The 72,089-nt window shown below is 35.7% G+C and overlaps 1 protein-coding gene across 4 annotated transcripts; it reads right to left on the bottom strand.

Moving 5' to 3' along the window:
- Nucleotides 1–16,258: 16,258 nt before the first annotated feature.
- Nucleotides 16,259–65,412, bottom strand: LOC149560776 (uncharacterized). 4 transcript variants are annotated; one of them, XM_089824802.1, is made up of 8 exons: nucleotides 65,051–65,412; nucleotides 64,882–64,921; nucleotides 19,188–19,331; nucleotides 18,728–18,940; nucleotides 18,518–18,640; nucleotides 17,946–18,400; nucleotides 17,680–17,770; nucleotides 16,259–17,557 (listed from the first exon to the last, which is right to left on the bottom strand). In XM_089824802.1, the coding sequence occupies exons 2-8, from the start codon at nucleotides 64,895–64,897 to the stop codon at nucleotides 16,542–16,544; spliced, it is 2,058 nt and encodes a 685-aa protein (XP_089680928.1). In that variant the 5' UTR covers nucleotides 64,898–64,921; nucleotides 65,051–65,412; the 3' UTR covers nucleotides 16,259–16,541. The 4 variants fall into 4 exon arrangements, with proteins under 4 accessions (XP_089680928.1, XP_089680929.1, XP_089680927.1 ...); XM_089824803.1 differs by having other exon boundaries at nucleotides 17,722–17,770; nucleotides 65,051–65,228; XM_089824801.1 differs by having other exon boundaries at nucleotides 17,722–17,770; nucleotides 17,946–18,640; nucleotides 65,051–65,354.
- Between the last annotated feature and the right edge of the window lie 6,677 nt (nucleotides 65,413–72,089).

Genomic DNA, 72,089 nt, shown 5'->3' with positions numbered 1-72,089 from the left:
GAGTTCATTTGTTCAATAGCTATAGTATATTTTAGATCTAAATACATGTATATGTGACTTAGTTATAGGTATGGTTTTAATTAAAGAGATCAAATTTCCACAATCTGTAGCAAAAATAAACTGATATATTTTTGGATTCGATTGTGTAAAGATTTTTTACCATCAACGTTTTGAATCACACCAAGTGATCCATCATCGGGATGAAGAGAGCAAGAGATGTCAAACAAAATGGTTTTAGTCAATTCATCTCAACTTATTGAGGTTTGCATGATGATTTGAGTGAGTTATGGGCTTCTATATTGAGATGGGTATTCTCAATTGTTCAATGATGATAATATCATAATTAGTAGTGATCCACATTGTAATATTTTTGTCAGTAGATTAGTATCATGTGTTTGGGATATTGATGTGTGTCCTCATCTCAAGTGGTTCATGATTCGGAGATTTACAAGATTTTTTTTTTATTGACACTAGTCATTGATGGTGTTATTGAGGTTTTATTGATGATGCTAATGATTTTAAAGATTTGAGTTGATGTGGACGTACTTGTGGTATTTCATGATGCTAGTGGATGTTTCTAGACTATGCTCCTATTATGTTGCTAGTTCTCATTAATTATGATGTTTGTATTTGTTTATTTCCATTTTTTGGTTTTGTGCTCTTCATGTTTCTGGCTAACTTGGTCATGGGATAATTAAGGCAAGGTGTTTCATGTTCAAGGTGTGTGATTTGGGACCATGTTTGGCCTAACCAACATTCATTAGTTTGTATTGAATATTGTACCATGCATGGTTGTATTTTTTTAATTAGTTTTTGAGGGTATAGTCAAACTTATGTATTTATTCAAGGTTGATGATTTACATAAATGTAATGATCATGTAATTGTGTGAATGAGGGAATGTATGGATGAGATGTTTAACAATGCATAAATATGATGTGCCAAAGAACGTTATATTATGTACTTCAATGGAGCTAGTCCAGGAATGTTGAAGATTATAATGTACATTTCATGACTTGTGGATTGCAATCTATAATCATGGTAGGTAGTGATCCCTCCCAAGGAAATAATCTTGTTTGTATTTGAATAGTGAGCTCTAGTTAGTGTGTTAGAATTCATGTGCATTCTCATTGTAATACTTCTAACATGATATAGTGCACTTAATAAATTACATCATCTTGTGGGTTCATCTCCAATGTGGTTTTCCCCCTAATAGGGTTTTCCATGCAAAAAATATTGATTTTATGTGCATTCTTAATGTGTTGTGGATTTATGCTTCATTACTTGATTATTAGATCAAAAGTTGAGGTTAGAAAAAAAATTTAGTTATTTTGGGACAAAAGTGATTCACCACCCTCTCCCTCCCCACCCACCCCACCCCCCCCCCCCCCCCCCCCACACCCCCCACCATCTCAATGGTGTGCTACCATATTTCCATAAATATATTGTACAGTATTCATTCTTGGTTTACTCAACAAGAAGAGTTGTGATATTTTGTTTCTGGTAGTGTGATTTGTGTTGGTCTCTAGCTGACTCGCTTGGTTTTCTTGTTTGGATCATACTATTTTGGTCTGTATTTGTGTCATAAATTGAGTTCAAATAATTTTTTGGGTCTTATCATGGCATGTGACGATCGATGCTGAATTATGTTTTTTAGGTTGACTACTTTTGCATTATATTGTTTATCGCAACATTATGATTGATGTCAACTTTGGAGACTGTATTAGTGCATGCAAAAAATTTGAATCTACTTAGAAATATGTATTACAATAGTTTGAGGTCCCCTTTATCTCTTGAAGTGAATTGCATTCACTACAATCGAGTTTCGTGCCTGACTTTTTTGGAATCATGTTTTTTTATGTTTTGATTGTCCTAATTAATGTTTTTGATGATGAAGTTGATATATATATATATATATATATATATATATATACACATATATATACACATATATATACACATATATATACATATACATAGATATATATACATGTATATGTATATACATATATGTATCTATATACATGTATATGTATATATATGTATATATATACATGTATATACATATATATGTATATACATATACATGTATATACATGTATGTATATACATATATGTATATACATATATATGTATGTATATACATATATATGTATATACATCTATATGTATATACATATATGTATATACATATATGTATATATATATAGATGTATATACATATATATGTATATATATACATGTATATACATATATATGTATATATATACATGTATATACATGTATATATACATATATATATGTATATATATATATATACACGTTCATAGATCTTGGAGTTTTACATTCAGTTTCTTGGTTTACTAGTTGTTTAATCTTTAAAAGGGATTTCATTTTATTCAACAAAAGTGCAACTTTTTTTATTTCATATATTTGACATTCTTGATTGAAATTGCACCCCCAACCCACTCTAATTAGGTTTTATAATGTCTTCCATTTGCTTCAATGCTACAACTAATGTCATATTTGTAAAAGAAATTTGTTAGTTTTGTGTAGCTGGCCCTTTTTAATCTTATTTATCTTGTGATTCTCTTGTTTCCATCAAGATCCATGTGAGACTCATTAGAAGGCTTCCAAAAATATTTTGAGACATATTCATGGCACCTTACAATTTAGTTATTTTATACAAGAAACTCTTAGTTTGTTATCTTTGTTGATTTTAATTAGGTTGATGATATTGACAAATAGGAAGTTTAGTTCCAGTTTTGCACTTTGCCCTCATTTAGCCCCATTCAACGCTCTTGTGAGAATAGCCTACTATTACATTATCATCTATAGAGTAAAAGAATTAAGGCGTATTTTTGAGTAGTCAAAAGATTATTTGGATTTGCCAATCAATGATGAGTTTAGATTTTGTTTTTATCATCCAACTACTATTTTGTGTAACATTCATTTTTCTTGCGAAAACATTGATTGACCTAGTATATTGAGATCCATGTGGATTTCATTATTGAGATCCATGTGCATTTCATTAGGTAACCTATCTAGGATGGTTTTCTTGGCTTGGAGTATTTTCTTATCAAGGAGAAAGTTGTGGATGTCTTCATTAAACCTTTACCATTTCCCCTTAGATTCAACTATGCTTGATGTCTAGAGTGAAAAAAAATTCCCTTGGGAATCCTTCTTGAGTATTCCTTCCATCACTTGCATATGTTCTTGTTTGTTTCATATTTAGATAGGACCTTTTCCATATAATTCTCTTTTTCCCTATTTGTGAAATATATTTTGTAAATGGGTACCTAAATAGCCCTTTTGTCAAACCCTGCATTTACTTGTTTATCTATATTTTTGTACCTCCAAGTTGCACTTATGATGGGTGTTGATGTAAATAAGGTGCATTAATTGTCTAGATTTAATTAAGGACCTACTCCCCCCTTGTTACTTAATAATATTTAGGTCATTTACCTGTTATGTTACGTAGCATAAGATTAAGACACTTGTGATTATCGTAGTTTGTCTTAGGATTTCATCTAGAATTTTATCCCTAATTATGGAGAAAAGATGTGTTTTTGAATCATGTCATGGGTATCATACTACATTTATTGTCATGTAACAATATGTTATTTTTAAATTATCTCTCATTCAAGCTTTTTTGTCTTGTTAATTAGATTATTATACTCATGAGCTCTTCCATTAATCCAAATTTAGTTAAGTCGGGAAACTAATACCCACAACCATTTTTTGCATACTTATCACAATAAATTAGGCAACACCTAATAATATTTAAAAATTACTCAAGCTTTGAATAATTTGTCCTTTCAAAAAAAATTATGAAACTTAAAGGTTGTTAAGATATTTTTATTTTTTCTTTAAACTTTGACCTTGAGGATTGTTGCAATTCAAAAACTAGATACGTGATACCCTTTTGCTCGACCCCATGGTTAAATCACTTATCAAATTTTCAATTGAATGTTGAATTCTCACAATTTGATCACCATGAATTATTTAAAGCTTCTAATTTGCAACCCTCTATACTTCACCTACATATCTTCAAATTAATCTAATTGAATTGCAACTCTTGGTATTTTGTCAATGCTCTGATGAAATATTTTGAAAGCTTGAAATTACACCACTTCTAAATAGTTGAGATAAAGTTACCTTTTTATGTGCAAGGATATATTTTCTTTTCTTTTTCATATATTTATTTGACTAATATATATTTATAATAGGAAGAAGATGATACTTAAAAAACAATTCTTCATGAGTGTAATCAAATATACTACTTCATGAATAAATTCATCTTTGAGAATAGCTATGTTGTCCTTATTAGAAACCAAAGGTAAATACATACAATAGACCAACATTTACAACATGTATTTTTTTTAGTACTCCTTTGCTAGGGAAATGTGGCACTTTCAGTGGTGTTGCCCAAGTTTCAGTCTATCTTTTTGCTTTAGGGTTTGAGTCTAGTCAAAAGTCAATGTCTTGAGTCTGAATCTAGATTGCCTTAGGGTGACCTTTCTTCTCATTCCTTTGAGCTAACCTAATGCAAGAAATCATGTGAGAAATGCATCAGTCCAAAGCTAGGTGATTAGGGTTTTGGGAGGGTTTGTTATGTGTTTCCCTAATGAGAAGAAAGTTTGGATGTTTCTAATGATTCATATTTCTTGTTCCTAAACATGTTGAAGACAAAGACTCATGTTGAGAAACAATTCTTCATGAAAGTATTTCTAAATCTCTAAGAGTTTCTAACTTCATGGTCAAAGGTTTATATCCAAAAGAAGGATAAATTCAAAGAAATCACAGACATATACAGGACAAGTGCAGCAAAGAACATTGAAGATTGTGGTTAAAGGTTGATATGAGAATCACGAGCACAACATAGATGCAAGATCAATTGTTTTGAATACAGAATGGAAGTTCAAAATGTAGAAATAGCGAAGAACACGGTCAAAGGTGGCGAAGACCAAAGTTGGAATCAATTCGTCGAATCAAACACATAATTGTCCACATCACCAAGTTGAAAAGTCAATTGAACAAAAGAACGAATGCTATTGGTTAGTCAAAAAGTCCAAATGCTTACCTATTAGATCGGGTCACTTTCAAATATTAAACAAAAGTTGGATGCCTTCGACCATCAGATCATAGAAGATTGACGTCCATCGCTTTGTCACATTTTGAAGTTGCACAAAATTTACATAATACAATAAAGTGACAATGTGGCACATGTACACGAAGGGACCCATTCTATTCCACAAAGTATAGTTCAGTCATGAAGTTCCACGGGGTACAAACAAGTCAACGTCAAATTCTTCGGTCAATAAGGCACTGCCACCTGTTTGCCACATGCTTTTTTGGAAAGTGGACCCGTGTCATAAAAGAAGAGATGTAACATCATTTTATTACCACTGTTAGATCACAATGGATCCACCATCGTTAGTATCTCGCTATAAAAAGTTTCTTGATCATTATTCTATGTGACAAAGCAACAGTTCAACACGTGTACAAGGAGGGACCTACGATGAAAATTATAAAGGAAAGTCTCAATGTTTAAAATCATGATCGTTGATTTAACATCAATGGTCAAAATTTGAAAATGCATTGACCGTTGGAATACGAAATAAGCAGTTTGGTGCAAAATAGTAGAAAATAAAAGAAACAATGATTTTCCATAGGGTTTTCTGAGAGTGCAAGAAGCTAAAAGTTCATGGAGTGTTTTCAAAAATATCTCTGATCCATAATCATCAATGGAAAAGATGCCACTTGGTCATATTATTGGATAACATCATATTTTATCCTTGGATAACGTCATATTTTATCCTCATTTTATTTTCTATTTGTGACTACTGATCTGCCAGAATTAAGAAATGATAGAGAACTATAAATGTAATCTCATTGGACATAACAAAGGGTCGAAAACTTGAGAGTGAATGGTTCTGTAATTCCATTTACAGTATTTTTTTTCATGTTTTGTGGTCCATGCTTTAGATAGTTTTGCACTTAGAGCTGAAAGATAATTATGTATGATCATGTAAATAATCAGATAGATTCCACTTCATTTTGATATTTGCAATACAGTAATTCTACTTGTTGTTTCATATATAATTCTATTTATTCTCTTGATACTTTCATACATGTTAGATAATCCATTGGAAAGTGAAGGATAATGTATGTGAATCTATAAGATACTTGTTGAATTCCATTTCATTCAAGACTAATAGATAAAGCAATTCCACTTGCCATCATATGTATAATTCTTTCTTTCCAACTTCTGCATATAGATGGGTAAATGCATTTAGAATAAAAGTACAAGTTAGAGAATATCAAGATAATCTATTGCAATCATTCCATTGAGTGTGATAGGTTATTCATATATATCTTGCATGAATTTTTTGTGCCTACAAACAATTTTGTTATCCTTTATTGATCTCATGTTAAGAGCTTATAATATCAAGAATTTTTTATCACATAAAGACATATTCATCACATATTATTGCAAGAATCATAAGAAGTTGTACCTAATCAATTCATAGGACAGTGGAAGAATACATACACTGACCCATTTGTTGGTAAACATCCTTTTGTCTTTCCAAGCATTGGGTATCAAAGAGTCAAGATTATAAAATGTAATAGGAGGAAAAACTATTAACCAACAGTTTTTGGAGACTCTACTAAGGAGAATTCAAAAGAAAATTCTGAAAAATCCCTCTTCAGAATCAATTTTCACTCTTAACATATATTTGTGTTGCAAGAAAGGACTTGTGGTATTTAGGTGTTTCCATAAGAACTTGATGCCAGTTTACAACCTCAACCTGCTGAAGAGAAGAAGCAAATTCAAAGTTGAAGATTGGTAAGATAATTTCAAACACCATTTTTCTTAAAATTTGATACACTCTGGATTCCAAACATACTAGGAGTGCCAAGGATAAAGGAAATATTGACCCAATATACAAAGAGCTCAAGAAGGCTAACTTTCTTATTCTAGAAGATCTTTGTAGAAGAGGGAGAAAATGTGCAAGAGAATCTATAACCAAACAACTTCAAGATACCCTATTGTTTGTAATTGTTCCTCCTAATCAAACATAGAGAAGTCAATCTTTTGCTCCCCCTATTGCTAGGGCTTCCATCCCTTCTACTTTTGATGCTTTATTGCTAATCGGTGCAACACTTCCACTCTGTGTTACTTTTCAAACAAATCAAATCACTGTACCAACAATTATGGCACAACCATGGGGTAATGCTATTGATCCTCTTTCCTTTACAACTAATAATGATTTTCCAAGAGCATCAAGAAAGAACTTCCCAAGATTTAATGGTGATGGTACCACCTCTACAGAGCAACACTTAAGTGATTTCCATAAGGTTTGTGATGTAGTAAACCCTCAACATGAGGATGTGGAAGTCAAGATGTTTGTGGATACATTGGTGGACAATGCAACTAATTGGTTCCAAGATCTTCCTATAGGATGCCTCACAACTTGGGACACTATGAAAGAAAGGTTTGAAGAATGTTATAAATGTACAAAGGATGCACAAGTATTGTTGTTGCAGTTAGCACAGATTAAGAAAGAATCATCAGTTTCCATGAGAGATTTTAATGCAAGATTCAATAAACAAATCAAAAGAATATATGTTGCAAGTGCACCTACAAATGATAATAAGAAGACTTTCTACATTAGTTCTATGCCTCCTGATTTGGGATATCAAATTAGAAGAGCCAATGTAGCAAACTTGCAAGCTACTCAAACACTAGCTGCGGAGATGGAAGATGATATGATTGCTTCTGGTAAATGGAAGAGAGAATTTCAATCTAGAATTGTCAGCAATATAGCTAGTACTTCTAATAATTCAGAAGTTGTGCTTCAAAAATTGTCCAATGAGCTCATTTCATTGAAGAAACAAATTAATAGGCTTGCTAGTTCTTTTCATCAACCTCATCAAGAAGGTTATAGAAATCCAAATGGAAGTAAAGTATTGCAAATACTACCTATTCAAAAGAGATTAGCAATTGATGGGCTCCCAAAAGAAAAAATATGTGTGATTTTCACTCAAGGATAGATCATGATGGAGATATATGTGTTGATATGATCAGATATAGGAAGATGGTGGATAATAAAGAACAAACAATTGAATATCCTAAAAGTGAGGATGATCATGCTCCTTGTGGCGAATCTGAAAAATAATTCTTGGACTCTGAAAAATAATTCTTAGAGTATGAATCAGATTCAAAGACAGTAGGTGACTACTTTGCAACTTTAGAAGGACCTCAATTGACAGTAATGACTAGAGGTTAGAAGAATAAAAATCAAATCAACAATTCAATCCCTGTCAAAAATAATGCACCATCAAACAAAAGTGATAAAGATAAAGGCATGGTAACTTCAGCTTCACAGAAGGAACACAAAGGTAAATCATCTAAATCTTTTGACATAATACAATACTGTGAAGAGACAAGAATTCAGATTTCTCCACTAGATTACTTGAAAGCTAATCCTGATAAATTGAAAAGGTTAGTTGAGCATTGCAATAAAGATAAACAACATATTAATGCTAATATTCATTATCTCAGTAAAGCTAGTACTAGTGAATTTTCTTTAACTGGTGAAGATCACGCACTCCCTAAGTTGTTTCAAGAAGAAGAATCCATTGTTTTTACTACATGCCCAAATCAAAAACTAGATCCTTTCTATATTTCTTTGTTCATCAATGGGAATAGGCTGAGTAATTGCATCATAGATTCAAGAGCTTCAGATAATGTAATGTCTACCTCTATAGCAAAATATTTAGGACTTCCACTGACTAAAACCTTTGGAAGATGTTATTCAATGGATGCAAAACAAGTGCCTTTGCTAGGACAGATTAAAGATGCTCAAGTTGTCATTGCTACTCACCCTCTAAGAGACTGAAACTTACTATTCTAGCAGCAGAAATCCATGCAAGCTATGGAATGTTGTTGAGTAGAATGTTTTGCAAAGACATGTGGGGAGAAAAAAAATTAGATTGGTCTAGTGTCACTATACAAGTTGGAGACAAAAAGGTGAAGCTAGAACCATAAGAGAAAGTGAAATTCATTGTTTTAAAATCAGATGATCCTAGATCCCAATTCTTGTATCATGAAATGCAGTTTGGAAATTATATGTTGTTCTATGATACCCTTAAGATCTTAGAAGAACTAGAACAAGATAAAGGTGATCAATTGTGGACCCTAGAATTTGATGGTAGTTGTGCAAATGTTGGATCAAGTGTAGGTGTGGTGTTGATATCACCTGATGAAGAAATGACTTGTTTTGCTTGTAAGTTGGATTTCAAAAAATACTAATAATACTATAGAATATGAAGCTCTCCTTCTTGGTATAATGGAAGGAAAAAAAAAGGGAGTCAAGATGATTAAAGCACAAGGAGATGCAGAGTTGGTAGTAAGACAAGTCAGAGATTAGTATGCAATTAAGACTTCAAGATTGAAGAACTATTGTAATAAAGTGTGAGATGAAATTGAGGGTTTGGATGCCTTCTCAATTACATTAGTACTCAGAGAGTTCAATTCAAGAGTTGATTCTTTGGCAATGTCTGCATCATTGCTCTTACCACACCTTGATTTCAAAGATCAAAAGTATAGGGTAAAAGTTTTATTCAAGCCTAATGTCCCTGATAATGAAGATTCGTGGTAGGTGTTTGAAGATGATAAACACATATTAAAATTCATTGAAGGGGAAGATCATTTTGAATGCTTGTACTTTGAAGGAAGCACTAATACAAATGGTGATGATTCAGTGACAGGTGATGGAAAGAAGGCAAAACTTGATATGGTTCAATTGAAAGGTAATAAGATTCCACCCCACCTAATCTCTTTAGAAAAACTTTTTGATAGGCATGATGCATACATAAAGAGGGAAAGAGATAAGAAAGAAAAAACATGTGGTGAATATGATGGAATCAAGATAGGGACAGAAGTCAGTCCAAAGATGATAAACATAGGCAAGTGTTGCACACCAGAGGAGAGGGTAGAAATCAAGAAATTACTTATTGAATTTCAAGATGTATATGCTTGGAGTTATGAAGACCTAAAGAATTTCATGGGTGGGAATTTTAAACATGAGATCCCTGTCAAACCAGATTCAACACCATTCAGGCAGAAGCAGAGAAATTATAACCCTATAGTTGAAGGGGCAATCTTCAAGGAGATTGACAAAATGTTGCAGGCCAGGATTATATACCCTATTCATCATTCCACTTGGGTTGCCAATATTTTTCCACTGAGGAAGAAGAATGGAGAGATAAGGATTTGTGTAGATTTCATAAATCTAAATCAAGCCTCACTCAAAGATAATTTTGTCGTCCTTAATATGGATCATCTTTTACAAACTGTTGTAGGATCAATTTTGATGTCCATGTTAGATGGTTTTTTAGGATATAATCAAATTTGGGTAAATGAAGAAAATCAGTTCAAGACACCATTTACCACACCATGGGATACTTTTGCCTACAATAGAATGCCTTTTGGCTAAATCAATGCAGGAGCAAATTTTCAGTGTGGAATGAATTTGGATTTTGAAGGTTTAAAAGATAGAATTATTGTCATATATCTTCATGATTTGACAGTCTTTTCCAAAAAGAGAAAAGATCATATCAGAGATCTAGAAAAGGTGTTGCAAAGATGCAAAGAGTATGGTATCTCTCTGAACCCAAAGAAATTAGTATCTTGTGTTACAGAAGGCAAGTTGCTTGATCATATTGTATCCTAAGAAGGAGTGAAGATTGATACAGACAGAGTTGGAGCTATTCAGCAACTGAGTTTGCCAATTAGCAAAACAGGAGTAAAATCTTTCTTTGGCCAGGTAGACTTCTTATGAAAATTTGTTCCTGATTTCTCTAAAATAGTTAAATGTATAGTTGATATGATGAAAGGCAATACAAATTTCAAATAGAGTGATGTTGGAAAAAGGGCTTTTGAAGATATCAAGGATGCTATTGCAAAAGCCCCTGTACTTGTCCATCCTAATTATGCTAAGGAATTCATCATTTACTATTATGCCTTAGAACATACCATGTCAGCTATATTGATGCAAGAGAACAGAGAGAAAATACAAGCCCCAATGGCTTTCATGAGTATACCATTGAAAAATCAAGAATTGGGATACTCACATATTGAAAAACATGCATATGCAATGGTGAGAGCCTTAAAATTTTCAAGTTTTATGTGTTGCATTCTCATTCAGTAATATATGTGCTAGATCTTGCAGTGAAAAGTATTTTGACATAGCAAGATTTTGGTTGGAATAATAAAGGAGTGTGGATAGCCAAAGTTCAAGAATATGATATAGATATTAAGCCAACTAGACTTGTAAGAGGGAATGCACTCTATAAAGCCTTAGCAAAGGATCAACAATTCAAAAAAGAAGATACTCCAAAAGTTCTTATGGTAAGTCTTCAAGATCCCTAGTTCTCAAACATTGCTTATTTTTTGACATATGGTGAATGCCCTGATGGATTAACTACTAAGAAAAGGAGAGATCTAAAAACTAAAGCCTTGAAATATGTAATTCATGATGATGTCTTGTATAAGAGAGCTATTGATGGAACATTTCTGAGATGTGTGGATAAGGAATAGTAGGTGAAGTTGTTAAGATCTTTTGATGATAAAGCACGTGGAGGACATTTTTCTAGCACTGTTACTGCATTCAAAATACTGAGACAATGTTATTATTGTCCTGGTATGTTTAAAAATGCATATAAGTGGGTGGCTAATTGTGAGAAATGCAAGATGTTTACTGGTAAGCCTCAACTTGTTGCCTTACCTCTTAGGCCAGTAATAATTGAAGTTCCATTCCATCAATGAGGTTTAGATTTTATAGGTCCAATTAATCCCCCTTCTAGTCAAGGACATTCATATATACTGACTGCCATGGATTATTTCAATAAATGGGTTGAAGCTAAGCCAATGAAGAAGACTTCCTTAGAAGTGGTATGTGAGTTTCTCAAAGAATATATTCTAGTGAGGTTTGGAGTTCCTATTAAATTAGTAATGGATAATGCATCTTACTTTTCTTCCTCGGAGTTAATTGAATTTTGTTATGATAATGGTATTCAAGTTGGACATTCCTCTGATTATTTCCCTCAAGGAAATGGGCAAGCTGAGTGTAGTAATAAGAACCTGATTAATATTTTGAAGAAATTGCTCTCAGATAATCAAAAAAGTTGGCATGAGAAGATCCATGATGCTCTATGGGCTAATAGAATCACACCTAAAAGGGGTATTGGTATCTCACCTTTTGAATTAGTCTATGGAGTAGAAGCTAATTTGCCATTGCCTTTAGAGCTTGTTGCATATAAATCAAAGGTTGTCATTGAAGAAGATGTTTCAAAGATGGATTAGAGAAGAGAATCATGTATCTCACCAAACTACAAGAAGAAAGGGAAGAAATGGTTGACAAAATTACTGAACATCAAAGAAAGGTAAAGGAATTGTTTGATAAAAGGGCATGACCTAGAAAGTTTCAATCTTTGTGGAAGGACCTTTTTAGATCATTCAAGTGAATCAAAATAATTCCTTCAAGTTGGCATATCCTACAGGAGAAACCCTGCCATGTTCCTATAATGGGCAAGATTTGAAGTTGTATCAAATGCAAACTTGAAAGCAAGCAACCCCTGCATAGTAGCTAGATAGGTAGGTTTTCCTTTCATGTTGTTTGTTTTAAGTTTAGTTGTTGTTTTCTAGGTAGTTTGTTGTTATTTTCATAGTGTAGCCCATTCTTTTGTTTCTAAGTTGTCACCTTTTTGTGTGGAACCAGAGATTGCTAGAGTTCTTTTAAGCATTGTCATGCTTAAATCCCCAGACAGAGCCAGTTGTTGTCCAAGTTTCAATCTATCTTTTTGCTTTAGGGTTTGAGTCAAGTCAAAAGTCAATGTCTTGAGTCTGAGTCTCTATTGCCTTAGGGTGACCTTTCTTCTCATTCCTTTGAGCTAACCTAATGCGGGAAATCATGTGAGCAATGCATCAGTCCAAAGCTAGGTGATTAGGGTTTTGGGAGGGTTTGTTATGTGTTTCTTTAATGAAAAGAAGGTATGGATGTTTCTAATGATTCATATTTCTTGTTCCTAAACATGTTGAAGACAAAGACTCATGTCGAGAAATGGTTCTTCATGAAAGCATTTCTAAATCTCTAAGAGTTTCTAACTTCATGGTCAAAGGTTTATATCCAAAAGAAGGATACATTTAAAGAAATCACAGACATATACAAGGCAAATGCAGTAGAGAACATTGAAGATTGTGGCTAAAGGTTGATATGTGGATCACGAGCACAAGATAGATGCAAGATCGATTGTTTTAAATACAGAGTGGAAGTTCAAAATGCAGAAACAGCAAAGAACACGGTCAAAGGTGGTGAAGACCAAAGTTGGAATCAATTCGTCAAATCAAACACATCTAATTTTCCACATCACCAAGTCGAAAAGTCAATTGAACGAAAAAACACATGCTATTGGCTAGTCAAAAAGTCCAAATGCTTACCTATTAGATCGGGTCCCTTTCAAATATTAAATGAAAGTTGGATGCCTTCAACCGTCAAATCAAAGAAGATCGACGTCCATCACTTTGTGGCATTTTGAAGTTGCACGAAGTTGACATAATACGAGAAAGTGACAAAATGAAACATGTATATGGAGGGACCCATTCTATTCCACACGGTATAGTTCAGTCATGAAGTTCCATGGGGTACAGACAAGTCAACGTCAGATTCTCCGGTCAATAAGGTACTGCCACCTGTTTACCACGACATGCTTTGCTAGAAAGTGGATCCACGCCATAAAACAAGAGATGCAACATCATTTTATGACCACCGCCAAATCAAGATGGATCCACCGTCGTCGCTATCTCGCTATAAAAAGTTGCTCGGTCGTTATTCTATGTGACAAAGCGACAATTCAACACGTGTACAAGGAGGGATCTGTAGTGGAAATTATAAAGGAAAGTCTCAACGTTTAAAATCATGATTGTTGATTTAACATCGACAGTCAGAATTTGAAAATGCAGTGACCATTGGAATACGAAATAAGCAGTTTTGCGAGAAACAATAGAAAATAAAAGAAACAGTGATTTTCCACAGGGTTTTCTAAGATCGCAAGAAGCTAAAAGGTCATGGAGTGTTTTCAAGAATATCTCTGATCCAAAATCATTGATGGAGAAGATGCCATTTGGTCATATTATTGGATAACGTCATATTTTATCCTCATTTTATTTTCTATTTGTGACTGTTGCTCTACCAGAGTTTCAAAATGATAGAGAGCTATAAATGTAATCTCATTGGACATAACAAAGGGTCGAAAAACTTGAGAGTGAATGGTTTTGTAATTCCATTTACAGTATTTGCTTTTCATGTTTTGTGGTCCAGGCATTAGATAGTTTTGCACTTAGAGCTGAAAGAAAATTATGTATGATCCTATAAATAATCAGATGGATTCCACTTTGTTTTGATATTTGCAGTACAATAATTCCACTTGTTGTTTCATATATAATTTTGTTTCTTCTCTTGATAGTTTCGTACATATTAGATAATCCATTGAAAATTGAAGGATAATGTATGTGAATCTATTAGATACTTTTTGAATTCCATTTCATTCAAGGCTAATAGATAATGCAATTCCACTTGCCTTCATATGTATAATTCTTTCTTTCCAACTTCTACATATAGATGGGTAAATGCATTTAGAATAAAACTAGAAGTTAGAGAATATCAAGAGAATCTATTGCAATCATTCCATTGAGTGTGATAGGTTATTCATATATATCTTGCCTGAATTGTTTGTGCCTACAAACAATTTGCTTATCCTTTACTGATCTCAGGTTAAGAGCTTATAATATCAAGAATTTTTTATCACATAAAGACATTCATTACATATTATTGCAAGAATCATAGGGAGTTGTACCTAATCAATTTAGAGGGCAGTGATAGAACACATACACTGACCCATTTGTTGGTAAACATCCTTTTGTCTTTCCAAGCATTGGGTATCAAATAGTCAAGATTATAAAATCTAATAGGAGGACAAATTGTTAACCAACTGGTGGGATGTGCGGGGTTAGATATGCTTCCATGTCTCCTCTCTGTCTAAGCTCTAGGCTCGTTGGGCAAGCCTCATGCTAAAACTTCTTTTATTTGAGTTGCTTTGGATCTTAGTCCTTTTACCATTTGGCATGTTTGGATGGAATAGAATAGAAGGATTTTTCACGATGTTAGGATGGATGTTATACACCTGTGATGTGGTGCAAAATTATGCATTCTCTTTGTGAGACGATTGTAGCTAAGTGTGATTTGATTGAGGTAAAGACCCTGGTGATGTAGCCATCTTTACATGTCTTAATTTTCCTCCTTAAAGGGATGCTCTGATGTTTGGGGAACAAGTTAGAAATGGTAGATGAAGACACCTGGTACTACAAGTCAATGAGTGTTATTGCTCACCCCATCCTATAAACATTTTTAAAACTAATATTGATGGTTCATGTCGGAAGATCCTAGGCATGTTGGCAATAGTGATACTGGGTGGGACAGTTTTAGTGAGGTCCAATTTATTCATGTTTACAAGGGCCTTCAACCTAATAGTTCAATGGAGGCTCTTGACATTTTGTATGTTGTTCATCTTTGTCTTGCTCTTGGTTGGTGCAAGACTATTTGTGACTCTGATTCTTAGATGATGGTGAACTTGTTAACTACGAAAGAACCATGGAGATATTAGTTGGCACTTATATTTAGTTATCAAACATTCTTCAGTTGTGTAACCCGTTTGATTCAAATACTTTTAGGCATATACCCAATTGCAAATTGTTAGGCCAAAATAAGCTCAAATACATGATTGGAATATCATGAATAAGGAGCAATTGCCTCTTGATTTGGTTCTTACATTTGATCAGCTATTGGATAGTGATGGGGTTCTCTTGTGCTCTATTTTCTAGATACTTTGTTGTCTCTTTTGTAATTAAATAAATTTTTAGCCCTCTTTTTAGTGGATTACCTACAACTTGTTCAAATTTTTCTTTAGGGAATAGAATGTCTAAACTAATGTGAAAATGGAAAAAAAAAATGCATAAAAGAATGAGCACAAATCAAATTACATATACAAAGAGTTTAATTTAACTAGCATAAGAAACTATATCTAGCAGATTTATATAATAAAAGATTTGAAAATGAACTCCACACGAACGTAAGGAGAGAAAAAACGAGGTACAAAATTATTTCCACCACAAAGTTCAGATCTCATTTTCACTCATTCAAATGAGAACCCGGAAGTCTTCAATCTATATAATTTTGGTGAAAATCAACTCAAAAAAAGGTACATTGCTCGTAGACAAAACAACCTTTCAGCTTCCGTAATAACCATTTATCTTACTGTTTAAGACTTCACAAATATTTGACGAACAAGATGCATTATTTATCAAGGATAGGATTTTTGGTAGTTAATATATTGCATTCCAAACTATATAGAATGAAACATTATAATTTCACAAATTAAATCATTACAATTGAGCAGAACTTTGATGATCTTTTGAAAGTCATCTGCCCTCACTGAGAGCCTTCCCCTTATCTCCACTATTGATGGTTCCTTTTTCATTATTGCAAACTCGTTTCTGATATTGGTTAAATTTATCAATTGCTTCCTTTACTGCTTCTTGATTTGGGCCTTTGGAATATCTGAAACGCATATCTTGGGATATGTGGATATTCGACACTTTACAGGGCACTTCCCGGCATTTGATCAATTTCTTCTCAAATTTCCTGCTTAAAGTCTTCATCTTCATGAGCCTATCAATAGCTGCAATATCAAGTATTGACGACAACTCCTTTATAAACTTTGCTAATTGATCTTTTATGACACCTGCTGAGTTGATAGATCTCTGATCATCATAAAAATCACATGGTATTTTTACTATGAAATCTTGGATATCAGCTAAGGCATCATGAGCTATGCCCTCAACCTCCTTGAATACAGTTATTCCTTCCTGTAAGATCTTAATTCTCCATTCAGTAGCTTTGAGCCATTCAATAGGTAAGCTAGAACCTGATCTGCCAAAAATTTCCTCTGCTACAAGGATATCAAAGTCGATCTTCATCATCTCCTTAATTTGAGGTAGACTCCATTCTAACCTTTGTAACTCTTCATCAAACTTCTTGTTCATATCTGCCAAAATGTTCAACTCATCCTGGATTTTATGATATAAAATGACAGCTTCATCAACGAGTTTTGACCCCAATGCAACTAGCTCTTCCATCCAAGACATGGTTGCCTTCACAATGCAACCAATCTCTCCAGCTGGTTGCATATCTTTATCAGCAACATTAACAAGTGGAAGTGTAGACATCAGCGCAGAAGACTGAATAGCACCAACAAAGTTTTCTACATATGATGTGAGTTGTTCCACTTTTTCTTTGAGCTGCTCCATATTCTCCTTATCTTTATCCATTCTCTGTAAAATCAATGGTATAGAAGACTCAGAATTTTCTTTCTCCACCTCCCCTGTATGTTTCCCAAGTGCCGCCTTGGAGGTCTGAATTTTTGAGGCTTCCATTTCTACTTACATAAAAAAGAATGTGTCAAATCTCATGATTCAATAAAAAATGAATGAATGAACCATGAATCCAACAACACACTCAAAATATCTCAGTGCTTATTAATATTGAAAATTTGCATGCCTGTTGGCTGTGGCTGGCCAAAATCAAAGGAAAATGAAGCACCTTGTGTCTGGGTGGGAGCATGATTTTGGAATCCACCAAACGCAGAAGGCTGTAATTTATATAAAACCAATCATTACAACAAACTCAACTCGACCCATACCACAGTCAATGCACAATATTGGCCAATCAAGCTGCAGTTCAAAGCATAAAGAACGTAACAAAAAGACAATACATGAAGGGAAAAAAAAGGATGCTGGTTGAACAGAAAAATCCAATAAATGTACCTGTGACTGTGTATGCCCTGCCAGTTTGCTCTGAAACATCATTGATGCTGTACTGTTAGAAAACAAGTTGCTTCCAAAAGCAGGTGTAACCTGGCCAAAAACATTTGTCGTTTGTCCAAAGGCAGGGGTGGTCTGACCAAAGACTGTTGCAGTCTGGCCAAAAGCATGTGTAGGAAATTTGAATGATCCTGACTGACTGTTTCCAAAAGAGGTATTACAACCAAAAGCAGGACTTGATCCTAGTGATGGAGTCAAACCAAAGCATGATCCAGGCTGAGAAGCTTGGCCAAAGGGGGTTGAACCAAATGCTGAAGAACTCGATGTGCCAAAAGGAGAGGCTGAAGATACCCATCCGAAGTCCAGTTTAGGTGATCCAAAAAGAGATGGGGATGAAGAAACTGTACCAAAAGAGCTAGATAAGGAGGTGGCCCCAAAAGGTGAGTTAAAGGCAGCACCTGATAAAGACCCAAATGGTGTGTTACCAAATCCTTTTGATCTACTTCCAAAAAAGCCAGAAGATATATCAGAAAATAAATTTGCAGGGGACGCTTGCCCAAAAGCAGAAGTCTGACCAAAAGAAGATGTTCCTGTATGCCCAAAGGCAGAAGTTGTCTGACCAAAGGCAGAAGTTGTCTGACCAAAGGCAGATGTCTGGCCAAAGGGGCTGGATTGTGTTGGCCGAGGAAAAAGACCACCTGCGATATACAGCTGATTAGTTTAAGAGTGGCTTTTGCATAGCCAATACCAAATATAAAAACAAAAACACAATTCTTGCTAAATACCTTTGTCACCTAATTGATAGTCCTCCCATCTTATCTCCTCGTGATTCTTGTCCTTGTATTCTGGTATAGCTGATATAGAAAGGAGCTTTACACTGCCAACACCATCTGTCTCATCTGTGGTAGTGTATGGCGCTACCCTGCTACCTCCATGATATCTACCAATTGGTGTTTGCTGAAAACCAGGGCCGACAAATGTAGGAGTAGATTGAAATCCTGAGCAATAGATAATGAGAGGAAACGATGAGAATCTGTATAAATGAGTAATAATAATACCCAAAAGCCCTGAATTAGAAATGTACATGGGCTCACATTTGTTATTGCAATGATAGAGAATATACAAGTTGTAGATAAATCCAATTAATTAGATCAAAAGCAAAAAGACATTACACAAATGGATCATTCAATGATCAACACATATATTGAAATACAATATAGAAAGGCACACAAAAGTCATGTTTACCAAATGTTGAATTCTGAACACCAAAAGGAGATTGACTACTTCCATAGGATGGGCTGCTAAAAAATGGTGGAATCGAGGTTGTGCCAAAAGCGGGAGCAATCAAAGGCTTTGATTTACCAGCTTTTCGTGCCAATATGGAGTTGGCTGCGTAACACAGAGAGAATACAATCACAATTATCAGTTAATAATTTCATGAATTGACAATACAACAGTCTAAATTCTGGCTAATAATCTTCAATCTTGCTCGAAGAATGATTATTCAATAAGCTTTGAACACAGACCTTTTGTGCTAAGAAAACCAGATTGAAGAGATTATTTCTTCATCTTTAATAAGCTCAATGCAACCGTTAAATTTAACTATTTGAGAAATTATAATTTGTTGGAGATTTACACAGCATTTAAAATCCACTTTATATGACCCTTGATTATGGCATCTAAACATGAGCAGTACGTAAAATAATACATTAGTTCAAACATTAATGAGACACACCTTTGTCATCTATCCAAGGTAGGCAAACAAATATTTACAAATCAGAGTTTCCTGAATCTAACAAGGTTGCCATCCTAAAAGTTTTCTTCATTCTATACTCAGCATGTGTAAAAAGCATTCAAACCATAAAGAAGGTGAGACAGTTTTCATCAACAACTTCCAAATAAGCATTTACCAGTGTTACTGCTTTTTTTGGTTTTCCACTTATATGTTACAAAACAAATGAAAGGAAATGAATTCAGTATTCATATGGCTTAATGGATTTTGTTGGGAGAGAAGAAATATTAACAATTGGAGACAACATTTGAAGGTTATTTCACTTGCTCTCTTTTATTAGTAGGGTGTGAGACTTGTGAGGCGTTCAATTTTTATATGGCGAGATCAAAACGCAAATGCCAACTCATCATGCTTAATAGGATGATAAAAGTCCAATTCAAGGCTATTGAAGATAGTAGCTGCGAGAGAGATCTTTATACCTGTGTTTGACTTGCTGAAAAACTATTTTTTCATGATGGCTGATGATATTTCTTCTAGCTTCTGTTTATTATCTCTATTTTTTCTCTGCTCGTGTTGTGCATCAGGCTTGTTAAATGGAAGAGCCTCACATACTACCAAAGATTTGTGTTTCTTTCCCTTTTCTCTGTTGTGTATCGTATATACAGCATCGTATGTTAGAGGCCTCATGTCTACATGGCACCGTGACTGGTTGGCTTTATGTCTACATGGCACCATGACCGCTTGGAATCATGCTTACTTGACATTATGATTACTTGGCACCATTGCTGATGTCTATCATCTTCGATGCTTACCAGTTTGGCCTTACTGCTGGCAACACTACACTGTCTACCATTTTGATATCGCAGCAAGTTGATTTATGAATGCTCTAATGTTATCGTTAGTTTTCTTATCTTTAACATTTCATATCCTTATTGCCATCTTCATATGTGTCGGCTCATTGATGAGGCGACTGTTCGCATTCTGTTACTTATTTTTATATAGTCTGTTGTCACCATTTTGGGAATGAATGATAATTGTAACAGAGTGTTTTTTTCTGCCTTTTGGTGTATTTCGGAGATGACTATGAAGTTATGGCAATTTTGAAGTGAGAAAAATTCATTGTATCATTGGTGCAAGAGCACTTAGGATCGTGAATAAAACCCTATCTAAGGGGTGGTCTAAATTTAGGCCAAAAAGCTCTATAAGACCCCAAGGGTATATTTTGTAATCATGTAATAAGGAAAATAGAAAGAGTCAAATTTTGGACCTAAATGGCCATTAGGGACATTTAGGGCCATATTGGCCAAAATGGCTTAAATGTTGCTCCAAGGGTGAATTTGCAATATAATGGTTTTAGGGGCTTAAACTGATGTATTGTGGCCTAATGATGCCATTTGATAGGTTTTGAATAGGTTTGATAAGTGTCAAAACTCGATATGCAAAAAGTTGCATTTTTGTCCTTGCAACTTTTCACAAATTATGTTCCCAACGGCTAACCAATTAAAATATTGGTTGAGACCAGATGGGGTAGTTGTATAAAGTTATAAACAACATAAATGTCCCTTGGATGCATCAGAAGGATTTAAAGTAAAGACAGCAATAAAAAAATTGATTTCTCTTTCATTCTGACTGTGTACGGATATAGGATTGGCATGGTACTGTAAGTGGCATGGTTAGAAAGTAGATTGAATTAGCCTTCTATTGAATTTCATTTGAATCCATTTTGAGTCATTTGAAGAAAGCTACAAATTATACTCACTCACTGGTCTGATCAGACAGAACATCCTAGGGTTTCAACTTAAAATGTCTCTAGTTTGAATTCTCACCCTTGTAAACTTGTGGCCCAGGGTGGAATTCAAAGTTCAAACTATGAGAGTGTACTTTAAGATGCATTTGGTTCCAGATAGAGAAGTCAACGCAAATGCAAGAAAAGTGATGCCCTATCCCTGCATCTCTATGTGCACAGGTTACAGCAGTATACATATTTGATTGCAGATGAAAGGGTGGAATGGTAGTGTTGAATCTAATGGTGGATTTGGAGGTTGTAGAAGGTGTTTGAAGTGTTGACCAAGTTCTGGAGTCAAAAACCCTAGTACTTGCTTTGCAAATTTGACCTAATTACGCCTAATCACCTAACTAGCCCTATGAGCATTTGGCAGGTTGTTGAGAGAGTTAGAAATAAATCTCTTGGGATCTGAAATAACCCTTGGCAGGTTGTTGAGAGAGTTAGAAATAAATCTCTTGGGATCTGAAATAACTCCTAAAAGGGTCTTGGATGATTCAGATGGTTGGTTAGAAGGATTTGGAATAAAGACAGCAATAAAAAAAAATTGTGTCTCTGTCATTCTGACTGTGTACAGATATAGGATTGGCATGGTACTGTAAGTGGGCATGGTTAGAAAGTAGATTGAATTAGCCTTCTATTGCATTTCATTTGAATCCATTTTGAGTCATTTGAAGAAGGCTACAAATTATACTTACTCACTGGTCTGATCAGACAGACATCCTAGGGTTTCAACTTAAAATGTCTCTAGTTTGAATTATCACCCTTGTAAACTTGTGGCCCAGGGTAGAATTCAAAGTTCAAACTATGAGAGGGTACTGTAAGATGCATTTGGTTCCAGATAGAGAAGTCAAGGCAAATGCAAGAAAAGTGATGCCCTATCCCTGCATCTCTATGTGCATAGGTTACAGCAGTATGCATATTTGATTGTAGATGAAAGGGTGGAATAGTAGTGTTGAATCTAATGGTGGATTTGGAGGTTGTAGAAGAACCCCAAGGTGTTTTAAGTGTTGGCCAAGTTCTGGAGTCAAAAACCCTAGTACTTGCTTTGCAAATTTGACCTAATTAGGCCTAATCACCTAACTAGCCCTATGAGCATTTGGCAGGTTGTTGAGAGAGTTAGAAATAAATCTCTTGGCATCTGAAATAACTCCCAAAAGGGTGTTTGAAAAGGTCATCTGGTTGCAGGGTCCAGTGGAGAAGTTTGGAGATAAGCCCTGAAAACTGAATAGGCAGACCTAATAGGAATTAGGCCTCCTTACTGGATCTAATATAGCCAGTTTTGATTTTTAAACGGTGTAATGGGTAGAACTCACCCAAATGAATTGTGTTGGCAATATGGGGATGTCAGGGGTCCATTCCACCCATGTCAATTGGTAGAAACCCAGGATGAGGGTTTAGTAAGGCTGTTAAGGTTAAAACCTTAAGGAGAATGCATACTTTCAAAGGGTTTCAATAGGTGAGGAGAGTTAGGAATCCAAGAAGGGTTTGAAAGCATCACATTGGAAGTCTAGAGTCTGGCTTGAAGACATCTTTGATATCTGAGACCAACCACATCATAAGAGAAGGGGGTTGTTTGTTTGTGTTGGCTCATCTATAACCCCTAAGAGGTGTAGTTGGTGGATTACCTAGTCCCTCCAAATCAATCATGTCTGTTATCTCTGCTCTGTGAATGAGCAGCTACAGTGTTTTATCTAAATCTCATGTATATGTAGCAGAGTTACATTCTGAGACATATATATTTGTGTATTGTCATTTCTTTGGAGCAATACTTTGTTGATTATGATCAGCTCATATTTGAGAGATCATTAAGTGTTAAAGTCATAAAAGGGGAGCAGAGATTTTGTAATTGGTTTTGCAATTCTAATAAAGGATCTTATCTTTCTGTGGGCTGGATTGTTCCCATCAGGCAAGAGGGTTTTCTCCAGGATAATTATTCGTGTCTTCTGTTTTTGTATTTCTGCATATTGCATTCTTGTATTCTAGTTCAAAAAAATTAACATGGTATCAGAGAGGGTCTAAGAATTATTCTAGCAGCAGAAGTATATATTCCAGATCTTATCTCAGTTATATATACCAGAATTATTCTACCAGCAGAAGTATATATACCAGCTCTTATCTCAGTTATATCGGTCTGTTTTCAAGAAGATGATTGTTGGCATTCATTGTGTGAGATAGCATGCATGCAGTGCTATGATCATCGTATGAAGGCTTCAATATTTTTAAAAGAGATAGTTGTGTATTGACCCATATCTATGTGTGTGCTGAGATCCTTCTTGAGGAAGATCATACAACAAAGAGATAAGTATTCCTTTAAATATTGATCATGAGTTGTCGTTACAACTCTGGAACAGTGTATGCTTTTATGCATTGATCAATATTTTCTCTTTTGATAGGTTGATTCTTAGTTTCTCTTGGTTGTAGGACGGACGAGAAGCAACAAGATGATGCGAGATTATATGCAAAAGTTGTGCAGGCTGTCGAAATAAACATGGGGACGCTGCTTGCAGTTATGAGATTGAATTGATGATATAAAACTTCATTAAAGAGGAAGAAATGATATTCAGAGGGAGCTTGTGTGGCAGAGCTCTTTGCTTAGTTAATAACTGGAGTCATTCAATTTATTTTGTTATTCAAACTGTGAGTTTGCTGCTCCTCTTGAGAGGGAGTCTTGGCATTCAAATGATCTTTTGTACTTTAATGAGTTCTTAACTAGGAGAGAAGTTCGAGGTGCAATCCCTAGTTAATGAGTTCTCTACGAGAGAAGTTCGAGGTGCACTCCCTTGTTGATAAGTTCTCTGTGAAAGAAGTTCGAGGTGAAATCCCTTGTCAATGAGTTCTTCTATGCAAGAGAATTTTGAGGTGAAATCCCTTGATCCACCCTCTGTGAGTAGGCATAGTGGAAATGCATTCTTCTCTAGGATAAGTCTGAGGTGAAATCCCTCTTTCCACCCTCTACGAGTAGATATGGTGGAAGTCGTGTGCAACTCCATGACTTTGTTTTTATGCTATTATGGTTCACTCTCTTGGAGTAGCTATGGTGAATATTGTTATGCTGAGATAACAATTTCATTGAGAAAATCCATGACAAGATTTTGTCTTGACATTATCTTTGGTTGCAGCTATATGCACTTCTCATGTGAAGGCACTTTGAAGATCTCTCTCTTGCTAAGAGGGAGTGTTGAAGATAGTGGCTGCGAGAGACATCTTTATACCTATGTACTATGCTAGGTATAGAAGTAGTTATATGCCAAATACAAAGAGGTTCCTATGCCAAGTACGAAAGCTATACATAGAAACTATATGCCAATACAACCATAACGCTACAGTAATAACTGAAACATACATATCACACAAAGATGGCAAAATATCACTTTATTGATTGTACCAAGGAATTATACCAATGTTCCAATATTACCACACCATTATAATTCCCAATGATCCCTGAATAGAGCGCTCCTGTTGGATATGAGAACCAATAGGAGTAACTCTTGGTGCATTGCTTACCTAACAACTATAATAATTACCTTAAGTTCTTTATTACGGCCTACATTATCCCCCCAAAAGAAGTCATCTTCCAAACAACTAAACAAAACAGTAGGCTAATGAGACGAGTGACAGGAAGTACCTGGCGTGGCTGTGATTCGTGCTAATCGCTGCCTCAAAATCTTTACATCTCTGCAGTGAATTGTTTATTTCGTGCTCCTTGTAAGAGTTTGAGCACATCCATCCTTTTTTTTTTGGCTGCTGCTAGCTTCTTTGTATGCATGACCCTCTCCTATTCTAGCTGAGTCTCCAATTTTTCTACTCGCTCTCCAAGAATGTTCCAATCACCTTTTGTCTTCATCAATTTCTAGATAACTTTCTGTAACTTCATGAAGGCGGATCTGAAACTTCCCTCCATCTGAGATAAAATGGTCATGAGGGGCCCATGTGCCTATACGATTTGTGGCCCTAGCCAATGTTGAGTCTGCTCTTCCATCTCCTTGATAGGTCATCCTTGCTCTATAAATACTCTTTTGAACTCAGTGTGGCATACTTCTTTCATAAAGTGCAGGAGAGACTCTATTGCCAAAACCGTTGTTGTCACGTCAGCCTCCCTAGCTTCTCTCCTTATTTTATGTGTGGCTCTAGTCATGGCTTCCAATTCAACCAAGAACCATTGAATGCATTCTTCAATGTGTATCGGTTGTGTGGCCATTCCCATATGTTGATTTTCACCTTCCATTCCTGCAGGCTCCATGTGTCAGTCCATACCCTCATGTCTTCCCATTGCATTTAGGGAAGGTAACCCTATCAAAGTAAGGGAAGGTGGTGGCATATCCTCTACTCCCAGCTGAAACTTGGCGAGTAGGTTATCCGCCTCTGTATCCATGGTGCCAAGGTCCTATTAGTCTTGTCACCCTTTGCTATCCATTGTAGGCATGGGTGTTAGAAGAATAATCTATGACAGTGTAGGTGTCGAGGTTGTTTTAGTGGCAGGTACTCCTATTAGTTCCAATACCAGTGCAATTGGTTGTGTAGTCTCAATTCCTTGAGACAAAATAATGTGTATAGTGCGATCCACACCCTTTGTAGTCCTGAGATCCACTACTTTGGTATTTGGAATTCATTCTACAACGACTAGGTGGGTCCTTGGTGGGATTTGGGAGGATGTGAAGCTTATCCTTTTTGCTCCCCAATCTAGAACTAGTCTGTTGCCAACTCCTCCCTCGCCATCTCTTTCCCGATCGGTTGTGGATCGTCCTCTTATCCTATCAGTTATGTTGTTTGTACAACCTTATTTGCCAATGTTCGTACGACCTTCTCTGACATTTGTATGACCATCATTGTTGTTCATACAGCCTTCTCTGTCAGTGCACGTACAACATTCTTTGTTGTTTGTACTTGTACGGTTGGGTTCCATATGAGAGCTTCCTACTTTATCCGTACAGTTAGGTTCCATGCGGGAATCTCCTATGGTTTCTTTTGTACTTGTTGTTGTGCGAAAAACCTCCCTACCTATTTCCACCTCTGCATTTGTGACATGTGCAACCCTTGCTGAATTTTGGTTTTTCATACCTGAAAGTGATCCTTCCACCACCTGTACCATTTCCATGTCTTCTGATGTTTCTTCACTTGCGTTCTTGGAAGAATGACACTCTTCCCCTTCATCCCAGCTAGACTCTTTTGTTTTTGCAGATAATGTTTCCTTTGTCTCCTCTACTTCTTCAGCACTACCTTCTTCTTCCTGTGTGTTCTTAGTATTAACCAATATGTCTTGCCTAAGCCTTTTCTTGCACGGCTCTGTACTTCCTCCTACCATAGTGTCCAGATGCAACTGTTAGCATGAATGTTGATGAGGTTCCTATGGGGGAGCATATTAGCAGTGTTGGAGACATGATTTAGAACATATGTGTTGCATTCATGACTATGTTTGTCATTGATGAAAACACAATTATCTTTTCGTGAGACTAGCAGATTAGCAGTGAGAGATTAACTTCACACGGCTCGAGGATTAAAGATTAGCTTATGCACACTCGAGGATATGTTCTACAATATGTCTAGAGACTACAACTAAGAGCACGTATGGAAATACAAAGACTAGACCAAGTTATGAGGATTTTAGTGAACACTGGTTTCAGGCAGCATTTACAATGAGCAGTTACTAGTAATTTGATTTTATCTCCTAACAGAAATGGATGAAGGTTGAAGACATGTTAGAGATCTCATGGTTTAGTAGGTATAATCTAAAGATCATCGACTGAAAAGTTAAGAAGACTATGAGTCGACAATTGTGTGTAATCTTGGATGAAATGTGAAGTTGTAATGTAACATGTATTATAATACCTTAAGATGGTCCTATATTATTATTGTAAATTGGGAAAGCCTCAAGGCCGACTTAATAACTTGTTTTAGGACTTGGTATAAAGGAAAGGTTGTTTCCTTGGTTGTAATCATCAGTGCGATCATATGCTTTGTGATGTTTGGCTATGTAAGCTTGATATGCGAATTTGTGAAAAGCAAAGCAGAGATCTGTGCAATTGAGGCATGATGAGCTTATAAAGAAACTGTATTTGGCAAGACAAGTTGTTGGTTGGACAGATGTTATTTCACACTGTATTATTCAGAAGGAATAGTGCTGAAGTTGTTTGGGCAGTGGGTCCATCTGACTTCCTTTCAACTCCTAACATGGTTGGAATCTCCTAGCAGGGATTCAAAATCTCCTAACAAGTACTGATATGTACTGATTGTATTTTATTGACTTCTCATAGGGTCTATCTTTTCACAAGGAACTTTTATATTTGTACATCATCTTGTGGGCATCATTCCTACTGAGGTTTTCCCTCTGATCAAGGGTTTCCCTAGTTTAACATATCTAGTGTTATTGTGCATGTGTATTTTTCTATGGTTGTTGCGTCTACTATGTTTCAAAATTTTGAGAGTTGTTTAAGTATATAACTGATTCAACCCCCCCCCCCCCCCCCCCTTCCTCTCAATTATCTTGGTGGACTTTACTTTCTAACAATTGGTATCAGAGCATCAGGTCCTTGAAGAAAAAGCTTAAAAACCTAAGGAGATCTATGGCACATTTCAAGAAAGATAGTCCAAAATTTGATGGAATTCGCTATGACAGCTGGAAAGAAAAGATGAAGATACACCTGTTATGGATGGGTTCAGAATTCCAGTTAGTTACTGTGAAGCCTAAGAATGTGATTGAAGAAGACAAGCTTGAGCGATGTCAAGAAGAACAGAAGGATCTATTCATGCATAATATGCTAGCTAGAGAAGCATTGTTATCAGCACTTCATGCAAAATATTCTTAGAGAAGCATTGTTATCAGCCCTTCTTGAAGTTGAATATGGAGAGGTAAAATCTTTAAGACTTGCTAAGGAGATTTGGACAGCTATACAAACTACATTTGAAGGTGACAATCATGCTAAGAAGGCTAGATTATAGAGTTGGGTGTTCTTATTTCAAGATGCTAAGATGTTGGAAGATGAAACTGTAAGAGGATACATTTTTAAAATATAAGAGATTGTCACACGAATAAAGAATTGTGGAAAAAAATCAAAAGATGAAGTTGTATGGAAAATATTAAAGACCTTGACACCTGCTTACAAACAAACAACACAAATGATTGAACATGTTATTCCTTGCAAACCTAACTTTACAAGAGAGACTCTTCTTGCGAGATTGCAGACATTTGAGATATGGATGAAACAAAGTGGAAAATTGCCTAGAGTGGAAACTGTTTTCAATGTACTAAGAGATAGACCTATATTGACGAGAAGTGCAAGTACAAGTGGAGACTATGCTAGTAACAGCCAAACAAGAAAAGAAGACAAGAAGATAGATGAAAGACTTGCCTTGCTTATGAGGAGAGAACCTAAAGGTAACAAACATTGTAAGTGTTGGACGCGTAATGAATCTGATCATTATTCTTCTAAATGTACTAAAGAGAGAAGAAGTTTAAATCTAAGAAGCCCTATAAGTCAAGAATACCTAAAGATTGATTTTATGTTAATGAGGATGTAGATTTTGATTTCAAAATGGTAGATTTATTGAATGATAATGATGATGATGAGAATAATGATGAAATTGGATTTGTTGCTATTAAAGAAGAAAGCCCTGAAAAAGAAGAAATAATAGAAGTAAAAGAGGAAAGAACATTAGTATCACAAGTGGAAAAGAGAAAATCTGATTGGATTATAGATAGTGGTTGTTCTCGTCATATGACAGGAGACATGAACAAGTTCGTTGAATTCAATAGTTATGATGGTGGAATAGTTAAGAGTTGGAAATAATGCAGCATGTCACATAAAAGGGAAAGGATCTATTACACTTGATGGAAAGACTAATACTGAAGATGTTTACTTTGTGGAAGGTTTGAACTATAATCTTTTGAGTGTTGGACAACTTGTTAACAAGGGATATCAATTGCAATTTATAGAGACAACTTGCATTATCAAGGATAAAAATGGAATATTGATTGGTACTGGTACAAGAAGAGGTAATGTATTTCAATTGAATCCTACTAAAATGACATGTTTAGTTGCTAAGGTGGATGACAATTGGCTATGGCATAAGAGATTTTGTCATATCAACTTTGATAACATTGTGAAGGTTAGTACTACATTTGCCGTGAGAGATTTGCCTAAGATTGTAAAACCTACTAACATGATGTGTAAAAAATGTGTGATGTTGAAATAGAAGAAAAGTTTTGTTCCAAGCAAAAAGTTCACTATATCAGTGAAGCTAGAGATTGTGCACATAGATTTGAGAGGTCCTACAAAGACTTGAGCATTCTATGATGAAAGGTATTTTATGATTCTTGTTAATGATTTCATTAAAATGATGTAAGTTGCATTTCTTAGAGAAAAATCTAAAGCTTTTGAGAAATTCAAGATATTTAAGAGTATAGTTGAGAATGAATCTGGTTTGAAGATTAAATGCTTGAGATTTGATAGAGGAGAATTTATTTCAAATGAGTTTTAACAACTTTTGTGAAGATAATAGTATAAAGAGACAGCTTTCAAACACAAAAACACTTGAGCAAAATGGGATAGCAGAAAGGAGAAACAGAGCAATGACTGAAGCAACAAGAGCAATAATGTTGGAAAACAATGTATCACATATCTTTTGGAGAGAAGCAATGAATACAGCAGTATATACTATGAATAGAGTGCAGATCAGACAAGGCACTAGTAAGACTCCCTATTAACTTTGGTTTGGACATACACCTACTATGAAGTACTTTAGAATTTTTGGATGTAAGTGTTCTATTAAAAGAGATGATGATATTCTAAAGTTTAATTCTAGAAGTGATGAAGGTATATTTCTTGGATATTCATTGAAAAGCAAAGCATGTAGATATTTTAATCAGAGATAAAGAATATTATTGAGAGAGTTCATGAAAATATTAGAATTCACGAAAGGATACTTGATTATAATTCTAATGAGGAAACTAATCCAAGAACTAACAAGCAAAATGTTGATCAAGAATTATTTTATCAAACTGACACTGATATGCAGGCTGAATTGGGAGAACCTAAAATAGAACCAAGAGCAAAAATTAGAATTAAACAAGTGACGCCTAACGCGAATGTGGCAAAGAATCATCCTATTGAACAAATCATTGGAAGCAAAGACAAAGGAATCATGACAAGGAACAAGGTACATGAAGAACTATGTTTAATTACTCAAGTTGAACCTAAGAATGTTGATGAAGCTAGTAAAGATGATTATTGGATAAAAGTTATGAAAGAAGAATTAGATCAAATTGAAAAGAACAACACTTGGGAATTAGTTCCTAGACTTAAAGATAATAATGTTATTGGAACTAGATAGGTATTTAGAAACAAGATGAATGAACAAGGTGAGGTTGTGAGAAACAAAGCAAGATTGATATCCAAAGGATACTCGCAACAAGAAGGAATTGATTTTGAAGAAACTTTTGCACCTGTTGCTAGACTAGAGACGGTGAGAATGTTTTTGGCATATGCAGCTAACAAGAACTTTAAAGTTTATCAAATGGATGTCAAATCTCAAATCAGCTTTTCCAAATGGAGAACTAGAAGAAGAGGTATACATTGAACAGACTGATGGTTTTCCTTTGACAAATGATAAGGATATGGTTTGCAGATTGAAGAAGGCATTGTATGGACTGAAATAAGCACCTAGAGTTTGGTATGCATGATTGGACAAACATTTGACAAACTTGGGATTTGTGAAAGGTAATGTTGATAGTAACTTGTATCTGAGAAAGAATGATAAAGGATTACTGATTGTTGTAGTGATTGTGAATGACATTATTTTGGGAGGTAATGATGAAGCGAGGCATTTTTAGAAGAAATGAAGAAAGAAGTTGAGATGAGTATGATTGGAAAGATGAAATACTTTTTGTGATTGCAGATTGTACAAAACAAAGATGGCATTTTCATATCACAATCGAAGTATCATAGAGATTTGCTGAAAAGATTTGGACTGAAAAGTTGTAAACCTGTTGGAACACCTTTGGTAACTAGATGTAAGTTATCTAGCAAAGATAAATCACCTACTGTTGAACAGAAAAGGTACAGATCAATGATTGGTGGATTGCAGTATTTGACTCACACTAGACCTAATATAGGTAATGCAGTTGGAGTTTTGGCAAGATTTCAGGCAAATCCTAAAGAGACACATTATGCAGCAGTGAAATGAATTTTCAAATATCTGAAAGGCACGCCTGATTATGGATTATGGTATGACAGATCACATAATTTCACTTTATGTGCATACATTGATACGGATTGGGCAAGAAGTGTAGATGATAGAAAGAGCACCAACAGTGGAGTATTCTTCTTGGGAGGAAGATTGGTTTCTTGGTTGAGAAAAAGACAAGATTGCAATTCACAAAGTATAGCAGAAGCAGAGTATGTAGCAGCAGCAAACAATTGTAATCAGATTATTTAGACGAAGCAAATGTTGAAAGACATTGGGATAGAATTCATTGAGCCTATTATCATACATTGTGATAACACAAGTACTTTAAGTATGTCAAAGAATCCAATATTACATTCAAAGACAAAGCATATATCTATTATCAACTTTTGAGAGAGAAAGTTGCAGAAAATGAGATCAGATTGGAATATGTTGGCACAAAGGAGCAAATAGAAAATATATTCACAAAACCTTTGGCTAAGGACACATTTGAGTATATGAGAGGTATGCTTGGGGTCATGCCCCAACCTATTTCAGAGTAGTTGATGCAAAGATTGCATCAGTCTAGCTGGTAGCAAAGCACTATTATTATTTGGACTAGATGCTTGATGCTTCTCCTATGGGGGAGCATCTGTGCTTGAGCTGAGTCATTAATGACTCTTGGTATTGGTATTCAATAGTGTCTTTGGACACTGGAGCTTGAACAAATTGTTTTAGAAATGATTGAACTTCAAAAGTTGACATAATGATACCTTTGTCATTGATGTCAATGGGGGAGAGATTAGTATATGAACAACATATATATAATTAATATATCCTTTAGGGAAGAGATGAGATGAATACATGAGTACATGGGAGAGATATGTTTGGGAGAGATATGTTTGATTGATGAAGAGGATTTAAAAAGAGATGTTGATGTATGGGGGAGATTAACACCTTCCTTATGCATGTTGGTGACATTCATGGGCAGCATGAATGGGGGAACAAAGGCAAATGAGGAAGAAGTATATTTGGTATTCTTGGAATTTATTTGGTATTCTTGGAACTTACAAGGAAACTGTATTTAGCAAGACAAGTTACTGGTTGTACAATTGTTGTTTCACACTATATTATTCAGAAGGAATAATATTGAAGTTGTTTGGGCAGTGAATCCAACTGACTTCCTTTCAACTCCTAACAGGGTTGGAATCTTCTAACAGGGACTCATATGTACTGATTGTATTCCTTTGACTCCTAACAGAGTCTATCCTTTCACAAGGAACTTTTATATTAGTATATCATCTTGTGGGCATCATTCCCATTGAGGTTTTTCCTCTGATCAAGAGTTTCCCTAGTTAACATATCAGATGTTCTTGTACATGTGTATCTTTCTATGATTGTTGCATTTATTGTTTACATGTTTCAGACTTAATAAAGATATTGAGCATTTCTTTAAGTATATTACTGAGTCACCCCCCACCCCAGTTATCTTGGTGGACTTTACTTTCTAACAATAGCAAGTAGAACATGGAGAGCTTGTACGGCTCTACTCTACTGGTTGAAACAAAGTTGCCCCAATTTTCAGGCTCAATCTTTGTATGCAATGCTTCAAGAAATAGGGCTATTGCATGGTGTGGCATATTGAATGTCTGGTGCTTCAGCTACAAAAATTATTTTATTCCCTCTAACAACAATTGTGCCTAATTATAAACCCTACCATAGTTCAAGTCATTTACCCGTGGAAGCATGGAAATAGCACTTGTCTGAAGTGTGGCTTCCTCCTGATAATTTTCTTGTTATCATGTCCAAAATGCATCTCCATTCAACATTAATAATGAGAGTTTTCTTTGCTCCTCTATTGTAGCTCCAAATGCTCGCCCATTGTTTCTTTGTTAAGTCTTTTCTCCACGCCAATTTTAATAATTAGATCTTTTCTTCCGTAGTCATTTTAGATAGTTTCGTTACCTAATGCCCTCTGCTAGGTACTCCAAATACTCTTGTAAACTCCTTGGGTGCAAAGAAAACCACTACAGTTTGTTGTAAATACTAAATGGTAGATTTGTGGGTCTTTTATCGTGCCCATGGACCATAGTTATAAGTACAAGCTCGAATTCTCTTAAATCAAAAATAGGCATGAAAACAATTTTATCTACCTCTGCTTTCCTTAGGGTTGCTTTCAATGGATGTTGATCATCTATTCCTTACCACCAGTTCCTACATTTTGCACCTACAACTCCATCAAAAGTGAAGTTGGCTGCTGAAACCTCTTCTATTTTACCCTTGCTTTTCTTGCTCTTGCTTGTCGTGGCCATTTTCCATTATGCTATTGTTTTCTTCCCAACTCTTGTGTTTTTATAGCCCATTTCAATGCTCCTTTTCTAGGGTTGTCGAAGCTACCTTTTACCATGATATATATCCTCTTTACTACTTTGTACCAATTTTTAAATTTGTTAAATGTACCTACCAATTACCCCACGTGATATTTATCCTTGGATGCACTCCTTTCTTGTACGGTTGTATGTTATACGGCATCATCCGTATGTTGTACCGTGGTGGTTTTTTCTCCTTTTGTTGACGTACGAGATGGCCTTCTACTGGTCATACACGAGTTCTTCCTTCCATCCACGTTTGTACCATACAGTGTCGTACGTGTATGGTCATTTCTCCTTACCTTGTCGTAGAATCTCGTACGCATTGTGTTAGCTTCTTTACAGTGCAATTTTGTACTTGTACAAACTGACTCCCTGTCACTGTCAGATTTTATTCCTTCCTCCGTACTTCTCCTAGGTGCATGCTTCCTTCTTCCTTAAATGCAATGCTATGTTTTTTTCCTCCTTTAGTGGTGACTTTATCAATTCTTTTTAGGGTTGGGCTACTTTTCATGATTTTTTGTTTTCTCCATCCTTTCTTTTCTTTCACTTCTCCTATTCTTCCTTTTATTTTCTTTCTTAAGGAAATTCCTACCTTACTTCTTAAGTGTCGTACATCTTCTGTCTTGTGGTTTCGACTTGTGTTTCTTTCCTATGTTTCCTTGGAAGTCTTTCCTCCTGTGTGTGCATTCGTTTCCCGCCTCTTTCTTTTTTATCTTGGACTTTTACTGCCAATGCGTACTGCCACATGCAGGTACCCAGATATGACTAGTAGCATTTGTTTTCACAACATATTCCTAAATACTCCAAGTCAAAAAAATTATCCACCAGGGGTGCAGGTCCCACACCCTTGTACTATCATCTACATACCTTCCTCTATACTTTTGGTACCATGTGGCCTCCTTTCCTTTTTTTATTGGTCGTTCTGTCAGGTTCGGCATTACCCTCCATAGTGCATTGGGTTTCTTTTTATAAGGTGTTTCTTCTCCCTCTTTTTCGCATTTTTCAATTACTTCATTAACATAACCATCCCCTTCATAGATAAATAGGTCATTTGTTTCTAGTGTCGCCTTGAGGGGGCGTCCCAATGTTGCACCGTACTCTTCCAAGTCAACTTCTTCTACATCTTCCTCCCCTTCACCCTTTCCAAGTTGTAGCTTCCTCTGTTCCTTTTGTGCCTCCTTATCGATGTCATAAGCCACAAATTCTTCTCTTCTCCCTTCGTAGGGTGCTTTTAGTTTCCAGTAGCCATTAATCCTTAGCTAGAGTGTCAGTGGCCCAAACAAGGCGTTCGTGAGGTGCTTGTGGATCCTTGGAATTGTTGTTCCTTCTACCCTTTTTCTAACCAACCATTCTTTTGGATCCATCATGGGTTTTTCCAATCATTGTCGAGTATGTAGGGTTCCTCCGTGATGAGTGGATCCTCCTCCACTTCGTTATCGTAGCAAATAGTCCAGTCACCTTTAGTAGCATATCCCAACATGTTGATTCCTATTGTATCACCTATTCTTTCTTGATAAACTTTTAGTTGCGACCCGTTCACTAGTTCTTTGATAGATCTATCATCAAGTGTTGCTAATTTCACTGCTCCATTATTGCCAACTTCCCTTATTTTATATGGTCCAAACCAACGAACTTTGAATTTCCATGACTTGATTTTGTTGTAACCATTATATATTAGAACTAACTGTCCTAGTCAAAAATTCATTTTTCGAAGGTATTTATCATACTATAATTTCTCCGTCGTACCACTTCTATCGCCCACTAAGTTGTCATTCGTCTTTCTTCTAGTTTTACCAAGTTATTCAATTGTTCCTTCAGGCTATCTTCTCCCCATCTATTTTCTACTGCCACTCTGAGGCTTGGCACTATGTACTCTATTGGTACTACCGCCTCCTGCCCATACATCATCTGTGTTACATCCCAATTTTTGACCTAATTTAAAATGTTCATATAGTTGTTGAGGTGTCACGTGAAGTTAGTTGACAGTTGAAATTTGTTATAATCACGTGAAATGGTAAGATGGTTAATCATTATAATTTCATATGAAGATGGCATGCTAGTTAATCCTTATGATGTTATTATATTGTTATCTTGAAATCTTAGAAAATTGGTTATTCATCATGGAAGTGGGATGGTTATTCATCATGGACATGGGATGGTGGTTTGTCATTATGGTGGTTTATAAATAATAATTTTTTATGGTAAATTGTTATTATATTGAAGAATATAATATAATCGTGGAGAATTCCCTTGTAGGAGCATGTCGAAGGGGGGAAGCATTTCCAGAAAGGAATTGGGCATGGAGGGGCACCACCATCACTGAGCAAATAGGTACAAGCCCTGAAACACCAGGGCTAAGGATAATGACTAGGCAGGCAAGAGTTTAAGTTGGACGACCATGAGCTAACTTGATTAAATCACATATCATTTAATAGTAAACGAGATCACTAAGCATGAATTGGAAGTTGAACGAGTTTGTACCTTTGTAATTGTGTTGTTGGTTGGAGCCTTCTAATGTATAATCATGTCTTATCATATCAACATCATGATACATACATATCTATACATGTACATACATGTATATACGTACATACGTAAACCAACTTTATATATGTAAGGACGTATACGCATACTTGATATTTGGCATATACATAAGAAATATATGGTTGGGGTTTACACATGTACAAGTATATGCATACAGACATATATAGGTATCTATAGATACCATGATGCTAAATACTAAGACAATATTATTTCTTTCGCCTTGGCTATGGCCTAATATTATTTCATGCGTGACAACCTTTCATATTCTATTTTATTTTCCATCGGGCTTTATAATTTGAGATGGCCATTTTAAAATGTTGGTGTCAATGACTTCTTGTTTACATTTGTAACTCTCACCGCCACCCTCTTCTTGTAATTAACGTACATATGACTTTTCTTTATTATTCTCCCCGCTGCCTGGGAAGGTCTCTTCCTCTCGAAATTGTCCGAGTCTATAATTGTTTGCAAGGCACAAACCCTCGGCAAGATGGATTACCTTCTATTTATGCATCGCTATTTCTTAGAACTATAGCCGGAGTTCTTACATCTACTAGATACGAATTCTTCCTAAATTCTGAGTTCGCATAGACCCGAGTAGAGTCAGTGGAAGGTGATGCTTGTCGTGCACCTTGGATTGACAAAACACGGCATCAAGTTGTATGAACCAACTCCAGGCGAAGCACCATCCAAGTCATGTTTTGCATTTCATGTTTAAATCTTTATGCGGACTTGAACTATGTGCATCTAAAATTGAAGTCATTTCATGGCTCGGGCAGTGCAGGCAGCCACTCGAGGGTTGAGTGTGTAAGTGAATAAGGCTTCTTTTCTTAGAGATTTGATATCGAATCAGAATGCCAATTCGATGGCAAACGTTGATTCATATCCGACTGATATCCACAGAAGGGTACATTCATCAGTTTGAATAATTAGTTACAATTGTTTGCTGGTGATTTCCACTTAGAAATTAATCGTATAATGATATATGTTTTTGCTTAGTCAAATCTGGGAAATACACTTTATATAAGGACAATAAGCATAAGAAGATGCAAGTAAAGTATACTTCATAATTCTATGATGAGTCCAGAAGGGACATAAGAAATTGACTGACTATAATTTTGAAAGAACACTTAGGCATACACCCAGGAAATTCATCCAAGAGGGTCATCTTGGCTGAGATGAAGGGTGAGTTGAAAATCTTTGAACCATAGAATTATTTCCTGCATGAAACGAAATGAACCATTATTAATAATAATTGTGAGATCAAAAGAAAAGAGATATTAATCAACATGAGTCAGCTCATGGTAGTCCAATATTCAAATCCTCATGCTTAGTCGAGCAGTGGGAATGATACCTTAGTACCAAGATGCTAAGTGGCTAGTTAAGTTGTTCCATGTCTACTTCAAGGTAGGGAGGACCTTTCTAGTTAGAGATTGTGTGGGGATAAGCTATGGTCCGAGGTTGGGAGGTTAAGCCCCTGACAATGTTTCCCCTCTCCTCAAGATGTCAGGACATGCATCAGACAAAGAAAAGATAAGCATTCAAACATTTGATGGAAACAGGTATTTTACCTTTATGATGTTTATACAAGTAGAAGGTATGATGGATTGATTTATATCATTGATTATGTTATTTCTTTAATGAAAGAAACTCTTCTTGTCAATATAATTGGTAACTATTTAGATCGGTTGACCTTCCAACTGAATATGGAATATATCTATAGGATTGTTATTTCAATCTTTCATTTATAAGAATAATAATTATGAGCATATCTTCTAATCTTATGTTATTGCCACAGTTAGCAATAGGAAGAAAAGGAATGAAACAAAGGTCTATGACACCCCAAATGATACAATGGTATCTGATGACCTAAATGATGCAATGATATCTGATGCCCTAAATGATATAGTGGTATCTGACACCCCAAATGATACAATGGTATCTGATGCCCTAAATGATTCAATGGTAATTGATGACCTAATTAACATGGTGGTATGTGATGCCCTAAATGATCCAATGATAATAGATGCCCTAATTGATACAATGGTATGCGATGCCCTAAATGATCCAATGGTAATCAATGCCCTAACTGATATAGTGGTATTTGATGGTAATCGTCATTTGATTTTGATATAGTGGTATTGGATGGTAATCGTCATTTGATCCTAAGTGGTATCTGGGGACTAACCTAAGTGTGTGCAGAAGCATCCCTAGATTTATTTTGGTTTTGAATTCCATGGTATGTAGATTTTAATTTCCATGGTAAATTCCTTGATGGTGTTTTCAATTGTTAGTTGTGAAATTTCCGATTACTGATTGTAACCGTTAATCTCATTCACTTGAATATAACTGTCTTCCTTTGAAAATGAAGTAATAACTGTATTTCTATAATATGTTAGTTGTTAGTTAAGACCTGGGAAAAGTGGATGTTACAATCTAGAATGGTGTATGTCCTATAGTTCCTTTGTATGCGGTCTGATATGTCCATTGTACTGAGGGTAGCCTTTCCTCCCAGTCGCCTTCTCAACCACACAAGTTTTGTGAAGTACTAACACCAACATTTTATTGGTGACTTCTGCTTCAAATTTGTTTGAGTCAAGTGAAAAAATCCACTTCAACTTGCATTCAACTAAACTACTACAACATGAAAAGAAATCTACTCCAAGTGAAAGATTGAGGAAACCATGCAATACTACAAAGCAATATTAAGTAATCTACCATAAAGAACCAACAATGAATTATCAATTACTTTGACAAAAATAATAGCACCAACTTCATCAAGTATGTCCCTTAGCTAGCCTACTCTAATCTCATAATTCTCTACTACCTCCAATCTCTAAGCTAATGAATTACAAACAAGAAGGCCTTGGCCTTTTGTAGAAGTTCCATTACAACAAAGGGCTAAGATCCATTCAAGATCAAAGACCAAGACTTCTTCCCAAAATCCCTAATTAGGGTTGCCAGATTTACGACCAATTACTTGAAGGCACCAATTCATGGGTTAATAAGAAAATTACAATGATTTTTCCAACCAATGAGAAAATAGGACACTTAGCATGTTGTGATTGATTGTAATTGAAAGTGAAATTTTCTAATTGGAGGAGACAAACAATTGCCACCTCATCATCCTTATCCTGTGCTTGGAGTCTTGACCTATAGAAGGTGTTCATTAAAATTGTAAATATTTCTTGCTCGATTGTTAGAAAGTATCTCTCAACATTTGAGATTTTCTCCATCCTTTTAAATTTCTTCATGGAATTGACTTGAATCACTTGCATCTTTGTGAACCCATGAACTTGATCTTTCTTGATTCTCCTTGAATATGTCCTCATGTAGTTGTATCTTCGATGCTTTCCTAAATTTCCTCTTGATTTCAATCTGAATTTGCAGGTTGATAGCTTGAACATGAATCCTTCCTTCTCACTTCAGTCCTTGGGCTCGAGCCATCTACTTGTAGTCTCAAGCTCATCCTTGACACTATCTCCATCTTTCACCTTGCAAAACAAAAAAAAAGCTTCATTAAGTTTGTGAAAGAAATCTAAAAATAAACTCATATCAATAATGAACAAAATAGATTTCTCTTAATCAAGATTAAGCCTTTCTATTTTCTTGAAATGATCGATGTCTCGGGTATTTCTGGAGGCCTAAACGAAAAAGTTCTTGGGTGGCAATCCTAAGGTGAGAGGATTTCCACCAAACATGACTACAACAATTATCCTTAGGAAAATTACCATTTTCCCTTCTCTTCATCGCTTTAACATTGCATCAATTCGTTTGTTACCTTAGTAAGGATCTCTCACAACCCAAATTTGCACAACATCCCTTTGTCCTAAGGTGAAATCTTGAGATTTTGATGAGAAATGATAGCTGATGGAAATCTTGGAGATGATTTCCACAAGGGAAATCCTCTAGTCATAGGATTTCCACCACTTTCCAAATTTGCTCAAATCCTTCTCCCATCTCCCAAGCATGTAAACCTTTCCCACTTATACTAAAACTCTACCCTTCCACTAGGACTTAGGCTATGAAACTACCTTTACATCAAAGCCCTCACACAAACCCTAGACAAATATTACTTCTCAACAACCAAAATTGCTCAAACTCACCCTCCAACTCAAAGACTTCAAAATGTTGCCAATTGAAACCACCTAAGACAATGACTCCTACTTGCTAAAGAAAAAAGAGGGGGTACCCATTTGCAATGGGGTGGTAACAATTCCTTATATGCTAAATTATCTAAATATGAGTTTGGTATGGAGATATTGTCCTTATGGCATAAAATTAGTACTCCAGGAGTAAGAGTGGAGGAAGAAAAGATTGCGGCAATTCAAAGTCAGCCAAAGCCCAAGACTCTAACACACCTCAAAGAGTTCTTTATACAATGCAGTTATTAACAATGATTTGTAAAACGATTCTCAAAGCTAACTACACCACTCATAGATTTAACAAGGAGCGTTTACTTGCACCGAAGGAGTGAAAATAGCCTTTAAAAAACTCAAGGAGGTGACGAGTTCTTGCCTCGTGTTGGCAATGTCATATTTCTCCTTACCCTCTAAGTCATTCTGTGATGCTTCAGGGTAAGTCATTGGGGATGTAATAATGCAGAATAAACACCCCATAGCCTTTTGAAGTAGGAAACTCAAGGACATAGGACATATTCAATATACGACAAGGAGATGCTAGCAATTATGCATGCCCTTGTAAACTTTAGTCTTAGACAATAAAGTCTTAGACAATAACTGATTTGCAGAAGGTTCATAGTAAAGCCACAATCTTCTAAGATTCTTCCAAAGCCAAAAAGACTTAAATGATAGAAAACAAAAATGGGCAAGTTGCAAGCATAAAACTTTGACATTGAATTCATGAAGGGCGCAAGCAACATTATAGTTGATGCCTTGTCATGAAGACCCCACCTTGGTTCCATGACAACTACATCCACAAAAAGGAAAACATCTATACTTAAAGAATTACTAAAGACTTGTTCTCAAGTGATATAACAGAAAGGAAGATACAAGATGAGAGGTATCAAATTATGGATGAACTCATTCTCTATAAAAACAAGATACATCACATCTAGGTCAATGGTGAAGAAGGAAATTTTGACAAATTACCATGACAATCCATCAGTTAGATATCAAGGGTATTACACGACTTACAAACAAATTGGGGAGAGGTTTTCATGTAAAAGCCTTAAAGGAGATGTATTAAAGCATGTCATTGAATGTTTGGTATGTCAAAGAAACAAAGAGGAATACACATATCCAATACGACTACTCCAACTCTTGTTTATACCCAATCAAAAACAGGAATGCATATCTATGGACTTCATAACAGGGCTACCCAAGGTACAAGGAAAAAATTGCATCCATGTGTTGGTTGATCATCTAACCAAATATGCACACTTAATAGATATATCAACAGAACTTAGAGCCCCCAAGTGGTTGATGTTTTATTTAAAGAAGTTTTCAAATTGCATGGACTACCCCGAAACATTGACAGTGATTGAGACAATTGTTCCCTTAGTCTATTTGGCAATAACTACTCAAACTATTCAGAACAAAGTTAACTCCCAATACTAGTTATCATCCGTAGACCGATGGACAAAAAGAAGTCATTAAAAAAATGGCTTCATTTTTAATGATGGACAAAAAGAAATCATTAAAAAAATATTGGAAAGGTATTCAAGGAAATATGTCACAAGGCAACATAATGCATGGATAAAATGGCTTCATTTAGGGGAGTACTATTATAATACCACCCTGTTAGGATAAACCACGGACAGAAATAAAAAACTATATGCAAATATAATCAATAACAGAAAATAATAGATCACACAGAAATGAACACAAGGCACCAAGATTTAACGTGGTTCACCCAATCCCTAGGCTACGTCCACCAAATAGCAAGTCCGATCTTATTACAATCCAGTGATTACAACCTGATTACAATCTGTAATCCCTTATAGCTCAATACTACCGCAAGAACCAATTTCGCATCACAACATAATGAAAAATACCTAACCCTAAACCCTTTTATACAAGTATTTTATTTGTTTTAGGGTTACAACATGTCGGCCATATGTATGTCGGCCATAATATGTCGGCTACAATGTCGGCCATGGCCAAAAATGAAGTATGTAAAGTACTTTCCTGATCAATCATCATAATCTAACAATCTCCCACTTCGGGATTGATCAGGCTCCACACTAAACAACAATCTCCCACTTGGAGACTAATCCTGTAGCAATACCACTACCACATGGGGCTCCCACTGGATCAAACCACCCTGGACTCTGCTGTTCTTTTATTCATATTCAGTCTAAAAGACCAACCGAAGCTGAAGAGGAGTTCAGCTTTTCCCTTGTTACAACCTTTGTCAACATATCTGCCGGATTGTCATTTGTATGTATCTTCTCCAGCTTTAATTGTCCATCCTCCAAAACTAATCGAATGAAATGGTACCGCAACTGTATGTGTTTGGTCTTAGAATGCAGAGCTGAATTCTTTGCAAGATGAATGGCACTCTGACTATCTGTGAACAAATAATTATCCTTCTGAGGATGTCCCAATTCTTCCAAGAAGAACTGAAGCCATATCATCTCCTTGGTTGCCTCGGTAGCAGCAACATACTCTGCCTCTATAGTGGATAAAGCATTAATCTTTTGTAACCTAGAAACCCAGCTCACGGCTGCCCCACCAACAATAAAGACATAACCTGTAGTACTCCGCCCGGTATCAATATCCCCTGCCAAATCTGAGTCAACATAGCCTTGTAAATCAGTAGTAGAGCCCCCAAAGTGTAAACACTTATTGGATGTTCCTCTCAAATATCTGAGAATCCACTTGACAGCATTCCAATGCTCAAATCCTGGATGACTCATATACCTGCTAACAACTCCCACTGCATGGGCAATATCTGGCCTAGTGCATACCATAGCATACATCAAGCTTCTTACAGCGGAAGCATAGGGTACCTTGAACATCTTATCCTCCTCTTCCTGTGTCTTAGGACACATCTCCTTAGTCAATTTCAAATGACCAGGTAAAGGTGTGCTGACAGCTTTAGCATTCTCCATAAAGAAACGTTGCAACACCTTCTCAACATAATCAGCCTGAGATAGCGTCAATGTTCTATTCTTCCTATCTCTGCAAATTTTCATACCAAGGATTTGTTTTGCTGCCCCCAAATCCTTCATAGCAAATGCATGTGCTAACTGGCGTTTTAGCCCCTTAATAATATGATCCATGTTAGACCCAGCTACAAGCATATCATCAACATATAAACATAAAATAATGTAGCTATCATCATCCAACCTCTTAAAATAAACACAATAATCTGAATGACACCTATTATATCCATGCTCGTGCATAAAACTGTCAAATTTCAGATACCATTGCCGAGGTGCTTGCTTCAAGCCATATAAACTTTTCTTCAATTTGCACACTAAGTTCTCCTTACCTTTGACCTCAAAACCCTGTGGCTGAGCCATATATATTTCTTCATCCAAATCACCATGAAGAAAGGCTGTTTTAATATCCAACTGCTCTAAATGCAAATCTTCAATAGCCACAAGACTTAAAACAGTACGAATAGAAGTCATTTTAACAACAGCAGAAAATATCTCATCAAAATCAATTCCTTTTTTCTGTGCAAATCCTTTTACAACTAACTTGGCCTTAAATCTTTTCTTACCTCCTTCCTCTTCTTTCAACCTGTAAACCCACTTATTCTGTAAAGCCTTTTTACCTACAGGTAACTTGCACAAATCCCATGTCTTATTTTTCAGCAAAGAGTCCATTTCATCTTTCATTGCAGACTCCCACTGAATCTTAGTATCCACCTGCACAGCTTCATCATAACTTTCATGTTCACCAACATCAGTAAGTAAAATAGAATACAAAGAGGGAGAAAACCTTTGTGGAGGCCTAATTTGCCTCGTTGACCGTCTAACATTCACTGGTGTGTGTGGTATTTGTTGAGATTGTTGCACATCATGAGGAATGGTTGGAACATCAACTTTTGGAGTATCATCCAACACTACATAATCATCTTCTTTCTTCTCATGTTGCTGCAACAGATCTTTGTACAACACTTTTTCATTGAATATGACATCCCGGCTTCTAACAATTTTAAGATTTTCAAAATCCCAAAGCCTATAACCAAATTCATTAATGCCATATCCAACAAAGACACATTTCTTTGATTTAGCTTCCAGCTTGGTTCTATTTTCAGCATCTATATGAGCAAAAGCTTCACAACCGAAGGTTTTGAGAAAAGAATAACTCACCTTCTTACCAGTCCATGCCTCCTTTGGAATACCACAGCCCAAAGGAGTAGAGGGACCTCTATTAATCAAATATACTGCAGTATTGACAGCCTCTGCCCACATGTGTAAGGGCAACCCAGCATGCAACCTCATGCTCGTTGCGCGCTCCATTATAGTCCTATTCAAGCGTTCAGCCACTCCATTTTCCTGTGGAGTCCTTGGAACAATTTTCTATCTACGAATACCATTAGTGGAGCAATAATCTTCAAATTCATGACTGCAATACTCACTACCATTATCAGATCTGAGACATTTTAATTTTTTACCAGTCTCATTTTCAACCAAGCATTTCCATTTCTTAAAAGTTGGAAATACATCAGATTTCTGTCTAAGGAAATAAACCCATACTTTTCTAGTTGCGTCATCTATAAATGTAACATAATAATGAGAGCCACCAGGGGAAGATACCTGAGCTGGTCCCCATACATCTGTATGCACAAGCTCTAATTTCTCCTTTTTGTTTTCCTTCCCAGTCTTTACAAAACTCACTCTCTTTTGTTTTCCATACACACAACTTTCACAGAAATCCATATTCACACATTTTAGACTTGGTAAAACTTTCTTTGAATGAAGTACTTTTATACCTTTCTCACTCATGTGCCCAAGTCTGTTGTGCCACAGCGTTGTATCAGAATCTACAGCAGCTATTTGTTCTCCCTACTCAACTGCAGCAATTGTTCTTGAACGTTCATTTTTCTTTGAAACAATCAAAGTAAAAGGAACAATATGACCTATACAAAGATATAAGGTGCCTACTTTCACACCTTTTGCTACTACAAGGGAACCTTTTGAAACCTTCCAATTTTTATCATTAAAAGTAACTACACAACCCTCATCACCGAGTTGCCCTGCTGAAATTAAATTCCTACTCAGCTTTGGAACATGTCTTACCTCATGTAGTAGCCAATGATTCCCATTCTGCAACTTAATCTTAATTTTTCCCTTTCCAACAATTTTACAGGGTTCATTATCCCCCAAATAAACAAGCCCAAAATCCCCTTGGATATAATCAATGAAATAACCTCTATGAGGTGTATCATGAAATGAAGCACCAGAATCTAAAACCCATGAATCATCAACACTTTCTAAAGACAGAAGCAAAGCATCCTCTTCAGATTTGTTACTTACCACATTTGCCTCCTTGTCTCCATCTGATTTATCTCCTTCATTTTTCTTGCGATTCCAGCTATCTTTCTTTTTATGACCTGGTTTCCAACATTACCAGCAATCGTTTGGTCCTCTCGATTGAGACCTCTTCCCCTTTGACTTTCCTCTTGATTTCCCACGATTTCTAGAGTTACTTCCTCTCTCAGTTGTTCTGCCCCTGCTTTGTGCATTCAAAGCACTTCCTGATGTAGATCCACTGAGGATTTCCTACAAGTTTCCTCACTCAAAACAACACCAATCACATCATCATATTTTAGGGTACTAGATCCGGGAACAGAATTACTCACCGCCATTACCAAGCCATTCCAGCTTTCAGGCAAAGAACACAAAATCAAGAGAGCCCTAATTTCTTCATCAAAATTGATACCCACAGAAGATAACTGACTAGTAATAGTATTAAACTCATTTAAATGATCTGCAACAGATCCACCTTCTGCCATTTTCATATTAAATAAACGCTTCATGAGAAATACCTTGTTTGAAGCAGAGGGCTTTTCATACAGTATCGCTAGGGTTTTCATCAAATCTTCTATCGTCTTTGCTTTTGTAATATTAAATGTCACCGATGGTGCCAAGCATAACCGAATGCTTCCGAGTGCCTTTCTATCCAAAAGATCCCATTCAGCCTCTGACATAGTTCCCTGATTCTTGGCTTTGCCGTCCAACAGCTTCCATAAATCCTTTTGATATAGATAGTCTTCCATTTGCATCTTCCATAACTGGAAGTTCTGCCCATTAAACCTGTCAACCCTTAGCTTACCCTCATCTGCCATTGCTCCCACTCAACCGTGAGACTTTCCTACAGAGGATAACTGAAAGACAACCTCGCTCTGATACCACTTGTTAGGATAAACCACAGACAGAAATAAAAAACTATATGCAAATATAATCACTAACAGAGAATAATAGATCACACAGAAATGAACACAAGGCACCAAGATTTAACGTGGTTCACCCAATCCCTGGGCTACGTCCACCAAACAGCAAGTCCGATCTTAATACAATCCAGTGATTACAACCTGATTACAATCCGTAATCCCTTACAGCTCAATACCACCGCAAGAACCAATTTCGCATCACAACATAATGAAAAATACCTAACCCTAAACCCTTTTATACAAGTATTTTATTTGTTTTAGAGTTACAACATGTCGGCCATATGTATGTCGGCCATAATATGTCGGCTACCATGTCGGCCATGGCCAAAATTTATTTTCGAGGCAATGCCCTGAACCCCACTATTTATGAAGTATGTACAGTACTTTCCTGATCAGTCACCCTAATCTAACACACCCACCATATGTCTGTAGGAATTAGACTCTTCCAAGCATTGTATGGATACATAGAAACATCTTTTGAAGACTTCATTTAGAAGGCCAAGTGTCAAGAGTTAGGGATTTCTTACAGAATATATGTGAATGCACTTAAAAGTAACCTTCACCAAGCACAAAACTAGCAAAAAGGTATATGTGGATAGGAAGAGAATTGAACGAACATTTGAAATTGGATATTTGGTCTTTGTGAGGTTGCATCCATGCAAATAGACATCACCCAAAGTTAGTGGAGCAAATTAACTCATAGTTCTAAGGGCCATATGAAATATTGAGAAAGATTGGAGAAGTGGCTTACAAGTTGGTGCTAACCCTAAATAGCAGAATTCACAATGTGTTCAGCTATCTTGCCTTAAAAAGGCATTAAGGAAAAATATGATTCCATGCCTAGAATCACCACCACTTGATGATGAAGGCAAATTGAGCTTGGAACCAAAGATAATGTACAAGAAAAAAGACTAAGGAACAAGACTACTGGTGAACTAACAATATGGAAATCCTAATTACAGCCTAGCAGAAAAATGCTACCACATTCTTGCGAGGAACACACACACTACTTTATCGATGATGAAAATACCTTATATACTATTTTATTTTCACATCTGTAAGTAAAAATTATCTACTATTTTTGTGGTATATTTTTCCGAATAATAATTCTTTCTTAATGTTTTGGATTAAAGTAAAAACAGGTTTTGTGGTTTTATTTCTTTCTTAATGTTATAATATTATTAAGTAATAAAAAATAATGTATCAAGGATTGTAATTAGATTCATAAATTATAATATTCTATTATAAAATACTTTTATCAAATTTATAATCAGTTCTATTCCAAAATATTGACAAGTACCTTGTCAAGTGGAAAGGCTTTACTACATATTCATCAGCCAAATTTAAAGTTGCTTGAGGAGAAGCAAATTTGGAAGGAGATAACTGTCATGACCTTGACCAGGGCTGATCGAAAATTGCCTCACAATAGTGAGACTTACAATATTTTATCATAATAAAATATACCTTTACATCCTCATCAATAATTTGGAACCAAAAGTTGTCATTTGTATTGAATTGTTGTTATTAGAAAATGAAGCCTTTGTCATATTGATTAAGCCTTGTCAATGGAGGAAGTGAAGATCTGAAGCAAACAACAAGATCAGATATATATTGCCAAAAATTGTCTTTTACTCATGAAGCCCAATTAAGGAATTCATGGTCCATAATATTCTTTTGTTTGTTATCGATTATCTTTAGCCCTTAACCGATCATTAAGTATGACAAAAACTAATGAAGAGGCACATAATAAGTCTGGAGGTGACAACAATTAGTTTGGAGAAGACACCTCTTTTGGGTTACGACTTATTCTCCTCCCCCAATGGCTATATAAGGTAGAAATTCATTTAGTGGAAGACATCAATCAAAATAAGGAAATTGAATTATAAGCAAAGCAAATATACTTATAGCGCAAATTATTTATTGTGGAGCTACAATGCAATTATATGTTGTGATATGGGTATCCATACATAATAGGCTAACTTTGTGTGCATCTACAGACCTCTATATTAATATGCATTTGATGATTATCTGACTTAGCATAATGAATATGTTGATGATTTGAAAATAGCTTAATATAGAAAATGTGTATAAGATGTTATATATATTTATATTCTCTGACTGTTGTAATTAGCCATTGTAGGGGAAATAAAGGATTAAAAGCAGGTGAGCGATGATGGGGTCATCTTTTAGACACGTCACCTCATGGTATATGAATGGGGAGTCCAATGGTGCCAGAGGGGTACAAAGAGTATTGTCTTTGTACTTATAAAGGATAAAACTTTTCAAGCACCCTATTGTGAACACTCATCATGCTCTCTATCATGGCAAGCAAATGCATTAAGGATGTTCAATCATTGGAAATAAGATAGAAGTGACAAGATTGAGGAGACTGATTATAGGACATCACACTTGGTAATCCACCTCATGCAGATGGCATTGGCCACATGAGGCCAAGAGTGATGGTATATATGCTCTTGGGCCTACAGAAGTGAGTCTCTATGGCACCCTATCAAGTCATCCTATCTCATTTCTTCTATGGTTGAGTTTTCTTAAATTGATTTAAGCAATCTGGTGAGTAGACCTATACATCTAATATATGTTTATTTCTAATTAAAGAGATCTATTTCACAAATCATGATTATAACTGATTCTTTACTTGTTTGCAGGTTCTCAATCAAAGTAAAAGGTATCTCTAAACCCTACTTGTTTCAATAAAAAATTGTGACCTAGGAAAAAAATTTGGATTCATAATTTGGGGACATTACACTAAACTCCAAAATTTGGGATGGTGGAAAACGAAACTCCTTGCACACAATTAGAGAAATGACCATATAAAACAGCACTTAGAAACTTTTGGGATACTAGCAACTGCAAATCTTGTCAACATGACAACAAATTTAAGGAACTAATTTGCCAACAATTCCATCTTTCTCTATTAGCTTGTCAACAATTTAGAAAGTTCAAGAACATGGGATGAAATATCCTAACAAGCAGCCCTTATGAGAAATACAAAGATTTCCAAAGATTTCTCACAAAAATCACGCAAGTTATAAGATATTTGAACCTTATGCAAATATTATGGAGGTTTCCTTTACTTGCTTAGAACACACTTACATTAAACAACTTGAAATGTTTAAAAGAATTCACCATCTATTACTGATCGCAGCAATTGGAGTTTTTACAAAGAATATACACAAAAAACTCCATACCTCATCGAACCACCATTAAAATGAATCCCATTGTTTCTTTACCAATCATATAGCAATGATAAACTGGATGCATGCATTGTGGTACCTTTGCTGATAGATTGTTAACAGTAGACTGTGATTTACCCTCACAACTTGATGGCTGAATGATACCTTCATATTCTGAAGCTGAACATTCTGATTTTGGCTCAAGATTAAATTAAAATCTATCACAAACACTATGATAGGCTGCTTTGTAACCTGTGATTAAATGAAATAGCACTTGCTAAGGCTTAAAGTTGTGTCCAAGCATTGAATCTCCAAATTTTGCATCCTAAGAAAGTTTCTTGGGAAACTTGCAAAGATATGATTAAAATCAAACATAATAGCATAATGATTCATGAATGAGCCTCAGACCCTACTTGATCCTTTTATAAAATTCTCCAACCAAAAGGAATTTGAACCCCTTCTTTATTTCTGGCCTTTAGACTTAACATTAATTAATACTCACTTTATAATAATTAAATCTCCACCATGGCACTTACTAGGTCTAAAAATGTTATAATTTGAAGTTATAACTTAAGTGTGGCCCCAACATTAAACATAATGAGTCATTAAATATATTGCAAATAACTTTATCTTTTGGGGCTACTATTTAATTATTCTCTCCTTCCCTTACTATATAATTAATTTTCTAGCCTCAGGGAATGGAATAGGCTAATTGTTTCCTATCTGTTAACCATCACTAGGATGGGGACATTATTGTTCTCCCTTCTTGGGGACATTATTGTTCTCCCTTCTTGGGAATGTCGATCCTCTAGTAACCGCATAACTATTTGTTGCTCCACTATGATATACTTGCCTAAGCACCACAAATCATGAAGCAACTCAATAGGGCGCAAGTGTGACAATGCATTCCACTATTCAACACCTAAATCCCACACCACAATATGAAACCAACCATATAAGGTGCAAAAGTAGTAGCTTATCAAGTTACCCAATTTTGGCCAAACATTTGTTGTCCGTAAAAAATAGACCATCATCCCAAGTATCATTACCCAACTGCGAGCCAATAACAGCATTTACTGACCCTTATCCATTAAGAACAACAACCATACACAATCCCACATAAGTATCCCAAAAAATAAATATCAAATGAAGGTGCAATTCTTTGGCCTACCTCTACTAAGTCACATTGCTAAGCATGACATCGCATCATATGCCAAAGCTTACATATCATGAGTATAAGGAGATACGTTACAATTGTCACACTTGGGATAATCTGACTTATCTATATGTCTCCCTAATGCAAGAGCATCCTTGGGGGGTTGGCAATCTCGCATCACCCAAAAATATTTCCTTTTAAGTTTGTTCTTGTTAGTTAGTTTCTAAGTTTCCTGTAGTTTTCCTTTGACTTGGCTCACATGCTGCTGTGAACCTCAGAATTTGTTCTTGGCATATGTTTTACTTAAGTCTAGGTTCGCACCTCAATTTGATACTTCGCAATGAAGATTTCTCAGTTTCTTGTTCAGGATTGTGTGTTCTTCATGTTCTAATGGTTAGTTAGAGTTTTCTGATCTCGCAAAGTAATTTCCCGATTGGTGAAACTATGAAGCTTATATCACGATGTTCCTAGATCTTAGGCTAACATCTCTCATGGATTGCACTTCATTTCAACAACTTGGCATAGAGATCCTTATGCTTTAGGTCCTAACCTATATTCTTGGTATGTTTTTTGTTCTTGGAAAATGTGATTGATTTGGGCTGATGTGTTTCTTGTGAAGGCTCTATACAAGGCATTTGGTCATTGTTTGGAATGACTTCTTGGTAGCATGCTCTTGAGGGTTCAAAGGACTTAAAAGTTTGGATATTGTTTATAGTTTGGCATGTGACCCTGCACTGTAAATTGCAAGTTGCAGGCCCACTTGACATAAATTTATGAATCTATGTTAATGTGAAGATAAGATTGCATGTTTGTTATTCATTGTTGATCTTGTGTTGTTGATTTTGTTGTGTTGACTCAGGTTCCAAAGTTTGGACAGATCTCTTCAAGGTCCCTCTAGCCATGACCACATCACTCCCAATGGTATTTTCATCATCAAGGTGAGCTTGCATACACTTGGCTGCCACAACCTTTGGGTTATCATTTTTGGTAACCGTCAACATAATTTGTTTAACTTTATGAGAAAACTCAAGCTCCATGTTGTTGAAATCTTGGATGTGTCTTCCAAGAGACTTAAACCGTGGCAGTCCCTACTATGGTTCCACCAATACCAACCGCAGATTACTTAGCATCAAATATATAATCATCTAATTGTATGCCTATTCTTAATATTTTTCTTATGCAACTGATTTTGGATCCATCTGCCAACATAACACTGAACCCGAGGAAGTCCTCTACTTAATAGTCCTTCCCTGACTACAAAGTCCTCAAAAATAAAGTTGTGTAGCATTCCTCTCCACCATATACATAACTCCTTGTCCTTTGACAATCCCTTTAAGTATGAAAAGATGATTTCTAGAAAAAGGATGCGCCTTCTCATCATGCCCACTATCCTCATTGTTGTCTGCATCAAAAATCACCTCAATGAGATATGCCTTACCCTTACCAAGACACCTGGTTCACAAGGTTCTTTGCAATGAAAAAAAAAGATTCCTTCTTCTTAACTCATTTCTTGAATCTTTTTCTAACTTACGAGATGTGACCTTGGGCTGATTTTGAGCCTTCACATCTGATTTCTAATTCTTGAAGTTCTTCTTGTGTGGCTGGGAAGGTGTAACCTTAAGATCAAGAACTAACCTAATGGCATCATCCAATGTATTAGGCCCACGTGCCTTGATCAATCCCTTTAGTTTGTCACTCAATCCTTCTACAAAAAGCATCATGACTCTTTTTTGCGGCAAATCGGGAACCATTATGGAAACTTTTTGAAACTCGTTTACGTAAGTCTCCACATGTCCTATCTGCTTAAGTTGGGCCAATTCCCTGTAATAGATTTCTCTGTCTTTTTGGTCAAAGTGACTAACCAACCTTTAAATGAACTCCTCGAAGGAATGTACCATGTCATAGTCCAAGGGGACAAATCCATGATACCACCAATCATATGTTACCCCCTCTAGGTGCATGGTAGAAAACTGTATTGTCTTTTCCTCTTCCATGGGTTTAAGTGCCAATAATGTATCCAACATGTGAACCCATTACCTTGCTGATAGACCTTCAGTTCCATTGAAGGTGGTGTAGAGATTTTATTCAAAGCATGCCCATACTCCATAGGCTATGTGCCCTACTTAACCGGCTCTCTTGGCCTCCCATTTTTTCTTTGTAGACAGTTTCTACCCCTATCTTTGTGCTGGTTCATGAACTGATTTAAGTTCATTAGCTACCTTACATCAGCTGGTAGTCACATGTATTTATCTTGTGCCACCATAATCTCATCTGTAATTGGTGTCTCTTCTTCTTCTCCCTCTAGAACTTCTTCTACACCGGGCTTTGGCAAGATAATTGATCTAAGAGGTAGATCGAATATGGTGTCTTCTGTTCTAACAGTGATAGAGGGTTTCCTAACATGATGTTCATTCCCAGCATCACTTCTATCTCCATCCTGATTTTACACGTGGTTGTTTGACCTTTAGGTTTACAATTTTGGCAAGCAGTTGTTGCTGAGATTGCATAAACATTTGCTTCACCTGTTGTTGTTGTGCCATGATATCCTGAAGGTTCGGTTGAGCATCACCCCCATCATTTCTCTGTTATGCCATGTTGCCTTGATCAAACCAGGGACTTTCTTCTTCAGATGCCTCTGATTGTTGATCATCTCTACGTCTGATGAAGTATTTATACAATATTGTCCTTCTAGAGTCCATATAACCGATTCAATTTGACATGCAATTGATTAGAAGCAACATGCAACCATATAATCTAACATGCAACTAAGAAAGTTGGCATGCAACTGAAAATCTTGACATTCAACCAAAATATCTTTGACATGAAACTAAAACCCTCACTGGCTGGAAAGGTCACTATGCTCTAATACCACTAGAATATCCTAAATAGCAACTCTTAAGAGAAATACAAAGATTATCAAAAAATTTATCACAAAAATCACACAAGTAAATAGGAAATTTGAACCTTATGCAAATATTATGGAATTTTTCTTTATTTGCCTGGAATCTATTTTTGATTGTGGCAATTGGATTTTTTAGAAAGAATATTAACAAAAAGCTATTACATACCAGAATGCATCACCATTAAAATGAATCCCGTTGTTGCTTTATCAATCGTTTAGCAATGATAAACTGGGTGCATGCATTGTGGTACCTTTGCTGATATATTGTTAAGAGAAGACTGTGATTTCAATACAAGCTGCAATTTACCCTCATAACTTGATGGCTGAATGATACCTTAATACTCTGAAGCTGAACATTCTGATTTTGGCTCAAGATTGAATTACAATCTGTCACAAGCACTAGCACTGCTACAGCCTCTCTATAACCTATGATTAACTAAAAAGGCACTTGCTAGGGCTTGGGGTTGTGTCCAAGCGTGGAATCTCCAGAAATTGTGTGCTGAGAAGGTTTCCTGAGAAATGAAATTCCAAAGATAGAAATTAAAATCAAACATTGTAGGATAATGAATAAGCCTCAGAGCCCAGTTGATCCTTTTATAAAAATTTCCAACCCAAAAGCATTTGAACCCCTTCTTTATTTCTGGTCTTTTGACTTAAGCATAAATTAATACTCACTTTATATTAATTTAAATCTCCACCATGGCACTTACTAGGTGTTATAATGTTATAATTTAAGTGTGGCCCTGGCATTAAACATAATGAGTTATTAAATATATTGCAAATAACTTTACCTTTTTGGGGTAATATTTAGTTATTCCCTCATTCCCGTACTATTTAATTAATTTTCTAGCCTCAAGGAATGGAAAAAGCTAAATATTTCCTCTCAGCTAACCATCACTAGGAAGGGGACATTATAAGGGAACCCTTTGACATTTTGAAATTTCTCCGCTTATGACTCGTTTCTTATCAGAATCAGGAACTCACAGACTCCTCAACAAACTGAATCTTTTCCCTTCATTGTCGAGGTTTTAGCAAGCTCGTGAATTCAAAAACTTCCTAACAAAATGAACTTTAAGACTTCTCTTTTCTCCTCGGCCTTTTTTTATTTGTGGAACAAATAAGGACATGGGAAGGACTTAGATTTCGAAACTTATCAAAATGGGTAAAAAACTTCAAACACAAAACACCTCAGATCAATTATCATCCGTGAGTGGATAGGATCAAATGATTGGACTTGTCGAAAACTTAGGACTATCAATTGAGTCCCGACAATCCCTAAACAATGTATTTCCAATCCATGCACGAGAATGACTTGCAATCCCAAAGGCATTGTAACAGAAGGATTACTAGTTGCAGCATTTTGTTGTCAAAATATTGGTTGTTCCCCAAAAGGATTGAAGCTAGGTTGCCAAAATGCTCTTCAAAAAAATAAATCAGGAGGGACCCATAAGCAGAACAAAAATTCCATTAAATTCTCTATCAATAAATAAAACAATAATGCAGCTACAGACCAATTTTCCGTCAAACTAAATCAACTAGTAATATATTCACTTTTACCCAAACTCCATCTAGAACTAGCAAAATCAATACATAAATCATTAAAATCTGCATACAAGAATCCACCTTGAAACCAACAATCTACCACAATAAAGTGAAGATGCCAATGTTACACAATGACATCCCCCCCCCCCCCCCCCCCCGACCAAACCCTGGTATTCCCGAAACGAGGACGTCCCCAAGATGTGGGACACCATTCCCAAGTCCCCAACTGGCCACTCGTCAGTCGTCGATCACCGCCAAGTCAACAAGTTTCTAAGTATAGACTCATTGCTTGAAGAACAGAAAATTTCATAAAAAATTATACTTTAAGTTATATTTTATATAGATATTGTCAAGATGTTTGAGAGTGGTTTCAAATTCATAGGAGTTATAATAGAGATTTTAGATTTTGGTAGATTCCAATAAAATTCCAAACTCGGCCAAATGTCAGGAATCGACATGCCTCTATCAGAGTTATCTTCCACTGCTTCTCTTGACATTCCAAGATAAACTTGATATTGAAACAAGAACTTTCCAAGGATTCTATTTCATTTCATCACAAATCTATTGCTCCAAGTCCACGTCCTTGACTAGCTTGGCCCAACTCCCAATCATATTCCTGACTGACTTGACTACCTAGCGAGCCAAAGTTGCTCACACTCATCTCTAAGACTTAAAAATTACCACTAAACGAAGGCTATCTGGGACAACTATCCCACTAAACTAGTTAGTATTTAGTACAATTCAATGCTCAAGTATTTACTATTTAGCATTTGGCATTTGCAATTTTGCTATGAGGGAGGGGAGAGAGTGTGAGAGGGTGATTAGAGGGCATATTTAGAGAGAGTGGGAAGGGATAGGAGGGGGTGAGAGAGAGAAAGAGAGATCTAAAACTTACCATAATTCAAACCATAACCCTAATTAAAACCTAAGTCTTACGACTAACCGTAACCCTAACCTCAACCTTTAACTCTAATTGTAAACTTTATCCTAACCTTCCCTCTAACCTTAACCGTATCCATGTACCCTAACCCAAATTAATCATAATCTAAACAATTACCCTAATCCTAACCCCTAATCATTATTAAAACCTGGAAAACTGAGTTCAAGCCCTGGAGCTCAGGTCTAGGTCCAGATTCACGTGCGGACCTAGGAGGACCCACAAGCCCCAATAGGCACCCTTCCCAGACCCATCACGGACTCAGGCGAACCCGAAAGGACCCACAGTTCGTGGGACCAAAAAAGTAAATTAAAAAACACAAAACAATGAATTTTTTAATAGTTTTTTGTTGGCAACCCTAAAAGAGGGCAAATAAGAAACATTCATTCATCTAATCTCTCATTTGTTTTCTCATTTTGCTCTCTCATTTTGGTGTGGCCATTTTGCAAGTTTGAAGAGAGGTTGTAGAGATTGTTTGTGGAGTCTCAAATCCTTCCAATAATCAGTGTTGAGTCTTCCAAGTATACATTTCATCCTTCCCTTTGCTTCTTTGATAGTTTGTAAATTGTTTTTAGCTTTTTCATTTTTCTAAAATTTATCAAGTTTTTGTATAAGTTTTGAAAAAAAAAAAATTGTTATAGATTGCAAGAATGAGTCGTCAGAGTTCAGTATGTGGGGAAGGATCCCAAAGATGTAATTAATAAAAGTTCTCCTTTGCGGAAGTATACAACAAGAATTAAACAATGTGTTTCAAGGGGAGGGTATATATGGAAATGCAATTTTTGCCAAACCCAATATAGAAGCTCATATTACCGAGTTAAACATCATTTCATAGGCCCTGCAGGTCAAGGGATTAGCATGTGTGAGGAGCCCCCATAAGGAGGTAAGAAGGGGTTGTCAACTACTCAAATAGTAAGCATGTTAAAAGAACAACAAGAGGCTGATAGGTTAGTGTCGATGGGGAAAAAAGATAGGACAAAGCAAAAACCACCAACACCATCCTCTCAAACAGCCACTAGACAACATCCCTTCCTACCTACCTCTTTCTACGGATGAAGAAGAAATACAAACACCCCCATCCCGCAAGAGAGGCCCATTAGAGGAGGCCTTTCAAAATGAATTGATAGAAGTTGCTAACATAAAGGTTGGGCGTTGCCTCTTTACGAATGGTGTTCCATTCAATCTAGTGAGATCACCATATTGGAGAGAGATGGTGCAAGCAATAAATGAAGCACCTCATGGTTACCGAGGCCCTAGATATGAAAATTTGAGAACCACCATATTGCATAATGAGAGAAAGAATGTAGAAACTCTCCTCAAACTAATAAGAGATTCCTGGATCCAAACAGGGGTGAGTATTGTCTCTAATGAATGGAAAGATTGCAAAAACCGTCCATTGATAAATGTGATTGATGTCTCACCCAAGGGGGCAATGATTTTAAGGGTGGCTGATTGTGAAGGTCTGGTAAAGGATGCAAATTTTATTGTCAGGCCTCTTATTGAATCCATAGAGTCTATGGGAGTTGACAATGTTGTCCAAGTAATAGCGGACAATGCTAAAGTTTATAGGGCTACAAGTGCTTTGGTAGAAGCATGATATGGTCATATCTTTTGGACATCATGCACTGTCCACTCCTTGAACTTGGTGATGAAAGCAATTGGCACCCAAATTGAATGGGTGAAAAAAGTGTATGAGGAGGGTGAAGAGATCCAAATGTTTGTGAGAAACCACCATATGTCACAAGCAATTTTCAGAAATTTCTCCCGCTTGGAATTATTGAAGGTAACTTTATCTAGTTTCATTTATCATTTTATATCATACTTTACATAATTGAATAAAAAAAAATTGTGTTGTTTATATATTTGAAATGTGTTATTAACTTACAATTTGAGTTAATATGGTAATAGGTTGCTGAAACAAGGTTTGCCTCACATGCAATCGTCCTTAGACGACTTGTGAGGGTGAAAGAAGCATTGTGCCAAATGGTTATTAGCAACCAATGAGGTGGATGGAAGCAAGCCGATACAACAAGGGCTAAAAATGTAAAGGATATGATCTTGAGTGATGATTTTTGGAATAGGGTGGAATGTGTATTAGAATTCACCGAGCCCATCATGTCTATGCTTCGGTTTTTTGACACTGATGAGCCTTGTTTGGGGGACATATATAATGCCATGGACTACATGCTAAAGAGAGTGAAAATGGTAAGTTTAAATTATTATACAATACTTTATCCTTGTTTATTGAGAGATTTTGATTTTTAATATTAATTAACACTACATCAAGATATCTTGCATGAACGTCATTTGGCATCCCAAGTATTTAGAGGAGAGATCAGAAGCCTAAGGAAACCTTCTACAAACAGGTGGAGAAAATTGTTCTATATTGCTGGAACAAGATGACTACACCTTTACACATCCTGGCATATGCACTTTCTCTTAGGTGTTATAGCAGTGAGATACTTTCTATTCCAGGTAGAGTGACACCATGTAATGTCCCTTTTTTTAGCATTCATAGCATGATGTTGTCGTTAGCCTATTTCCCCATGGTCCCGTAGGCTAACCAGGACATTAAAGGGACTTAGAGGCTATTTGGCCTAGATAGTTTCAGTTGCAGGTCTTTCTAAGGGGTTTTGAGGCAACTTTGGGCATACTTACTATTTATAGTAAGTCATCTTGGATATGGTCGGACATCCAGTGGCAGCGGTATGTCGATGGTAATTGTTTAAAGTCGACAAGAAGACTTGTTTATCATTGATAAGATTTGTTATGCATTGATAAAGCTATTTTATAAAGTTAAATTTAAATATTTAACTTTATTAATGCATAGACTATAGTTTGTGGGAAATATTTAAATTAAAAGAGTCCCCTTTATTTTATAACACATTGGAGACATAAGTTACATAAAGGGAGTTATCTTTTATCCCACATTGAGAAAACGAAAGATGGAGCTCTTGTGAGAACACTATAAAAGAAATGGAAGAGCTTCTTTTTAGCAGGCTTGGAAATATCAAAGAAATTGGAGAATTTTCTGGAGATTATATCCCAATAGTTTGAAGGACGAAATCCCTTCAAGCTGGAAATCTTGACGCTATTGAAAGATATGGTCTTGAGATTCAACATGGTAGCAGTCTGAAAAAAGTAGATACGAAAAAGCAGCCCGAAAAAAGCGGAATCGAAAAAGCAAGCGGAAAAAGCAATCCGTAAAGCAGTTCAAAAAGCAGAATCGAAAAAGCAGGCCGAAAAAGCAGTTCAAAAAAAGCAAAGCAGAAGGGGCAGTATAGAAGGAAATTATTTCAGCCATCTACAACCAGGTTTTTTTGTTAGTATTGTTTCTAGGGTGTTATAAGCTTTCAGCTGTAAGTGTGCATTATACCAGCATTATCATTTTGTAATCCATGTAAATGCCAAAGTCTTAGCCATGTTTCATGAGCATTGTAATTTTCATTGCAATTAAGAAGATAATAGTTGTTGGTGTCATTTAAGCAATTTAATATCATTATTTATCAGCTAGTTAGTTTGCATACCAACTGTTTGTAAAAATGCCAGTTGGCTGTAAGTGTTCATTTCTCATGCTTAGATCATATATATGCACTGAATATTGTCAAAATTAGTAGCACACTCATGTTAGGTCATTTGTGTAGTCCATTGTAGTCTTCTAGCACAAGATTTTCATTGATGCAAATTGTAAAAAGGTCATTTGAAGCTAGCTGAAATACTATATCAGTCATACGTCCCTTGCATGTGAATTGTTTGATGAAATTCCTTGGGCTTTCATCAGCATTTTTGAGGGCAGATTTGAGGAGGGTTATTACACACCATACAGAGATCCTAGGGTTGCTAGTGAGTATAAGAAGGCATTTGGCAGGCTCTTTAGCGATCCTAAGGTGGCATTGAATGTTAGAAGAGAGTTTGCAGATTTTGTCTCAGAAAAAAATGCAGACCCTAATGCAATCAATGACCAAAGTAGAATGGATGCCATTGGATGGCGGTACTTATATGTACAAGGTTACATGTACCTCCAACCTCTTGCCATTAAAATCCTATCACAAGTAAGTATTTAAATTTTTTTTTTTTCTCTTTTTTTATGGCCACTTAGTTTATAGAATTAGCACTCTTAAATTCCTATTGTATTATTATTTTAAATTTACAATTTCTATTTTTTTTAAATGTTGTTGGTTGTCTCTCTAGGTTGCGAGCTCTTCTGCTGCTAGGCAGAATTGGGGTACATACTCCTTTATCCACTCAATGAACCATAACCGGTTGGGTTCCGAGAAAGCAGAGGACTTGGTATATATTCACAACAATTGGCATCTCCTATCACGCAAGGATCCAAGATATAAGAAGGGACCAAAGAAGTTGTGGGATGTATTACCCGAGACTACTGACTTGGATATGACTGTCCAGGATCTAGCTAGAATTGCCTTGCTAGATGTTGAGGAGGATGGAGGATATGACAGCATTTGGGGCTAGTGGAACCGGTTTGGGTTCCAACGATGAGGATGTGGATATAGCTGGGGATGAAGCCATTGATCCCTCATTTTTTGATGACCCATTTGACCCTTGAAGGGCATTTGCATCTTTGATACTATGACTCTATGATCATTGATAAGCTATTAAACATTTGTCATTTATCATTATGTTTCAAACTTTACTATCTATCAATCTAATGAACTAGTTTATGTTTTGAAATTTCATTTTGCAATTTAGTAATCCAATGTAAGATTTTCTTTACAATCATAAACATAGATTAATGAGCGAGTGTTTAATGTTTATCCATGACAATTGGCATTGATCAATGATCAAATAACATTAATATATTCATACTATGAAATGACTTAGTAAATTAGTTTTACAATTAAGCACGTTTTTTTTTTTTTTGGCATATATATATATATATATATATATATACACACACACACACTCATGAACCCAAATGGGAAAAAAAAAATTGCCTGAACCCACGAACCCGAACCCAAATCGGCAACTTAGATTAAAACTCTAACCTTAATTATTACTTTAATTTTAATTGTTAACATAATATACTAATTGTCACTTTAATATTAATCTCACCCTACCCCCAGCCCTGCCCCTCACTCTACCCTTGACCCTAACTCTAATTGTATCCTTTAACATAAAACTACTCCTAACTTTTAACTGTCACCCAAACTGTAATCATAACCCTACCATTGACCCTAGGTAAAATGCTCAGGTAAACTATGACACTAATCCTAATTCTAACCCTAACACTAACCTTAAGACTAACCCTAATTACACCATTGACATTAACTCTTACCCTAACACTAACCTTAATCGTAACCCTAACACTACCCTTAACCATAATAGTAACACTAGTCATAATACTAACAACAATCGTAAGACTAACCCTTACCCTTATATAATTATAGATTAAAAATCATATAGAATATTCTAACCTTCCCTCTAACCTTAACATTAACCCTACCACTAACACTAACCATACCAATAACCCTTACCGCCATAAAAATAAGTATTAAAAATCATAAAATATCTTTCATGTCACATCACAACTGCTACTAGCTTTTATATATATGTGGCACTAGAGATGTCTTTCCTAATGGCCCTCCTGTGACTGATGACCAACAGGGACAAGAACCCCAAAAATTGGTTGTAAGGCAGTTGGCTGCAACCTTTTTACCTTCTGGAACAGCCTGTTCAGTGGTCCTGGAAGCTAATTTAGAGGCGGAGGTCGAACATAATGTGGTGGTCTTTTCTGAACTAGGTCTTATTGATCGCTTCGGAGGGTTATGGCCCAATCTGATTGATCTCTATAAGTGGATTTCAAAACATTGGGAACCCATCATCGATGGTTGTATGCAGATTTATCCTTCAGCTTCAGTGAAGGGGTTTTTCATTGTTGTGTTTGAGAATGTGCTGGATAAGAACAAAATTTTGTGTGATTCTCAAAGGTGTTGGGAAAATTAATTTGTGTTCATGTTAAAGCCATGGCATCCAGAGTTCAGTCCAGCCAAGGAAGTGTTTGATAAATTACCTCTGCAGGTAAGATTCCCGAATTTGCCTATACATTTATGGATTGATTCTTGAATTGAAGCTGTAGGTGATGCTTTAGGGAACTTTTTGATGGTGGATGAAGGCTCTTCAAAACAATTTTGTTCTACCATTGCTCTGATTCTTGTAGAATTGGATATCAAAAAGGGACTTCCGGCAGTAATTTTGATCAAAACTTCCAAGGGAAGTTGGAATCAGCCTTTAGATTATGAGGGAATACCCTTTAGGTGTAGACTTTGTTTTCGGACTAGGCATATGGCAGTAAACTGTGGCAAAGGGATGATGTGCAAACTAGCATCATGGTGGAAGAATTCTTCAGCCCAACATTGCCTATACATTTATGGATTGATTCTTGAATTGAAGCTGTAGGTGATGCTTTAGGGAACTTTTTGATGGTGGATGAAGGCTCTTCAAAACAATTTTGTTCTACCATTGCTCTGATTCTTGTAGAATTGGATATCAAAAAGGGACTTCCGGCAGTAATTTTGATCAAAACTTCCAAGGGAAGTTGGAATCAGCCTTTAGATTATGAGGGAATACCCTTTAGGTGTAGACTTTGTTTTCGGACTAGGCATATGGCAGTAAACTGTGGCAAAGGGATGATGTGCAAACTAGCATCATGGTGGAAGAATTCTTCAGCCCAACATTGCACAGTTGAGAAGAAGGGGAAACAACAAAAGAGCTTTGCTCAAGCTATGTCTGGAGACTCGCAAAAGGAATCTCCCAAAGAGAAGAAGGAAAACCCCATGAAAAAGAACGATGATTTGTTGGATGTAAGTGGTGTTAGGGTGTTTCAAATGAGTGAAGTGGGGAAGGAAAAAACTCCAGTAGAGACTTGAGATATGGAGGATGTTTGTATGGATGTTGAAGCCCAACTACAACTAGAAGAGGGATTCCTAGAGTGTGATGGCCAGGCTTCAATGGAGTGCATTGGGGAGTGGAAATAGGATGTTGCTAGAATGGAAGATGGTTAGCATATGGTGAGGGGCAAACAGAAGTGGAAGGCTAAGATGCAAACTTTTGAGAAGACTCTTCGCTCTCTGAAAAAAGGAAGTGAAGACAAAAATTCTTGACATGGACTGTTTAAGGTTCTATTCTATGTACTTTTTGGTTTGTGTTCCCCTTCACTTATTGGGCCTTCATTTGGGATGGTGGATTTCCTGGTTGCATCCACCCTTGTTTTGGGCCAAGTTCAATCCCGAATTTGAATAAAAATTATCTTATTACCAATCAAAAAAAATATACACTCACACACACACACATTAAGAGTAATCCTTCTCGAGGCACCTATTTTCACCAAATCGCAAGGTGCAATAAATGCCTCAAGAAGGATTACTCTCAGTGATGTATATATAAAATAGCTAGTTTACTTCTTAATAATCTTATACATCTTTTCATAACTAGCATTTTAAGTACCATTTATATAGTATATACACACCCCCAATCTCCTGCCCACCCACTTTCCCCTTTCCCATTCCCCAAATTGAGGTCTTTTGTCCCAAAATCCCGGAAACCTGTCTGCATGTTCCACTGTCCCCTGTCCCAGACGGTGGTGTAACAATGGAAAATGCCATAAACAACCTCTCCTTTGCTTGTAAAGATCTATGCATTGATGCTGATGTCATAAAATTTCGGATACAGCAGTACTGGCTGAACATTTATACTTCGCCAAAATTAAATTGCTAACAGTACACAGGCTATTTCCTAAAATCTACTAAGAATTTAACCATAACGTTTTCTTATTGTTTAAACAAAATCTAAAATTACTTAAAGCCTACAACATTAACCTTAAAATCCATCTAAAACTACACCTACCAATTTCTAAGTAATGAAATTCCCCATCCCAATTTTACAGATTGACAAGCTGTCAAAGAAAAAATACTAAATATATTTCATATTACCAAGATCCATAAAAATTATTTTCGAGAAGTCCTCAACGTTTCAAAAAACCTTGAACAACTAAAAACATTCCACCCATTTTGCATAAAGTGCCTTTAAAGCTCTCCATTCAATGCTTAGATCGTTAAATTGCTCGTCCATGTGGAATTGAGATAAAGTCTAAGCATGTGCCCATCAAATTCCATATAAAATCACTAAAACTCATCAAAACTGATCCCTGAGCAACCCTTATTTTGCCCAAGAACTAATTTTGCTTTAAAAAAAAAGCTTAAAAAAGAACTTGAAGCATCGAGAAACATACAATTGGATCCAACCATCGTTAAATATAATTTTCGCCGATCCTGAGAACGCATAAAAACAACCACTTTAAGCGCCCGTGTAAAATCTCGTCATGCGCAGACAATCCTCGTTCAAACAAAGCACAAGAATCTTTCATAGAAACTTCAAATACCACTGAAAATGTATCCTACCTGAAATTCTTCGAAAAGAGCTCCACCATACTAATTTGATGCGTAGAGTAAGTTGATGAAGTTATGTATAAGATATATCTTGTACTATGAAACCGCACTTACCCTGATAATCTGCAATGCGGAAGCCGAAAGGTATGTGCAAGGAGTGTCCTTTAAAGTGAACAGAAAATTTGAAAGTAACCGCTTTGGATCATTAAATTGAAGTAAAAAGGATCCAAAGACACGGATTGTTAGATGATAAATTTGCATGTACGAGGATTGTTAGATGATAAATATGCACATAGAATTTAAGCCGTCACAATTTGTCTCGTGTTCAATGTACATGTATTTTCTTTAGGAACTCGCGATTACAAGGGAAGTGTAATGGTATTAAAAGAAGGTGTAATGGCTAAGTCTATAATAAAATATATGTTTACTAATATATTAAAGGATACAAATTACAGATTATGAAAATTAAATTTTAAAGGGATGATAATTTATACTAATATGTGTACCAAAAGGAGGGGCAATAATTAGATTCATAGTAAAATATGGCGCTGGCTATAGCGGCATCAAATTGGATGCCTGGCCCGCCTCAAAACCCCATACCCCACAAATCCATTTCATTGAGACGATTAGATCTGACGTCAGTTTTAAATTATGTCAGATTCACTTTATAATTTTATTTTTTTCAGTTTTCTATATGTTCTTTCTAATTTTTGTTTTTGTTTTTTATATAATAGTTTTAGTATATGTATTATTTCATAATAATATTTAATTCTTTTATTATATATTTTAGAATTAGTTTTAATTCTTTAATTTTTTAGCTTTATGTTTATTAAATTATTTTTTAATTTTTTAATGACATAATGATTTTACTATATAATTTTTTATACAATAATATTTAATAATATTTAATGATTCAATAAGTTAGTTTTAGAATTAGTTTTGATTCATTATTTTTTTAACTTTATGTTCATTTTTACTATACTTAATAATTAAAATTTAATATTTTTTTATTGTTAATGTACAATTACAATGTAACTTAATATCAAATTTTTTTTAGTTAAAATAGCTAACATACATATAATATTATTAATTTATAAATTAAATGTTATTTAGCTCAATTCAATTGATTGAGCTAATACAAATAATTAAACAAAATAAATCTTAAATAAATTTAAGAATGAAACCTAATTGAATATTGAAATAAAGAAAATAAACATTTTGTAATTTCTTTTAGAACTCTAAATTAAAGTGCTAGTTTGAACATCTATACATCATAAAAAATAAATTATAGCACTATGTAGATATCAAATTCAAAAGAAACTTTATCATCATCTATTACAAAAAATTTAAAAACCATGACATGTTGAATCAATCTTCCATAACAAATGATGTCTCTATCTAAAAATTGTGCTCCCCAAAGTTTGGTAATAAGTAATTAATATATAAATATGAGATCAAAATGTGTTTATCCAAAAAAAATGTTGGCCATGGTCCTCCATATAAATTTTATCAACACCTGCAAATAAATGAGTTTGTTATAAGATTAATTGCTAAATTAAAAATTTAAAATTCATTATAAAGTTGAATAAATAATTTTCTTACCATCTCCACCTTGCATTGTGTCAATGATTGTTATTGTTTGGTTAAGATCAAGAGGAAAGGATAACACATGCTCTCGGATGTTGTTTTGGTTGTTTATTGTTGCAATGACATTCACATTTAATAAATCAACACACAAGCACATATATATTAAATACACAAAACATAACTTGTGCATTAAAGACACAATTTATGAAAGTACTTTTTAAATTTAGGAAAGCCCAACATCACGATGAGATGTAGAGCTTGAGGAGCCATCGCAGATTGATGAGGAAGAGGATACTTTAGATCCAACCACAAGGCTAGTTGGTGTTCCCTTTTCGGCTCTTGATCTTGGAGAAATTGATAGTTCTAGTGGTGATGAGACTGATCATTGATCATTGATTTGGCATTTTGATTTGGACTCTTGGAGACTTGTAGTTTTTGTTTGCATTATATACTTATTTTGATATCATGATTCATGGCACATGAGACTTATTCTAATCATCTTTATGTCATATGACTCATATGATCATTGATTACTATTAGATAGTAGAACCTAGATACGCATACTATTAATCTGAAGACTGATATATAGACTAATATTTATTATTTTCTAATGTTCAATGTTCATTGTTCATTGTTTATTTGTCATTTGATCATGAATCATGATGTTCTAGTTGAAAACTTCAATGCAATGTTCAATGTTTAAGTTTTTTACATCTTTGTATCTTATATTGTATAATTGTAGCACGTCTTTTGATAACTAGCATTTTAATTACCATATGTATAGTATATAACTAGCATTTTAATTACCATATGTATTGTACTAATTTTTTAGTGGTGGTGGCTATAATTAATTTTTACAAGCAAAGTCAATGAATTTCTTAAGTTAAAAAGACAGTTTATTTTTTAATTAATTTTATGTAAGAAATTTCTATTTTTTAATTGGCTTGGCACAATTATAGTAAAAGTTTAAATGATTTTTGGACACTAAAAATTAGGGAAAATAGTTTTGAGAAACTTTTTTCAGATTTTCACCAAAAATTATAGATTTTTTATTTTTCCAAAGATAACATAATCTAATCAACAGTCTTGTCCACTTCTACCTCTGCCCACCTTTCATGCCAGTATCTAGTAGCAGTGCTTAGTGAATTCAAAGTATTGCAGTGTAGACAAAGAAAAGAATGTTGGAATATACTCAATGAAAGTCATGTACAAGTGCTCCAAATTTTGGTGTCACATGTGAATTTCCTCTCCTTGGATTTTCTGTCATTGTCTCCGGATTTAGTATTTCCACCATTAGTCGAGTCCAAATGAATTTGCTCTTGTTGGTAAACAGATTTGTCATAGTAGAATTTGCCCAACGGAGTGTGTGGCAAATCATTCACAATAGTTGGAGAGGCCCTTGGTATGCGGCCTTCCTCTGTGTTTAGAGGGGTAGCTCCCTCGTATGATATAATTTTTAAAGGATTTTCAAATATAGAATTTAAAACTTCAAAGTTTAAGAGAAAGTCATCCAAGACGAATGCACCACACGCCCTCACGACCTTCTTCGGTAAACAAGATTGATAACAATGGTGATCAAGAACTACACTTGAAGGCAACTAGTATTACCAAGTACATTCGTTATCATTCATAAACATTCGCATAACATCATGAGAATGTCTACTACTGCATATAACAATTTGGATTTTAAAATAAGAAACCCAAAGGACATCTCATTTCATTTCCTTGCACCAAGAAAGCAATAGAGAGTTTTCAATTCAAAGATAAAAAGGGTACATACTTTCCAAAATTTATCCCTAGATCAAAATTTCAGCATAGCGTTCCCTTATTTTTCCAACCAAAAGGCCCCTTTACAAAGCCCAAAAGAGCCCTTATATAGACACAGAGGTTAGTAACTACCCTTCTGTGGTTAATAACTACCTCCCAAATACGTGATTTGGGTGAGGTTAATTAAGTTCTACAAAATTAACCTTAAATGACAAAGATCACTAATTGAAATGTATGGCTTAGAACAAGTCTTCAGAAGGTCCTCCCTCTCTTTGATTTTGTGCACAAGACTCTCCATCAGAGGGAAAGTGACAACTATAAGTAACGAGGAGATTTTCAAGTTTTCTCTTTGAATTGTCATCCAAATGTTGCTTGAGCTCATCATGTATACAAATCTGAGGATTTGAAGCTTTGCATGAATATCATATAACTATTTTGTGGTTTGAATCTCCACAACGCATTTGGCAATTCTGGCAATATGATCTTCCCATCCCATCATAATAATTTATTTTTATTTTTTATTTTGGTTCTCTGCAAATGGATGCATGTTGAGATCTAGTTGTAGCCTCCAATGATATAATTGCTCAGTGAAGACTTCTTGTTGAATTCTCTGTTGTTCATCTTTAAAAATGGTCTAGGCAAATTGCTTCCTTCTTTCACTGCAATGTCTTCAAGAACTTGTACTATCTATTCGATTGATGGATTCTCAACTTGACAATTTTGCATAGAGGGGCAAATTGCTTCCTTCTTTCACTGCAATGTCTTCAAGAACTTTTACTATCTATTCGATTGATGGATTCTCAACTTGACGATTTTGCATAGAGGAGCTATAATTAATAACAAATCAATCACCTCTTAAACCATTCAAATTGAGTTCAATATGATTCGAACTTGCTTTATAGGTACAACCATCATAGTTAGTAAATTTTCCTGTAAATGAATTGTTATTTTTCCATTTCTCATTCAATTATCATTGCTATGAAACATTTCTACAATCATTGCTCGAATGAGGAAACTTTTCTCTACCCCTGACATGCCTTCTCTTCAATTATTCTTCCATGGACCTATCTGCCCTATTTGAATTGATTCCCATTTTCAATATAATGGTCTACTATGGAGAACTAGTAGACCTAGATCTAGCTTCAGATTTGTAAGCCTTGAGAATGTCAATTATCTTCCACTTTTGTATGAGAATATTCATATTTTCTTACCATTCCTAACAAAGAAATATGCAAGAAATCAGTTGAAGCTGCCCTCTATTTAAAGATCTGGCTTCATTGCTCATGGAAAAGATATACCAGATCAATTGATGATAATAAAGTAGACATTTTCACTATCGAGGTATTTTCCACCAATCTGTGGCCATTTTCTGAATGTAGAAAAATGCTTCTCGTTCTTCTTCACTATATCTCATGAACAACATCTCCCTTATTAGAATTGATTCAATGGAGTTTTGGCCACCCATATTACTTCTGGGGGGAGCTTTTACTTACTGCACAAACAGAGCTTTTACTGCATTGGATAAATCTCGGAGTGTACAGTAGGGGGAACATGCGCAACTTTGGCCAAATCTCCTTTACTCTCATTTTCAATAAATTAGGCCTTCCAGAGACTTCAACATTCGGCCCATGTCCTTGTTCACCACTATGGCAACTCTGTCACTTACATCTGTCTTGGAATGAGCATCTCCTTCCCTTTGAGTGACTTCCTTTGTAGCTCTCAAATTGTCACAAGTAGGCAGAATGCTTGCAAGCATGAAATGATCCAGAACAATCCCACTCCGTTTCATTTCACTACACAAATTCAAAGCCTCCTCATCATGTTTGTGCTTGAAGCAAGCCGCAATCATCATAGTCCACGCCATCACATTTCATTTAGGCATTCCGTCAAATGCATTGCACGTATCCATAAAATTATCGCATTTGGCATACATGGCATACATATTGAGGATTTTGGTTTCAATAGAGGTACGAGATGGTGTTTCTTAGGTTGTCTGAATAAGTTGACTCCACTACAGACCTTCAAGAATTACAACAATATCGCTAGAATTGGAAGATGATTATTATAGGCATGGACTTTGGGTATTGTTTGTTTACGAGTACCAACAAGAGTTATTGGTGTAACAGGAATGCCATGAGAAGATCTACCAAATGATCTAATCATTTTCTATTAACTCTAGAAGCTTTTGCAAAGAGGGAGAGTTGTAAATCTTCAATTTTCTCAACTCTAGGTTGGCCTACGGATTCATCTGCAACTGTTGCTGACAATGATAAACTATCTTGTATTTGATGCATTTCAAGCCACAAGAGGCCAGTCTTAGCTAGAAGGTAAGTGATTCTCCTTCTGAGGGACGAATCGCTAAACGAGTGGAAACGCCTGCCCTTTGTTTTGTCAGAATTAGCTCAAGTCCTTTTTCTTCCATAGATCTAAGTTGTTCTGATCACTACAGCTGAGGAGAGCCCAACTGATCTACCATTTGCTTTCCCAAATCGCTAAGGTGATCGTGCATTACAAATCTCTACTCCTCCATTTCAAGTTGGCGCTTATCTTTCAAGGTTTGAAGTGCACGCTCAACGCTCCAACCAGATGCACTCGGATGACAAAAACACCTTTTGCATTTTTCAAATTCATTTGAAATGCGTGAACATCCCATAGCGAACACTTAAAGACAAGATTAGCAAGGAATCTGCTCGGATAGCTCACATCTTCTGCCTCTTCAAGGGACAATTCAGAAAGTGTAATATGTTTTTCAATGTCTATCTCTGTTTTGTGCCAAAACTTTTTCCCCCTTTCATCTCTAACCAGCATGCTGCAGAACCTAGAATTGATCAAGATGGCCTTGGTGAACTTTGCCCTTAGAACGTCTTCATCCACTTCATTTTTCAAGAAAACCATGCTATAGATAATCATATCCCATCTCCTAAAGATTCTCCTAAATGGTGTCACAGGCTGATCTCCCATGTCAATAATAGCATCATGGTCATCTCTACCATTATGCATTGCAATGATATTCTTTTGCTTTGTGCAGCAGGGTAGCAGATGAGAGACCTCTTCTCTTGGGTAGTGCCATACATCTATCTTCTTTATTCTCCCCGCTTTCTGCATGCTTATTTAATTTCCTTCTTATTTTACTTTAGCTCGTCAAATAGATCTTTCTCTTTGTTTCATTTCAAACCATTCGCATATCCGACTTCTCATGGATAAATTTCAAATAGGTTAGAGAATTTTTGAAACAGGTTAATAACCGTCTTGGAGAGGTTAAGAAACACGCATTTTTGGAGAGGTTAATTAACCTACTCCAAAATGCGCTATCATTAACCTATTTGGGAGGTTAATGAAAACATGTTTTTGGACGTTATCATTAACCTTTTGAGAGGTTAATGAAAACATGTTTTTGGAAGTTATCATTAACCTTTTGAAAGGTTAATGAAAACATGTTTTTCGAGGCTATCGTTAACCTACAATAACTTGAGGCTCAGAAGTCAGATTTTAAAAATTTCAAGTGTTGTGCGGAGCTGGGAACGAGTCGGTGACATGAAGATTTAAAAAATCACAAGAATTCAAAAAATAAAATGGCCATTTTAAAGCTTAAAAGTAGACAAGTTTCAAAAATTAATCATGACTTATAAAATTGAAAGAATTTTATAACCGAAGCAACAGCTCTGTTGCTTCCACATCCATGCTGCCCTCAACATTC

The sequence above is a fragment of the Cupressus sempervirens genome, chromosome 4 (genome assembly GCF_028749045.1).
Source record: "Cupressus sempervirens isolate cs-2001-9-10 chromosome 4, ASM2874904v1, whole genome shotgun sequence".
In the NCBI taxonomy this organism is placed as follows: domain Eukaryota; kingdom Viridiplantae; phylum Streptophyta; class Pinopsida; order Cupressales; family Cupressaceae; genus Cupressus; species Cupressus sempervirens.
The sequence above is the reverse complement of the archived record's forward strand: the minus strand, read 5'-3'. Positions and strand labels throughout refer to the sequence as shown.

Excerpts from the sequence above, each read along its gene's own strand:
- LOC149560776 (XM_089824800.1), bottom strand. Across the intron at positions 18,641-18,727 it reads CTATCAATTAGGTGACAAAG|GTGGTCTTTTTCCTCGGCCA; the intron begins GTATTTAGCAAG and ends TGTATATCGCAG. Across the intron at positions 17,771-17,945 it reads CAGGGCATACACAGTCACAG|CCTTCTGCGTTTGGTGGATT; the intron begins GTACATTTATTG and ends TATAAATTACAG.